This window comes from Hoplias malabaricus, chromosome 3 (assembly GCF_029633855.1).
Source record: "Hoplias malabaricus isolate fHopMal1 chromosome 3, fHopMal1.hap1, whole genome shotgun sequence".
Lineage (NCBI taxonomy): Eukaryota > Metazoa > Chordata > Actinopteri > Characiformes > Erythrinidae > Hoplias > Hoplias malabaricus.
The window spans coordinates 71,520,495-71,572,036 of record NC_089802.1 but is presented as its reverse complement, the minus strand read 5'-3'; the positions used below and the strand labels follow the sequence as shown (position 1 = coordinate 71,572,036).

Genomic DNA, 51,542 nt, shown 5'->3' with positions numbered 1-51,542 from the left:
TCACTCATGTTTACCTTCCTAAATATAGAAAGACACTGTATGGCTTGTAAGTGTATTTAAAAAAAATCCATTAAAGCTTAAAGAGCAAAACCCAAAAAAAAAATATATATATATACATAACCAAATACAAAACACAATGTTGTGCTCGCTGCACTGTGGTGCAGCAGGTAGTGTCGCAGTCACACAGCTCCAGGGACCTGGAGGTTGTGGGGTCGATTCTAGCTCCGGGTGACTGTCTGTGAGGAGTGTGTTGTGTTCTCCCTGTGTCTGCATGGGTTTCCTCTGGGTGACTGTCTGTGAGGAGTGTGTTGTGTTCTCCCTGTGTCTGCGTGGGTTTCCTCTGGGTGACTGTCTGTGAGGAGTTGGTGTGTTCTCCCTGTGTCTGCATGGGTTTCCTCCGGGTGCTCCGGTTTCCTCCCACAGTCCAAAAACACACGTTGGTAGGTGGATTGGCGACTCTAAAGTGTCCGTAGGTGTGGGTGAATGTATGTGTGTGTGTTGCCCTGTGAAGGACTGGCGCCCCCTCCAGGGTGTATTCCTACCTTACGCCCAATTATTCCAGGTAGGCTCTGGACCCACCGCGACCCTGAACTGGATAAGCGCTTACAGATAATGAATGAATAAATGTTGTGCTCTTTTGACTGTTTGACTGTTAAGTAATGTCTCTTCACTATGTAATCTCTGAAAAAGTCTGAAGCAACTTAACCTTCTCAGAAGTTCCTACTTATGCTAGTGGAGGCTGTACAATCAACAGAATATGCTTTCAAAAAGAAAACAACATGAAGACAAGGGGTTTAAAAATTTAAATCTGTCATGATTGTCAGGAGATGAAATGACTGACAGGTGTACCACCCATTTCAGCTTTCCCCTTCTATGTGTTTGCCTTTTATTAACATGTCCAAACTTGGAAGGGACTCCAAGTAGTAAGTTTCTCTAGTAGTAAATTATGATATTGTGGTAGCATTCATATGCACTCATTTCATAATTCAGACATTTCCATTAGGACTTGAAGGCAGTATTAATCAGGTGCCATCAGTGGGTCCTTGTTTCATGGCTAAAACCCTCTTTTTGTATTGCATCACATCACAAATGTTAGATATTGGCTTAGATAGAGGGCCATGAATAGGTACTTGTTAAAAATTTGGTAGTTTTCTGAGTACCACATATATTAGCTATAAGGGTTAACTTTGGTTGCTTAAACTTAGGGTTTGTATTTATTTATTTATTTATGTATTTATTTGTTTGTTTGTTTGCTCATAAGTGTAATATTTGAATTACATATTTTATAAAGCCAGAGTCAAATATGCCTCAAATGTTCTCTGTGTGCTTCTATTTTTCCATTTGTAAGCTTACTACTAAATGATTTAGCACTAAGTGTTATGCTAGTAAATTAGCTGAGCTTTAAGGAAGGTGGGAGTTTCTCGGTGTTGCACACGGTCCATTGTAATTGCACAACTTTCATTTTCTCGCACTTTCCCACTGTTACACAAGTCTTTTTAATGTTTTTTTCACAGTTAGCCTCATGGCTATACTGTTGCTGACGTCATGGCCTCAGCCGGGCATTGTTGACATTGTGCAGCAGACATATTGTTCTCCCTTTCTGCAGAAAAAAAAGAGAGCCAGCATTCAAAGACACTGAAAGGCTACCGCTGCTAATAATAATAGTTAGCAATACAAACACATGGCAGCTTAACACTCACAAGAAATACGAGGGTTCACAATGTTGGCGCCGGCTCTTTTCTCCAGTAACAGTAGCGGCTAAGCTATTAATAGCAGGAGTCAGTGGTCACACCTTCGGTGATAGGTGCTGGCCATAGATTTGAGGAGAGAGGACCTATATCAATTTCCTCGCTTCTATGAGTTTGAGGCCACACTCAAAGACCTGGTTAATGTCTTATGTCATGTCAGATCGCCAAATAACTCATTATTTTTGTATAATGAGCCTTTCAAAATGATCAAAACAGTAACAGGATAGCCTGAGTGTGATACTTGTCAGCCCTGCAGGAAGAAACAGCTTGATCCAGTGTGGATTCCATGCTGGTGTAAGCTGGTTTAAGCAGGTATCTGCTGGTCAGGTGCTAGGATGTTCAAACTGGTTATTGTATGTGTATTATTATTATTTATTTAATGGAGAACTAGAAGGTAAGGTGACTGTTTTGCTACTTTGGAGTTAATAGCTTTTGTTGCTAACCCCTAAACCTAACCCTAGCCCTTGTAATTTTACAGATTCAGTAGCTTGTAGCTCTATTTTAGATATATTTGCTGGAAATATGCCTAAATATACCCCTATTTAAAATTAGGACTTATTTTTACCAAATTGAAGAATTGTTCTGTATTTAAACAAAAACTATTTTCATATTCCATTGTGTGAATGCACAGCTCTAGTGTAATTTCAATTCAAATATGAGGTTTATATAAAATTTCATATGTTCTTTGTCTTCAGATTCAAACACCTTCTCTGACATTTGCTTGTTGTGGGGTCTGCCAGGCGTGTAATAACGTGGATGGTATTTTTTGTTGTATTTGTACAGGGCTCTGGTTTGTGTTTGGTTTTCCTCCGCTCTCCCGTTTGGACGCAGATTGCCGCTTGTTTATGGTGCGGTTCTGATATTGCTGTGTGTTCCCTGGTGCTGTTTCTAAATATCAAACTGAAGGGCTCTGGGGAGAACACCTTCAAGTCTAAGACAAGCCGCGGTGTGCAGAACCTTCAGCAGTTCCATCATCACATCCCAGTTAATTCTCTGAGAAAATCTTTGGATTATCAGAGTAAAAAATAGGAGCTGGTAGAAAATCTGAGGATGTTATTTGGATGGTTTATTTGAGTTCAGTTAAATAAATTAAACATTTTTGTTTTTCAGACCCAGTACTGCATATGAATCCCTGGAAAACTACACTTCAATGGAATCCGCTCCCTTTATATTATTATGTGAGATTGTGATTTTACTGTCACTATGTTATTATTTGGGTAATTTGTATGTAATGAGTATGGCTTAGTCTTAAAAAATATGAGAGCTACAGGCAGGAAGAACAGGCCTAAAGTACAGGGGTTGGACAATGAAACTGAAACACCTGTCATTGTAGTGTGGGAGGTTTCATGGCTAAATTGGAGCAGCCTGGTGGCCAATCTTCATTAACTACACACTGCACCAGTAAGACCATGTGCATCCAGTGGTTCAAACATTGTATCCTGAAGGCGGTGCCGTGTATCAGGACGACAATGCACCAATACACACAGCAAGACTGGTGAAAGATTGGTTTGATGAACATGAAAGTGAAGTTGAACATCTCCCATGGCCTGCACAGTCACCAGATCTAAATATTATTGAGCCACTTTGGGGTGTTGTGGAGGAGCGAGTCAGGAAACGTTTTCCTCCACCAGCATCACGTAGTGACCTGGCCACTATCCTGCAAGAAGAATGGCTTAAAATCCCTCTGACCACTGTGCAGGACTTGTGTATATGTCATTCCCAAGACGAATTGACGCTGTATTGGCCGCAAAAGGGGGCCCTACACCTTACTAATAAATTACTGTGGTCTAAAACCAGGTGTTTCAGTTTCATTGTCCAACCCCTGTATATATATAATTTACTGATTTCACCTGCAACCTCCAGTTAACTTTAAATTTTCAAGAATAATACACAGATCTAGGATCTGTTTCTGTTATGTAAGGACATTACACATATTAAAAGTAAAATCTGATCTGAGATCAGCTCTTCCCCTCTGAGAAATGTCATGAAAAAAGACCCAGGCATAGGTCATCGCAGTATAAACTTTCACCTTGACACTAGATACAGGCTCCAGGTATGGGCATGTGTTCAGTGAGCTCCTGTGAAATGTATCACCAGACCACAGATTTGATGCTTGCTGCAGTTACAACCACCCTAATCCCTTCTTGACACTCACGGTGGCTTAGGAACACAGACCTTTATGTCAGCCAGATTTGTAACCCGTTATTTCCCAAAAATTAATGGCTCTTTGGGCCGTTGCAGCAGGTAAGACGAAGACATCGCTGCCAAATCTCCAGAAAACAGTGGAAATTAGGAGAGAAGGACATTGGAGCTGTCACTCAAAGCTCCTGATGACCTTTACTGCAGCTCCATCTCTCCTCCCTTTAACAGCAGCAGAAGAAAGAGCTCTAATTGGTATCTAATCTCTTTTTTTTTCCCCTTACTTCTCAGGTTCTGGTAGTGATGGGCCTGTCAGCGTCAACACCCAAAGACAAAAGGCGAAGTTAACCTTGTCCCGTGACGACATAAAGCTAAGGAACCAGCTGCCGTTAGTGAGCAGAAATGTAACAGAAGTATTCTACAGAACTCTCAGGGGAATTCGATAGAAACTCTTAAGTTCATAACACAGAAGTTCATGAGCTTTGAGAGCTGAGCAGGTGCCTTGATATTACCTTGGATGTGAATGAATGAAGAATGAAAGATTGAGTACATTCACTCACACAAAGCTTATGAGTGGATTCCAAAAACAAACGTAAATTAAGTGTAAAATAGGTGGCCTGTAAATACCTGTGTAATGGGAATCTATGAGAAAAGCAGTGTCAGAGTCAGAGTAGGTGCGCACTGTGAGTAAGTCTGCCTCTGTGTGTCTGTGCTCCAGCCGAGTGGAGGTGTTATGAGACAAGCGGCGCAGCTCTGACTATGGGGTTGTTGACAATTGACCTTTAGTTCAGTCCGTGTGCTTCCAGCTCCATACTGAGTGAATGCCTGACCACACAGCATCTCAGCTCAGGATGTCCAGGGCCTCTGAGGGGCTGCGGTGAGTGTGTGTGTGTGTGTGTGTGTGTGTGTGTGGAGTGGGGTGCCAGGTGCATGGTGGGTTGGAGATAGCTGGTGTGGGGGTTGGTGGAAGCTAAATTGGATTTGATTGTTAGAGATTCCTTGCTAGAGATCAGGGCCACAAAACTACAGAACTGTAATTGTACTATATTCCATATGCTATCCTTCACTCTTTGCTCTGTGGCCTCATGTATACAGGGGCATACGACTGGTGTATCTGTGTTGTGTGAAAGGCTTGACATGTCTGTCTGATAATACTCCACACAGCTATTAACAAGCTCCATTGAAATCACACACAGTCCATGCAGTTAACCCAGTTTGCCATGTTAGAAAGTGTGTATCTAGACTTTTCACACTCCTAACCCCTCCATTCACCCACCCAGTGCTCACTAAGTTTTCTGTGTGGGTTTGATAATTGCGCCATGTCTCGCCATCATCTGCAGAAGCAAGTGGGAAGTGGGGAATACAGCCTCTTGGGTTATGGACAGACAAAAAGTGGCCTTGAAGTCACTTCAGGACAACAGTCAGAAATGTCTGGCAGGAACTGGGAGGCGAATTCCTCCTCGACCCACGATGCTTCATTGTTGTGTTGTGTCGAGTCGTCACGGTCCCGACAAGGGGAATCCTCCTGATGCTGCAAATGGAGATTTCCACTCTCAACAGAATTTGCTCACAGCAAAGCTGTGGAAATCAGTCAACACACATTCAGTGTGATACACAAATACGTAACAGCTTCTGCTCTTCCTTAAGAGCTGCACCAGATGTTGGAGCACTTTGGGATTTGATTTTATTCAGCCACAAGAAATGGTTGATGAGGTCGCTAATGTTGGATGTTTGGTCCTAGATCAGCCAAACCACTCAAACTCCAGGTGTTGGATGATGTTCTGTTGGTGTGGGTTTTTAGCCACCTTTGGTACCTGGTATGGAACTGGGTAATTTTGTAGTACCTGCTCAGTCGTGGTCCCATAATTCATACAATTATGCCATGGGCTTTAGAAGAGGTTCAAACGCTTCTTGGATTGGTGGCAGATTGAAGAATCCAGTGTGAGCAAGATGGTTCAACAAGGAAGGGAAAACTACACTGATCTGGATGGGCAGCCGTGGCCTGGTGGTTAGGGAAAAGGGCTTGTAACCGGAAGGTTGCCGGCTTGATCCCCAGAGCTGGCAGGCCATGACTGAAGTGCCCTTGAGTAAGTCACCTAACCCCCAAATGCTCACTGCCACCCAGTGTTCACTAGTGTGTGTGTAAATGTGTGTTTCACTGCACGGATTGGGTTCAAATGCAAAGAACAAATTCCTCTATGTGGAAGCACAGTGGCCAATAAATTGATTCTAATTCTAATTCTAATCTGATGCCGGTTGAGTCCACAAAACCCAAAAAAACAACAGGCAAATACGTGATAAGTGAACAACGCTTAACACTACCACTGCAGTTGTTGTAGTTTGTACAGCCCACGGTTCCTGTTAAAGATGGTGCTTTGAAACATCACCAGCTACATTTTGGGGGAGCTGTTGTAGTGGAAAACTAACCATGTACCAGGTCCCAAAAAGCTGTAGAGCGAAGTAGAGTAGGCACCATGCAGAAAAGTGACATTAGTGAGGTCAGGAACTAATGTTGGGTTTGATCATCAATGCAACTCCCTCTTTTTCCAAAGGAACTCTGAACACTCCAGAGAACACGGTTCCACTGCTCCACACCCCAGTGCCAGTGGGGTTATACCACTGTAGCTGGCACTTAGCATTAAGCATTGTGATGTGCATTTAATCCTGAGAGTCCCATTTTAGGTCACTGAGATTATAAAAGCTATGCTAGCACAGCTGAGGTGAACTCACTGATTATAACGGGTGCCTACAAACTGAAGATTAATAACTTTTAGTCTATTTTAAAAATATTTCCTGAATATTCTAGTCTGAATAATAGCCTATTGTGGTCTCTTGGACCCCTGACCTTGGATGGCTGAGACATCTGTGAGGATTTGATTGTTGATCTCCAGAGAGCCAACACCTAGACTGCTGCATCACTCCATTTTCAGGTTTTTGAGGTTTCCATTTTCAGCCTGGAGGTTGAGGGTTCGATTCCCGCTCCAGGTGACTGTCTGTGAGGAGTTGGTGTGTTCTCCCTGTGTCTGTGTGGGTTTCCTCCGGGTGACTGTCTGTGAGGAGTTGGTGTGTTCTCCCTGTGTCTGTGTGGGTTTCCTCCGGGTGCTCCGGTTTCCTCCCACAGTCCAAAAACACACGTTGGTAGGTGGATTGGCGACTCAAAAGTGTCCGTAGGTGTGAGTGTGTGTGTTGCCCTGTGAAGGACTGGCGCCCCCTCCAGGGTGTATTCCCTCCTTGCGCCCAATGATTCCAGGTAGGCTCTGGATCCACTGCGACCCTGAACTGGATAAGGGTTACAGATAATGAATGAATTTCTTTTATATGTATGTTTTATAATTTTACCTGGTTTTGTTTGTTAGTTGATTTTTATTGTGCAGCACTTTGGCCAACATTCGCTGTCTTTTAAATGTGCTATATAAATAAATAAGACTTGACTTGACTATTGACTTTAACAAGTCACCATTTCGCGACATATATATATATATATATTTTTTTTTAACAAGAGTTATGAACCAGTTGTCCAATTTGGATTTGCCTGACCTCTGCAGTCTCCAGCTCTGGCCTCTGTGCTCCTGTGGCCACAGGGCCCTCGGAGTCTGAGATTGAGTCTAATGCGCTGGTGTAATCACAGTGGATTCACATGGCTAGTCTTACAGAAGCTCAAATGAGCCAAGGATTAGCGCTAGCCATGGCACTGGGCTGCTGATTTAATTGCATTGTGCTGGGAGCTGATGGTCTTACTGTGGGGCAGTCAGTCTCAGGGATTATTAGAGAGGGAGAGGAAGGGACGCCCAGCCAGTGAAGGACCTTAACTCTGAGAGCCTGGACAGACTCGGAGCCTCGGATTCTCATTAATCAGCGAAATTAGAGCATAATAGATTTATTAAGGCCCCGGAGGTGGATTTAGAGTCAATTAGTTTGAATCCTGCTATCAAAGAGAGGGAAGTACTGTATTTATGGCTCTGTGTGTGTGTGTGTGTGTGTGTGTGTGGAAGACTTACACGCTTCAGTTAACACAGTCGTCAACGACACCGCCGAATATGAAGTCATTCTGCAAACTGACAGGAGCACACAACCACGAAAAGTAGAACCCAAACAATGCAGTGAGCAACTAGATACGTTTTATTACATAATTGTGTTTCACAGGGGTGGGGAGATTGATTTACTGTACAGTTCCTCTGTTTTCTTCTTCGAATATGAATCTCTTTCAATCAGGATTAGGCTGAAATTACATCTTGTCAGAACACACAATAAATCATCAGCAGCTTCTATTGCTCCCTCATGTGCGTGTGCAGACTGTGGAGCTATCACTGAAGCTCCCACATTGTGTCCAGACCAAAGCGACAATAAGAGATCTGGACACACTGATTAAAACGAATGGTTTGGCGAGAAATCAAGTGAACACAATTTTCCACTTAGGGAAGATGTAGTCAATCAGCCAAGACTCCTGTTGCCCTGATTCAGATAACTCCACCCCCAACTTCAGTTCATTTACAGCAACTTGGAAGGAGCAGATGGTGGGTGCTATGATGCAAATAAGCAGCGAAAGAATGTTTTGAAATGTTTACCTCCTCTTCTATGGCTTATAATTATTATATTTACTGGTAGTTTAATGAAACCAATAATAAACTGTTATTGGGGGCAGCTGTAGTCCTAGGCTTAGAGATGTGGGTCTGGTATAAAAATGTTGCTGGTTGCATCCCCAAACTGTCAGGAAAAATGGGGAGGTGCTTTCTTCTCCCACATTATCCACAGCTGAAGCACACTTTAGCAAGACACCTAAACCGCAACTGCTCCCTAGGCGCTATGGCTAGCAGCCTGCTGCTCCTGATGTGTGTTCTCACTGCCCCAAGTGTGTGTGTGTGTATTACATCTACAGAGCAGACCTGCGCTAATTGGTATGTGTTGGATGCGATAGAGGGCGGCACGGTGGCTCTGCAGGTAGTGTTGCTGTCACGCAGCTCCAGTGTCCTGGGGTTGTGGGTTCGAGCCCCACTCCAGGTGACTGTCTGTGAGGAGTGTGGTGTGTTCTCCCTGTGTCTGCGTGGGTTTCCTCCAGGTGACTGTCTGTGAGGAGTGTGGTGTGTTCTCCCTGTGTCTGCGTGGGTTTCCTCCTGGTGACTGTCTGTGAGGAGTGTGGTGTGTTCTCCCTGTGTCTGCGTGGGTTTCCTCCGGGTGACTGTCTGTGAGGAGTGTGGTGTGTTCTCCCTGTGTCTGCTTGGGTTTCCTTCGGGTCACTGTCTGTGAGGAGTGTGATGTGTTCTCGCTGTGTCTGCGTGGGTTTCCTCCGGGTGACTGTCTGTGAGGAGTGTGGTGTGTTCTCCCTGTGTCTGCGTGGGTTTCCTCCGGGTGACTGTCTGTGAGGAGTGTGGTGTGTTCTCCCTGTGTCTGCGTGGGTTTCCTCCGGGTGACTGTCTGTGAGGAGTGTGGTGTGTTCTCCCTGTGTCTGCTTGGGTTTCCTCCGGGTCACTGTCTGTGAGGAGTGTGATGTGTTCTCGCTGTGTCTGCGTGGGTTTCCTCCGGGTGACTGTCTGTGAGGAGTGTGGTGTGTTCTCTCTGTGTCTGCGTGGGTTTCCTCCGGGTGACTGTCTGTGAGGAGTGTGGTGTGTTCTCCCTGTGTCTGCGTGGGTTTCCTCCGGGTGACTGTCTGTGAGGAGTGTGATGTGTTCTCGCTGTGTCTGCGTGGGTTTCCTCCGGGTCACTGTCTGTGAGGAGTGTGGTGTGTTCTCTCTGTGTCTGCGTGGGTTTCCTCCGGGTGACTGTCTGTGAGGAGTGTGGTGTGTTCTCCCTGTGTCTGCGTGGGGTTCCTCCGGGTGACTGTCTGTGAGGAGTGTGGTGTGTTCTCCCTGTGTCTGCGTGGGTTTCCTCCGGGTGACTGTCTGTGAGGAGTGTGGTGTGTTCTCCCTGTGTCTGCGTGGGTTTCCTCCGGGTGACTGTCTCTGAGGAGTGTGGTGTGTTCTCCCTGTGTCTGCGTGGGTTTCCTCCGGGTGACTGTCTGTGAGGAGTGTTGTGTGTTCTCCCTGTGTATGCATGGGTTTCATCTGGGTGCCCCCACCCCAAAAAAAAAACAAAAAAACCAGTCCACAGAAAAAAAACACGTTGGTGGGTGGATTGGCGACTCAAAAGTGTCCATAGGTGTGAGTGAATGTGTGTGTGTGTGTCTGTGTTGCCCTGTGAAGGACTTGCACCCCCTCAAGGGGGTGTTCCTGCCTTGCGCCCAGTGATTCTGGGCAGGCTCCGGACCCCATTCCCAACGAATGAATCCTCCTAATAAACACTGATTCACAACATTGATGGAATCTAATTGACAATACTGATCGAATACTTGGTGAACATCTTTGTTTAATCATAACGAGTTTAACCCTTTAATGTAGTGATTGTCACAAAGGGAAATACACATACAGTACAATATGCATAGGAACAAAACAGGCTAGAATAATGGGTTTAAATCTATTAATGGGTTTTGTGCTATTTAACATACCATGTTTGTTTACATAGTTCATGCAATAGAAAACAAGGCACATTTAATACCTCCCTTATCAGTCCTTAAATCTAACAGGAAATAAGACTTGTCTTAATGATTCCAGATGGCTTTAAAAAGCAAACGTTAAATAACTCTTGAAAATATACTTTACAAAGACTGAAATGACAGACACATTTATCATAATCCAGCAGAAAGACAATGGATTCATTGTCAGAGATGACCCTCTTTGGTCAATGAAAGACAAGATTATAAATGAATGGTATTAAAAACTGTGCGTATTCAGGCAACAATGTAAATACAGTATCAAAATGACATTCTGTGAGTTCAGGACTGAGTCACTAGGACAAAGTTCCTACATTTCTGAGGCAAATGACCCCCGAATGGATTATTTCTGTCATCTCAAGCTCATAAAAAAACCCTTAAAGCACCATAAAGGGGACATATTCTACCCCTTTACCACAGTTTACAGTCTTTAATGAAATGCTTTGGTCAAAATACCACAAGGATCAAGCAACACAGCCCTGTCCAGAAGGACCGATTTTAGCACCTGTTCCTTTAAATAAGAATGAGCCGCAGTTCAGTCCAGTGTAAGAGCCCAGCTCTATTTTTAGGCATGTTCTCTTGGTTCTCATTCTTCTCCAATTGCTTTTGCCATATTTAATCAGTACACTAATTTCTCTGCACTTGTTGTGTTTGTTTTGCTTCGTTTAACCTGGTCTCTGTGCTCTCTGAGCTTTGATCAGAGAGGCTCAGATGAGGTGGAACCCTCCTAAACTGTCTGTACACCGCGTAGGAAGCAGCACACAATCTTAGGCAGCTTATACCAAACTGATATCATCAAAATATGTCCCCTTTAAAGGACCTCTGGCTTTACATGTTCCCTTCAGTCAGAGTGAGCTCTACAGAATTGCTTCAGAGAAAGTCAAATTTACATTTACAGCTTTAAATTTATCGCTGATGCATTTAACGTAAGAAACTGATCAAAGACTTTTTATGAAAGTGTCCACAGACGTATAGTGTAGTAACCTATGTGTAAGATCATTTAGAACTAACAAATAAAACAATATTCTTTGCATGGAGTTGGCAGCAAAAGTGCAAAAATTGGCTGGTTTCCCCCGGGTCCTCATTTGTAAACGGGGTTCTCATGGGAGTTTGGATTCTTAGCTTGGTAACGGTAACGCAGTAGGAGTGCTATGAACATCTACTGCAGAATTAGTGATTGTGTTTTTAAGCAGTGAGCACACAGTAGTGTGTGTAAACGTCACAGATCTATAGAAAGTGCAAAAGTTTTCGACGTGCATCCCAGCAGCCCTACATGTAGCTCACACACTCCGTCCTTGCCCTCAACACACACATGTAGAAATGGCACATTAGAAAAGAATCAGTATAATACAGGTGCTTTTAGGGCAGTAGTCAAAAACTGGCCACACTGACCAGCAAAATGCACAATATGGCACTGTACTCATCAGCATTTTACTCCAGTGCAAGAAGAAAGAGAAATAAATGAACAGAATTTACATAAATTAGAACAAAAGTTAGTATATATTACTACACAAAACAAAATAAACCCAAAGCAGCATATAAAAAACGAATGGACTTGAACTGTAATGGAAGGCAGACAATTGGATGGTGGTGGGGGGGGCAGTGCTGTGAGGCATTCTCATACCCCTCCACCACTGCGGTCCACAGACACCGGCCCTCTCAAATCCAGCCCCTCTTCAGCAGTCTTCATCAGGATTGCCAAACGGCTGTCGGAGATCTGCCCCCTCTGCACCGCACTCATGAGCTGAACGAATCAGAAGACAGGACGTATTTACGTTTACATTTTAAAGTAAAAAAATTCAGAAATCTCAGAACGCCTGGAGTGAGACTATTCCTCACGAATCAGGTCAAACTCGCTGTAAATCATCGATGTCATCAGCTGATTCCACTGTGCCTTCTTAGTTCTGTTGGTTCTTAAGGGGTAAGGCCTTCTCTCTTGGCGCTTTTCCATTGCATGGTGCCTACTGGGCTCAGCTTGGCTTCGTTGCTTTTAAAATCTCCAATGTACAGCATCAATTTTGTTAGTCACATTTGATTTTATCCGACTCAGCTCATAAAATAATGCCGTGGACTTTTGCAGAGGTTCAAATGCTCCTTGGATTGGTGGCCAACAAAAAACTCTACTGGTCTGTGAGACCCGTGAGAGAATCTGTGTGAAGAACACGCAAAAATACACGGCGAGTAAACCACGTTTAACATTACTGTCGCTGTTGTGGTTCCTGTTACAGGTGGGGTTTTGCGATGTCACCAGCTACATTTTGCCGGGGAGCTGTGCTAGTGGAACAGCTAATAAGGACCAGGGCTGAAAAGCGTGTCGAGCTGTGCAGATCCGAGTCTAGTAAGTAATACGCAAAAGAAAAGCGCCATACGTTAAGCATAAAGAGCTTTTAGATCATTACTGAACTATCTATTCTCAAATAACATCTCTTCTCTCTGAGCACAGTCAAATTTTCATGAGCTCCCCTGGATGTCTACACCTATTTCAGTAAAAGCCAGGTCTCTGGTTAATTAGCCTGTGACCACCACAGTATGTGGTCAGTTGTTATTGTCAGCAGTTAACTCCATAATTAGACAGCGGTACTTTCTCACTTAGAGCTCAATGAAACAAGAAAAACTGACTATACTTTTGGGTATAGTTCTAAACTTTAAATTTAACACAGCACATCTGCGTTAGTGCACTGTGCTTTTGTATTACATTACAGATGTGTGCAGATGTTGGTCATGTGTTTACACTGAAAGAAATGGACCCCCGGACCTGTAGGTACTGAATGTAAATCTGACTGATAGGTTAATTCTATTAGAATTATATTTATTTATTTTCAATAGGTTTAACTAGAAGAAGGTAAGGTGGCCATCCTCACGAAGATGTTTCTGGGCATAATTCTGCCCACTCTAATGACTGTTAATGTTCTATCGAGAGGGACTCGTGTGTATTCAAGCAGTTGGGTTTGTGTGTGTGTGAATATATGAACATAGGAATGAATTTTGAGCCCGTGGCTGTGTCATGTCAGGCAACATTACTTTGCACGTGCTCCACTGATGGCTTCTTATTATTTCCAAATTAAAATGGACAGTGATCATCATATTTTAACACCTGTTCATTGGCTCCCTATCAATTACTGCGCTAATCTAATTCGTGCTTCGTTACAAAGAGACAAACCCGATGTGTAATTTAGCGCAGGAGGACATACTCATTATTCCAACTCCCATAAAGACATCACAGGGCTTTTAATTACTGCTGGCCTGTCAGGCCTGGGGTCGCGACGCATGTGCGGAATAGTTAAGCTTTCACACCTCTGTCTCACCTCGCGGGAGTTTCTATCAAACCTTCCCTCTTACGCTCAAATAATGGCACAAGGAAAGACAGAGAATGAGGCACTGTGAGGATCCATGCTCTATAAATACAACAGCTGTCATAAACCAGACTATGGGCCGATGTAAAGCTGAATTTGTTCTTGCTCTTTCTGCGAAAAGGGCCATACCTGCAGAAACTCATCCAGTTCCACCTGCCCGTTCTTGTTCAGGTCCACTTCGTTCAAGATCTCATGGAGCGCGTTCTCGTCGATCTGGATGCTGAGTTTCTGAGGGCAGAAAAAACAATGATATGGTCGATGTACTTTCTATCGGTCTGTGACATCGTTCCTGATGGAACCAAATCTCCCCAGCAATGTCACTTCTTAAAATGTTTCAAGGTCGTTTCTAAACTGTTACAAAGTCCATTCCTAGCCTTTCTTTTTATTCATTCTTTATACGTTTTTTAAATGATAAAATATAATGTGATAATGTGATGTTTAATATGGATTTTTGATGAAAATCCTATTTATTTGATTGAAGAGTAGAATTTATTACTGCATCGAAGAGAGACAAACAACCAATTAATAGCCTTGATTTTATAGGGTATGTTCAAAGTGCAAGTGTCTATAAACATTTGGCCGAAAAGGCTTGGTCTTTTGTGGCTTTAATGACATTGATTAATGTTCTATTATATATCCAAATATGTTTAATCATTTAGATTTGCTGATACAAACTGAAGGCATTTTTGAAATCCTTGGTCATTTCTTACAGACCGCACTGCAGACACTGAGGGGTGGGGGGTGAGGGGCACAAAAGCAAATAATTACAAACTACAATCAGTATTACAAGACAATATCAGCTAATGATAGAAAAGCTGGACACACTCACCTCTAGAACTTGCTGTACATCCAGTGTAGTGATGAAACCTTTGCTCTCCTTGTCAAATGTGTAGAAGCGCTTTTTATATCTGTAGATTACATTAGTGTCAGAACAGCATAGGATAAATCATGCACACACACACACACATACACACAGACACACACACACACGCACAGATTACCTGGCCACTTCCTGTGGAGTGAGAGAAATCTCTGTGGTCTTGGTAAGTTGTTCAGAGCGAGCTTTGTAGCCCATCTCCTGATACAGAAACTTCTTGGCTGCCTCCAGTTCTTCCTATAGACACACACAGGACAGTTCATTAGAAATTATGTAATACTCATTTTGATGATTTCGAATGGTTCAAATATATAAAAATAATTAAAATAATATGAACAGTGCGGCACACAGCAGGAAGTGTCACACAGGGACGCTCCAGGGACCTGGAGGTTATGGGTTCAAGTTCCACTCCAGGTGACTGTCTGTGAGGAGTTTGCTGTGTTCTCCCTGTGTCTGTGTGGGTTTCCTCCAGATGACTGTCTGTGACGAGTTTGCTGTGTTCTCCCTGTGTCTGCGTGTGTTTCCTCCGGGTGACTGTCTGTGAGGAGTGTGGTGTGTTCTTCCTGTGTCTGTGTGGGTTTCCTCCAGATGACTGTCTGTGAGGAGTTTGCTGTGTTCTCTCTGTGTCTGCGTGGGTTTCCTCCGGGTGACTGTCTGTGACGAGTTTGCTGTGTTCTCCCTGTGTCTGCGTGTGTTTCCTCCGGGTGACTGTCTGTGAGGAGTGTGGTGTGTTCTTCCTGTGTCTGTGTGGGTTTCCTCCAGATGACTGTCTGTGACGAGTTTGCTGTGTTCTCCCTGTGTCTGCGTGGGTTTCCTCCGGGTGACTGTCTGTGAGGAGTGTGGTGTGTTCTTCCTGTGTCTGCGTGGGTTTCCTCCGGGTGACTGTCTGTGAGGAGTGTGGTGTGTTCTCCCAGTGTCTGCGTGGGTTTCCTCCGGGTGACTGTCTGTGAGGAGTGTGGTGTGTTCTCCCAGTGTCTGCGTGGGTTTCCTACGGATGACTGTCTGTGAGGAGTGTGGTGTGTTCTCCCTGTGTCTGCGTGGGTTTCCTCCGGGTGACTGTGAGGAGTGTGGTGTGTTCTCCCTGTGTCTGCGTGGGTTTCCTCTGGGTGACTGTCTGTGAGGAGTTTGCTGTGTTCTCTCTGTGTCTGCGTGGGTTTCCTCCGGGTGACTGTCTGTGAGGAGTGTGGTGTGTTCTCCCTGTGTCTGCGTGGGTTTCCTCCGGGTGACTGTCTGTGAGGAGTGTGGTGTGTTCTCTCTGTGTCTGCGTGGGTTTCTTCGGGGTGACTGTCTGTGAGGAGTTTGGTGTGTTCTCCCTGTGTCTGTGTGGGTTTCCTCCGGGTGACTGTCTGTGAGGAGTTTGCTGTGTTCTCTCTGTGTCTGAATGGGTTTCCTCCGGGTGACTGTCTGTGAGGAGTGTGGTGTGTTCTCCCTGTGTCTGCGTGGGTTTCCTCCGGGTGACTGTCTGTGAGGAGCGTGGTGTGTTCTCCCAGTGTCCTCGTGAGTTTCTTCTGCGTGCTCTGGTTTCCGGTCCAAACGGGGGGCAATGGCAATGTCAGGTCAGTGCCTGAAAGGAACTTGGTGTGTTCTCTCTGTGCCTGCATGGGTTTCCTGTAGGTGCTATGCTTTCCTCCCACTGTCTACAGTAAATACGTCTAATTGAAGGGGCATCCATTATGGGTCCAAAAGGTTGACTGTGCACACACAGCAAACGTCTCCATGCTCAAATCCTAGTGTCGGCCAGAGGAGTACAAAGTCCCACATGCAGCACTGGGTTCTCTGAAGGTTCTTTAAACATCATAAATAGGACCTCACTAATGTTCTCAAGGCACAATGCCATCAAATCCTCACAGAAATGCTCACGAAGAAGCTGTTATTTATTTATTTATTTTTACCAACATAGGACCAACTACATATTAATGCCCTTCGCTGGATGTTTGATGCTTAGATTTAGAGTTCTCCATAAACTTTTGGCCACGTAGTGTATGTATTACGTAAACTGGATTACAATAGGCAAAATTCCAGCTCTCGTAAATGTTCTTACTGCAGTCAAAACGTCACGCAGGCATTAATATGACTGATGAGGAACTTCCGGAGGACTGGAGTGTAAATATACCTGCACTGCACTGATTCCCTCTGGAGTGTGTGCTTATATGTGTGTGTGTGTGTGTGTGTAGGGTGCGGTGCACCTGTATTGTGTGCTGAGAGAAGGGGGGAGTGTTTAACTCATGGGAACTGAAAAGTATCAAAGCTGTGCAGTGCTCAGCGCTATTATTAGTGCTTTTGTTTATCAGACAGGAAACCCAGGACCTGCGTAGGAAGGTCGGCGTAACTCTATCACCCTCACACACACACACACACACACACACACACACACACAAACACAGGCTGTAATATAGCCCTACAAACACACACACACACACAAACATAATAGCCATAGTAGTACACAGGTATGGTACTGAGCTGATATTGTATAATTCAATCATGTTATTTTAGTCTCAGGCTCCCTGCTAAGAAAACACTTTTAGACTGATATTAACAATAGCTGAGCTACGGTCCACAGCGAGCACTACCGAGCTTAAACTGACCAAGACCTTTGGCTTTCATTTCTACACTGAAAGGCTTTGTGAGGAAGCTGATAAAGCTCATAAAAGAGCAGATAACACAAATTTAAAGAAAACTCTTGTGCAGGTGGGTACGTGCGCAGTTAGCACTCCGTCCTGTGCTGGGTTTATAGGTACCAGACTCCTGTTTTTCAATTACGAGTGCACATAAACCAAAACTATCCTGAGCCATGTTGTTTCTGCCAGAAACGGCCAATTATTGCAACACATTAAAGAGTTAATTATTTCTCACTTGTAAATGCAGGCTCAGCACGTTTAGTCCTAGAGGTCCCACATGTGTGTACCTGTGCCCCACTGATAGCCCACACCCACACGACCCCTGTGGGCCCCACTAATGTATCCAGGCTAGAGATGGAAGTTGGGGGGTTGGGATTTTAGGGGATTCTTCCTGGATTGTGTTTTTTTTTTAACCTCTGACATCATATCTAGCATTATCGACTGATCTTGGCAAGACGTCAATACCTGATACTGGATCAGTGCAGTTTCTAATATCACAGGGGCACAATATGTGTTTGTAAGTAGAAGACGGGATATTTTATTATGATCTGAATTTGATGAAACCCCCCAGTGAATTTGCAGAAGGAAAAGCATACATTTTATTGGTAAAATATGGTTAAAATGACTATAAAACTAAGATTTCATTGAGATGCAGTATGAATGAGTACCCCGTCCTCCTCTAAATCCCCCTATCCTTTTTTAAAGACACTCCTCCATATCCCAAATTCAATCAAATTAATTTTTTAGTCTCATATTTGCTTGGTTTATAAATATATAATTGAAATGGTATCAAATTGTATCATGTTAATGTGCACGTCTGTATGTCTTCACATTACAACAAAATGAAAAGGTCTAAAATGTAGAGTAGAACCTTCCAGTACTGAATAAAGGATTGTGAAGAAATGCATGTACAGTATATACCCATGGGACATAAAAATAATAACTCAAACGAAGTGATAATTGACGTACTTTCTTCTTCTGCTCACTCCAATCCAGCTGTTTGGCCATGATCTCTACGATGCGAGGCAAAGCTTCATCTGCAGCCTGGACGTTCAGAAAGCCCAGCCGAGTCCGCCTGGAAATCACGTCGATGGCTGTGCAGGCGTACTCTTTTATAGCATACATCACCTGGACACAAGCAGCCAAACATTAGCATTGTGTTCTAGTGAAGCTGCACAATACCAACCCTGACTTTAATATGTGGTCCCACAGTGGTGTACATTAATCCTAAACTAAACATTCAGGTGTTTAAGAACACTCACCTCACTCTCTATATAGGGGAATTCAGAGACAAGGCGCTTGCCCACGATCGGCCATCTCTTTCCTGTGACCTGGGCCATCTTGGCGACCTCAAAAGCCCTCCCTCCATAGGTGGCTGCCAGGTGTTGAGCCACCTGTGGATTTATAGGAGACAGGTGATAAGGCTCTTGTTAGAGCATGACAAGAGACTGGAATATGTGCAAGAGAAGCACCGAGAATCTTACAGTGAGTGGCATGTGTTAACTGAGCCTTCTGTAATGTGACAGTGATCGTAAATGGCCATGACCGTTCAGCGTGTGTGGACCGGGCAGAAGTCTTGACGGTGGTCTGGTTTGCTGTCTCTGGGATCCTTCAGTGGAGCCTACCTCGTGTTTTCTCTGTCTCTGTGGCTGACGCCCCGCACTGGGTTCAGAGCTTCATTAAGCGTTTGGACAAATACAAACCGCACCGCTTTTACTTCGATTCGAACCCTTCCGTTGCATCTCTCGCCAAAGGTCAAGTGCTGTCAGAAATATCTGCATGCTGACCTTTTTAAATATGCTGCAACAAAAACAGCGCCCATCATAGGGCCGGGGCTCCACTGAGCTTCCCCTGCTCCTAACGAGGGGTTGCCAGTCTTCCTCCCCAGCAGATCCACAGGGACGACGGCAGACTGGAGAAAGCTCAGCTCCGCAGTGGCCTGTCAGCAGCAGACAGAGGTGGAGTCCACTCATCAGAGCAAAGGACTGCTCAGTTCAAATTGATTTTCTAATGGAGGCATAAAATAAATCCAAATAAAGTGCGATCATAGTAAAGGACTCTGAGGGAGAGCTGTTCAGGTAATAGCTGTGTAATGGTGAGATCGCTCTCAGTGGGGAAGTGTAATTGTGGTGGCAAAGTTAATGAACTCTGATCGGTAGTTGGTGTGGAGCAACAAAATCCATCTCAGGGATTTTACGCAGGTCATGTTTTAATGCTGTTAAAATGGCAATTATCAATAATTTAGCTTCAAAGCTTCCTTTCTGTTGAACTATAGGCTAAAGTCATTGACTTGAGAAACCATTTTGACAAGTAAAATAATGCAAAAATGGACAGAATGTGTCACAAACACAAGACAGGAGAAGGAAGTTTCAATGACAGACTCGGAAGCCAGAGCTAGTGATGAGCGGTGATACAGCATATTACCAAAATATGTGGACATCCTACCTAATTATTGCCTCTGCCATCAACATGAGCATAATAAGCGCATTACAATATGGGTTTCCATGGCTGGGCACTGCTCCACACAAGCCTCATATCTCTACTTGCAATGCGAAGGGTCAGAGTTGTGTAAAGCACACCACCACTGGTCTCTGGAGAAATTGTGTTCTCTGTAGTGATGAATCATGCTTGAATCTGACACTCTGGTGGACAAATCTGGATGTGATAGGTACGTGGCTACTGAAAGACCAACACGTGACTTGGTGGAGGTATATTTTGTATTCAAATTTTAAACATTCTCATGCTCTTTTGTCATTTCATAGGGAACTAGTGTGTAGCAGCTCCAGGGGCCTGAAGGTTGTGGGTTCGATTCCCACTCCGGGTGACTGTCTGTGAGGAGTTGGTGTGTTCTCCCTGTGTCTGTGTGGGTTTCCTCCGGGCGCTCCGGTTTCCTCCCACAGTCCAAAAACACACGTTGGTAGGTGGATTGGCGACTCAAAAAAAGTGTCCGTAGGTGTGAGTGTGTGAGTGAATGTGTGTGAGTGTGTCTGTGTTGCCCTGTGAAGGACTGGCGCCCCCTCCAGGGTGTATTCCCGCCTTGCGCCCAATGATTCCAGGTAGGCTCTGGACCCACCGCGACCCTGAACTGGATAAGCGCTTACAGATAATGAATGAATGAACTAGTGTGTAGTATTTAAAATGGCAAATGTCAAGGAAAAAGTGCTGCAGAAGCATGTGTGTCAATTTGTTCTATTCTTTCGGATAAAACTGTTCTTTAGATGATGAAATGGCGATTCCAATATTAGCGATTGTGACGTAGCGTATTAATACATCATTTTATTTATATATTTTTTTATAAAATGACAATTGTCATTTGTAATACCAGACCTCATTTATCATAAAATGATGACAAACAAATGTGGGTCTGAAGAAAAATTATGATTACTGCTATCCATAACACCCTCATAACAACATCCGAGTCTGGACAAGAACTATATGTTTTATCTGGAGAAGTGAAGGGAATGTTCTCCAGTCCTGAAAGCTCACCTCATTCTCCAGACCATAATCCTGGACCAGTCTGATGTAGAGCGTAGGGGTCCAGTCTTTCCCTCCTTCCAGTGTTAGGCCCACAGTTCTGCTGGGTCCAGCTGGAAGCTTGTGCTCCTTTACTGCAGCATCGAGGGTCTCCTCTGCCATGGAGCGGTAGGTGGTCCATTTACCACCTGGAAAGAAGGAGTGTTTTAAAAGAGTATCTATGTTCTGCAAAAGTACGGGGAACACACAGATGTTGTGCATAGTTTGAACACTCCTGGTGAAAGGACATGTTTTGTTGACTCTTTTATAGAGATAAAACTTAAAGAAACGCTATGGGTTAGATCGGCATTTTGCTCCTTGGCTCCCTCTACAGTTGCAGAGTGTAATTAACTTTTACAGCACTGCCCTGAGTTACACAGTTCTGTTTCTGCAGTGCTGAGCCCAGACTAAAAACAACAGAGGCTCTGTTCTCCCTATTACAAGTCAATAATGCATCACATTTATTTTAACTGTAATTTCAAGGCAAACACTACCTAGGGTTGCTTTAAATATGACATTTCTCTCCTTAATTTAGTGCATACATTCTTATTTTTAGCAGTTTCATATAAAAAAATACAAAATCTAAAAAAAACCCAAATCTCCCAATACCTTTTACTAAGCAAATAAACAGGAAGTGTGTATTAAAATGCGCAGATGCGTGTTGCCTGAACACGATTAAACCCAAGTGGTTTACCCAGGGGTGCCCATACTTCTGCATTTGATTCCATGTGCTCTATTGGTGAGCCACAGAAGCAGAAATGTAGCTGGACATTCCCTGGTCATCAGCCTGCACTTGGGCAATGTAACAGCAGACATTTCCTCAAAGAGCTAATACAGATCTTACAAAGACGTCATTGTTTCAGAGGGAACTGACCAGCGATGGTGACCAGGCCACTGTCGCTGATGCTGACGACATGGTTGCGGCAGATGGACTGCGTGTCTTTGGAGTTGGGGTCAGTCACTAGTGGACGAATGCCGCTCCAAGCTGCCAAAACGTCTCCCCTCCGCACTGAAAGCAACAAAGGACAGCCACAGTAAGAGCTGGAGTGGATGATCCACTGTGTGCTTGTGATTAACTGAAGAAGATAATGTGAATAAGATTAAGTGACTTAAGTGAAGATTTAAGTAAGATTTATGTGAATAAGAGAAAAGAAGCTAATGAAGCTAGGGTTAAGAAATTTTGCTGATGTGGTTTGCACTATAAAGGTTACGGGGTAGTTATGATTTGGCACCGGCTTCATTTAAGGTGGAACGGGAATAAGAAGCTGCTTTGTAATCTTAAGGAACGTAAGGCATATCTTTAGAGGTGCTTCCAAACATAGCCATGGATTCCTAACGTATGTAAATAAAGAATCCAAAGTTAAAACCATGGCTTCTATTGACTCAGATAAATAGAAGGTGCTGATTGGCTGCTCAGTGAGCAACATGCAATGTTTTGCATTTTCCTGCTCTTTTCTTGCCTCCATCTTAATATCTGTATTTCGTAAGTAAACGCTCTGAACCCGACCATTAAGACCACTTGTAGATAGTGTATAGCATCACTACAGCAGCATGTGTCCAGACGGCAGTTCTAGACTTAAGTAGCAGTAAATGTATGTAGTGTACCACCCTTAACAACAGCAAGACAGCAGCAAACCTCTCGTCAGAATATCTGCTCAAACACATGCCTTGAAATTCTTAAGCTTGATGCAAAAAATGTCTTTTTCTGCTGTTTAATCACGTGCTTTTCATGTGATTTCCCAGTGCTGTGTAGGTGTTTCTTTTGATAAATACAGAATGGAATCTAAGACAGTGTGGCTTCTTACATTTCACACTTATTTATGGGGATTACACAAGCTGTGAACGTTTGTATCCACAATGAGTGCAGGAAAATAACAGAATTCCCTCATTAAAAGTGGTGTCTACGTTTACATTAATGGCATTTAGAATCATCTTGAGAATTCTTACTGGAATGGAAACGATTGCTTTTGATTGGCGGTGGTGTTCTTTGTTCTGTTGCAGCAAACATTGTATCTACAAACTTTGACACAGTTTGCAGTCAACACCGAACAACAACAAATCGACTGCCTGTAAAACTGTTGATCCATTGTAATGTAAAACACGAGAAGCAAGAGTTTCCAAAGCCTCTGCTGCTAGAAATGTACTTTCCACCGTGTTGCTTTTTAATTCGGCTTTATCCACACGCCATGACCGCAGTGCCACAATTGAGTCCGGAGTCAATTTCCCCATTGCGGTGACATCTCGAGCATTAATTATTAAGATGGAGTTGTGTATCGATCGAGAACACACCTGCCACTGTAATATGCAGGTTGATATTTCTGAATGGATGAAAAAATAGGAGACGGCAGCCTCATTATCAAAGGGCATCGCTGAAACATTTATGACAGGGCTGGGAAGCTGAGCAGACAGCAGGCTGGGGAAGGCAATAAGCGCTACCTCCACACACACACACACACACACACACACACACACACACACACACACACACACAAACTCTCTAAATCAGACTCTGCAACAAAACACTGTCACATGGAACATGTCCGTTTCAGTAGCTATGGGATCTACTAAATACTTGCCATTATTATGAGTCCCCAATTTACGAAAACCTTGCACAATTAAAGAAAGAGTATTTCAAAATGTATGAGAGTATGTATGACGAATTATGCAGGAACCTCAGTAACTAATACATACTTAGATTAATTAAAAATGAATGAATCATTAATTAATATTTATTCAGTTTATTTTGCATCCACACTTTATTTGCTTTATTAATTTTTCCATTTTCTCAGGAGAAAGTTTTCCGTTTTTTTTTAAATATCTGCAGGGATATCTTCCAATGCTCCAAACTCAATCTTAGAAATCTTTAGAAGTCTTTTCACTTGTCACAATCATAGTAACCCCAAACATATACAATGCTATTGAGGGCTGAGCCCTGGGAAGAGCAGTCAATTGTAACTTCTTTTCAGATTCGTAACATTGAGAAACCTTCCTAAAGTATAAAGATGGACAAAAACAGCTACGGATTTCTCCAGATTTGAGCTTTAGCTCTAAAAGCTGAAAGGTTTAAGCTGTTAATCAAGGCGTCTAAAAGTTATTCAGAGTTTCATTTAGACAAAGACAAAACAGAGCTGGCTTTTCTTTCTTCCGTGATATTGTTCTTTGTCTGTTCTCTCAGGGACATCAACAGGGATTTGTCCCTTACGCTCTCCATGTGACAAATCTGGAGGCAATCCCCCTGTAGCCTTACTGTCCAGTACAGTCCAGCCTTATCTTTCCACACTGGACAAGTCTCCACAGCCATAGGCAAGGTCTCCCTGTCATCTGCCAGCCTTCTCTCTGTTGTCCACTTTATTCACACGATCGGTCATTCCTCAGGCCCCTGGGCCATCTGACTACCCGTTGGACTCTGGCAGCGAGGGTAGGACACCCTGCCATACGCCAGCCGTCACACTGCTGTTCATGTAGCCTGACCCTAAGCCACAGCCTCTAGCTGTCGAAGCCCATGATTTATAATGCATAGTAATATATGACTAGAACGTAGGCGTAGACCACCTTTACAGTCCTACCACCAACAGCACACCAGAAAAGGACATACTGTATTATTAACTAATATGATGGCTGTGTCACTATTGTGGAATACACACAAATACTATACAGCAGGGGTCATGAATATGCAGCCGTGGTCCAAATCCAGACCCAGTCGCTGTCCTATCCGGACCTGGACCTGTAACCGTGTGACTCTTCTAGTCATTAGATTTAGAGAACTGTCTCAATGTAGTAGAATTAGTTTAATAATCTATTAAGCGCAATCTGTAGCACTTAGAACACTATTTGGAAGCTCCTCCTTTTTTGTTTCCCGTTGGATTGTGGGATAGTACTGTCCATCGTTACCATACTGAAAAATCGACTGGTTCTAAATATGTATTGTGGATTATTTACTATACTCAACTTTGACACTTGTAACTATAGCACACACTATGTGCGTTGGGATGAAGCGTTTATTTTGTTCTGTAAATCATGTCATTGTAACAAGTTAAAAGGGAAACTACAGGTTTAATATTATGCAAAATTAATTCTTATTAAAATAAGTATAATATAATATTAAAATAAGTGCAGGAACATAAATACAAAATAATTACGGCAATTTAAATCCTAGTCACATCTTTGGACCGGAAAAATCACAATAAGGTACTTTCTCAAAAATGGCCTAAAAAATAGCTAATAATATACCACCATCAGTGAGCTACTCATACAGCACCATCAGCAAGATGACAATACACCACCATCAGCAGGCTAACAAGACACTTAACAAACATTTAACAAGTTAAAACACAAAGATTCCCAGCTCTGTACGCATGAAAGGATGCAGTGTTTGCTAACGTTGCTTATTCAGGTCTGATTTGGGAAGGGGTTGAGCTGCTATCAGTCCAATCAATCGAACAATCAAGCCCACGGCTGTGGCGCTACGACCAATTAAGAGGGCTGCTCCAAAAAATCAATACCTCCTCTTTGATGAAGATTCACAAAGCCGTTACTTGTTATGATGGCAAGCCGGCCTGTCTGTCTGCGGCACTAAACCAAACCCACCAGAGGACACACACATACACACACACACACACAAACAGGGCACCAGCCGAAAGCAGGGTGCCAGAAAGACCCAGAATCTAATTCACGATAATGTCACGGCAGTAAGAGCCATTTCCATTAATAAATATAAATCTACAATCAATGTTTATTATATTGTATGGAAACAAATTAAACTGTTAAATGGGAGTCACTGAGTATGGGCACTGTGTTACATTAAAGGTTTGTAGATTCATGGTAATTTGTGAAATCAGCAACTTTAAAATACATCCACTATGGACAGAGATATTATAAACTGTCCATGCACAATTTGTATGATCTCCATTAAAAGGCATGTAATGAAATAGGACACTTAAGGTTGCCATGTTCAATTTCCAGCATGAAGTAGATATCCCAGTAAACAAGGAACGTCCCTGGACGTTCAAAATAGGTCTAAAAGTGGTCCGTCAAGGACATATTTTAAACGTCAATGGACGTCCAAGATCCATCTTAATAAGTTAGTTAAGTGGTGACCAATCGATAACGTCAGTGGACGTCCAAAACACGTTTTATACAAGTAATTTATTTCGGGACCAATTAATAACGTCAGTGGACGTCCAAAATACGTCTAATAGTCGTCTTTTCAATGTCTGTGTTTGGACGTCTTTTCAACTTTCATTTTCAACCTTAAGAGAACGGTGATTAGACAGCAGTCATTACGTTATTTCAACGTTGAATCAACGGCTAATTGTTTACTGGGATAGCTCTAGCATTGGGCTATGAAGCAGTAAATCTGCATTCTTTTGGAAAGAAAGAGCATCATCTCATATATTTGGGATGAGCTGACCTCAACCTGACCTCTCTTATGACCTTGTGGCTGAATGCCATCAAATCCACTTAGGATTGTTCCAATGTCTAGAGTAATCTTTCCCAGAAATGCATGGATGATTTTGACTGTACCTTCCACATCGGGACTGAGGTAATGGCGGACTTCACTTAGAATGAAGTTGATGTCCTCCTCCATGGGGATGGGATGGGCTGTGACATCAGTGGGCGTGTCTGTCGTCCCGGCGATGGTCATCTTCTCCCACGGCAAAAAGAAAATCACACGGCCGTCACTGGTGGCGGGGTCCAGCAGCCCCATGTTGTCAGGGCTGAGTTTGGTACAAAATATATACAATCATATTATGCTCATTGATGTTACTGAAATAAAATATCATTTATTATAACATAGTTGACACTAATAAGCATATTAACTAGCTAAGACTAATAAAGAAATAAGCCTATGTTTCAGAGGAGATTTTGCACAGTGCACAGAATCACATTACTGAAGAATGAGGACTGTGTAGGGTGAGGGTGATCTGATCTGACCTGTAGTACCCAGGGATGACAATGTGGACTCCTGCGCTAGGCTGACAGATTTTGGGGGTTTTCTGGTTGTCCATTTTGCGCAGCGAATCTGTGAATGGCCCTGTGGCATTAATGACGCACTTGGCACGGATGTCAAACTCCTGGCCTTCAACACACAGGGAGAGAAAGAAAGAGAGATATGTTCTATAGACAGAATACCTTAAAAATGCAATCTACAGCAGTAATACTGTCATAAATACTGACACATATAATTACAGCACTGTGCAAGAGTCAGAGGGTAGAGATATACTTGCTGTTTAGCCATGCCGTCACATAGACACTCGCCTGTATCGTGAATATAAATGTTCACATACTTACACATGTGCTACGCTTGTAACTGGAGGCTTCCACTAGAGGGCAGACCAGAGAAAGATGTGGGTGAATGTGGACCTGGCTCTGACAAAGCCTTCAAAAACTTCAAAACTTTCGGCCATTGTGTTGCGTTTTTGTCTGCACTGCCCCCTACCGTTTACACGTGTACTGCACCTTGCGTAGGCACAGCCTTTTTTTTATTTCGGAGGACGTGTAGTGTACAACCTACGCACCAAACAGATGCAGGATACACAAGGCAGCCATGATGCGTACGCAAACATGTAGCTAAGAGCAAGTATATCTCTACCCATAAATTACCCATTGTTTATTTCCAGCAACATGTCAAAATGTGTGAGCTACCCGTGATGTCGTCTCTGCAGCGGGCACCACACACTCTCTCCTTCCCTGTGTCTGGGTCAGTGTGCTTCAGCAGGCGGACCACTTCTGTGTAGTTGGCTATGGCCGCTCCGTGACGGGCAGCGGTCAGTGCAATGGCAAGATTCATCCGGGAGTCATTGTGCTGTCCTGCAAGAATATACAGAGTGGAGTATTAGGAGATAAAATCAAACTGCCACATATAAGACGCACAGATCTGATGTTAAAACAACTTACTTCGCTGTTTAAAGACTGTGTTAATCATTTCATCGTAGCTGAGCGATTGTAAGCTGTTGTTATTGCTTGTGAGGACAAGGGCTTTGTTTATTCATTCATTCAAAGCCAGTACCCACTTATCCGGTTTAAGGGTGTGGATGGACCAGAGCCCACCTGGAATCACTGGGCACGAGGCAGGAACACACCCTGGATGGGGCACCAGTCCATCACACATTCACTCACACTCACAGCTATGAACACTTTTCTGCATGGCCAATCCACCTAGTAACATCCGGAGGAAACCCACGCAGACACAGGAAGAACACACCAAACCCCTCACAGACAGTGTCCGATGCCCAGCTCGGGGTCTGTTCCTGCCCTGTGCCCAATAATTCCAGGCAGGCTCTGGACCCACCTCAGGTTGGTAAAAGTGGATGATTTACTGAGTTACTCTCAGCTTTGTGTCATAAAGAAAGAAATAATGACAGATAATAACAGATGTGTCATTTCAACACAGTGATGTTAAGAACGTATATAAACAACTCCAAAACCAATAAGAAAATCCACAACCACAATAGATCTATCCTTGTGCTGTAAAGCTCTCTCCCTGCCACACTGATCAGTTGTCGAAGTTGTTCCAGCGCTGAGGAGAGTGAGATCTGTGTTGTGAGAGAATGTGTGACCACAGGGCTGGGCTACTCACAGAAGCATGTCTAATGTTAACACATGCTCAGGGCAACTCCAGCAGACAATAAAGTAATAACACAGCCAAGGAGCCCCTTTAAAGGGCAAATTCTCGAATGAATTACGAGCAGCGAAGAGACCAGCGCGCTCTGTTAGAGATCCCGTGAACCTTTGCTGCTTGTGACTGTGTTGCTAACAGCTAGAGCCATGTGAACTGTGGTGTTAAAACCATCTACCAACTGTTACAGACCCCGTTTAACACTCGGAAGTCTATTACGGGTTGATTTGTTATACTACTGTTATATACATGGTTATATTTACATTGTAAACGTAAAGTTTTAAGTTCCGTTGATTTAGAAAGATATCTTTTCCTCAAATCCAGATAGTCCAAAGCCAGATTGTAATAAAATATGACTAAACTGATAATACCCACAATTCTAACACACATTACACACATGAAGTGTTTTATAAGGTTTAAACATGACTCATTAAAGCCCTTTTTACACATGTATATGCTGGGTTTTGTTTTATTAGAAATAGAACAGAATAAAAAATAATATATTTACACTAAATGAACAAGAAGTCCAAGTGAGAAGTAGGAGTGGCTGTGGAACATGGTATTATTGCCTAATGTTATTTATCCCCGCCTGCAGGGACACGGTGATGTAATCCGACTCAGAAGATATTAGGTCATTACTGCATTGTTACATTTTAATGGAAGGTCACAGGAAAGTAAGAAATTGGGTCCTGTGTTTGGATGAGACTCTTTCACCCTGTTCTTCATTGGTCCGGACCCCAACTGGACCCACTACACAGCAGGTTTGTTTGGATGGTGGCTCATTCTCAGCACCATCTGTCTCACTGCGGTGCTAAAAAACCCAAATACTACCTGCTCTGTTGTGGTCCAGTGGGGGCCCTGACCACTGAAGAACAATGTGAAAGGGGCAAAGTATGCAGAGAAATAGATGGGCTACAGACTGTCATTGTAAAACTACAACATGCTCCTGTATGATTGGTGGAGCTGAGAGAATGGAAAATGACTGTCAAAGCCAAGAGGTACACTCTTAAAAATAAAGGTGCTACAAAGGGACAAGGCCATAGACAAACCACTTTTTTGTTCCATAAAAAAAAAAGAGGGTGGCACGGTGGTGCAGCAGGTAGTGCCGCAGTCACACAGCTCCAGGGGCCTGGAGGTTGTGGGTTCGATTCCCGCTCCGGGTGACTGTCTGTGAGGAGTTGGTGTGTTCTCCCTGTGTCTGCGTGGGTTTCCTCCGTGTGCTCCGGTTTCCTCCCACAGTCCAAAAACACACGTTGGTAGGTGGATTGGCGACTCAAAAGTGTCCGAGTGTGTGAGTGAATGTTTGTGTGTCGCCCTGTGAAGGACTGGCGCCCCCTCCAGGGTGTATTCCCGCCTTGCGCCCAATGATTCCGGGTAGGCTCTGGACCCACCGCGACCCTGAACTGGATAAGGGTTACAGATAATGAATGAATGAATGAAAAAAATAAGAGATGTGAGTGTGAGGAACCTTTTACAACCTCTTGTAGCACCTTTACTTTTAAGACTGTAATTTTAATGTTATGGCTAATTATCATAACCTAGTCTTTACTCAGTGGTCAGTTTCTGACTACAGGACATTGCAGACTATGTGTAACGTAGGTGGCAGATACAAACTGATTCGCCGCTCTGATCTTAGTCGGTTATACTGACTTTTATAGCATAAATACAACACCCTGAGATCAAATTACATTATCCCCTCAACCCATAGAACACTAATAGGGATTAAACTGAACGGTCAGATCCAAGGCTTTGTCCGTTATATTTCACTGCTCCAGGGTCCAGAAGAAAAAAAGAATGACCATCAAAACGAATGCAAATTCCTCCTTGATTTACATCACAACAGAAACCAGCGCGGCCAAGATAACGGCGTTTATCAAATCAGATTAAACCAAATAAATGAAGACAAAAATAAAAGCCATTATCAACAGGAGAATGACATACAGCAGATTAGCAAAGGTCTGTCAGATTGAGAGAGAGAGAGAGAGAGAGAGAGAGAGAGAGAGAGAGAGAGAGCTAAATGAAATGGAATGAGGGATGGCGTGACAAAGTAAGGTAAGAGAATAGAAGAAGACTGAAAGAGAGAGAAAGCAAACTAGGAAAACTAAGAAAAGAGGAATGAGAGATGGTGAGAGAGGAAGAATTAGAGGAAAGAGAAGAGGGGAGATGAGGAATTGAGAAATGAAGGAAAGAGGAAGAGAGAGGTGATGGAGAAATAGAGGGAGGCAAATAGCGGCAGGCAGAGCTGGATCTCCAGCGGAGAAGGTCAGGTTTGGAAATGTCACGGCCGTGATTGTTCCAGATTGAATAATTGGAGAGAAAAGCCGGCTGACAACTCAGAGGAAGGAGGGATGGAGGGGGAGGGGGAGGGGAAGAGGCTGGAAACGGCAATTGTGGGGAGACATACGAATAAAACGCATCTCTGAGCTGACTTTACACTGCTCCTGTTTCAGGACTTCCAGTCACACACACACACACACACACACACACACACACACATAGCATACACAGGTGTTTCGCATCATGGGAATATTGTTGAAAGTGCTGACTCTAAACTTTCAGATCTATTATACATTATTGCTATTAAATCATGAACTAAACACTTACATTATTAAAGGTATTAAAGCTAGGTTATGTGTAGAGTCTTGTTTTACAGAAAGCGAGATACATTATTTACATATTTTCAATGTTTATAGATGTGAAGAACTTCAAAGAACTGGCTTTCACACATTCCTCACTCACTCCTTATGTCACTCACTTACTCATTCATTTTTGCCAAAGTACTCCACAAGGGACGCTATTCCACGCTTTGCTTCAGTGACACTGTGCCCTTGTTCTCATTGTATCCCGACAAAACAAAGAGAAATGAATTGAGAATCAATTTATAGCAAAATGACAGTAATACCCACGGACTTCTGAAGGTTTAGGACCACCATAAAAATGCAACGTGTGGGTTGTTGAGGGGGGTGTGTGTGGTCTCCTTGGCTTATTCTCCCCCATGGAGCAACTGGATCTGACAGATCGCTGCTCAAATAGCTGCCACATTCTCTGTGTAAATCTGCTGGCCCTACACTCTCGGAGGAAACGCATGGAGCACAGCAGGCCAAACGCGTCCTGACAGAAAGCCCCCGCAGGCTCGGGGGCTGAGGGGCACGGAAGGAGGTCCTAGCTGCTGTTGAGGAGACCTTGAATAAAGGGGACAGGCTCGAGATGCTCAGACTAACCAGTAGCATATGGAGGGTTTGCCTGGTGGCAGCTGGAGAAACACACATAAGAGCCAATAGTGACAAACACACAGACGAGTGGGGCTCCACTGGGCCACTGGCACTTCCCCCTGCTCAGATACTGCCAGGCTGTTCTTATTGTTGTCCAGTACACATGGAGAAACCCAGGTGGCATATAAAAATGATAGTTAGACAAGACATCTTAAGTAGAAATGGTAGAACAGTGGTTTTATCCTCAGTCCCAACAGCCTGTTGTCATTAAGCACACCAAAGGAACCCAAAGCCAGGTAAGAAACAAGGTGTACATTCATTCATTAAAACACAATATTTTAGTGAACTGTAAAACAGTGGCAGCTTTAGTGTCTGGTGTCAATCATGTGTCTTGGATTGTCTCAAGATGAACTGCACTGCTGTGTTTCTCTTTCCCAGGTATCAGCAATTCTCTTTGATTGGTACTGCACTTATGATATGTTTATTTGAATTTCTCTCATTCTACTAGATCCCTTTGAATTTTCTGTCTTTTTTTTCCAAATTCCATTTAATATTTTTGCATTTTCATTATTTTTTTCCTGATCCTTAGGATTTTAACTGTGTTTTATTTTTAAAAAAAAATTATAAAAAACATAGAAAACAAATACACATAAAATATCATAGTGACACGCATGTATTCAATCATTCATTCATTCATTGTCTGTAACTTCTTATCCAGTTCTGGGTCACGGTGAGTCTGGAGGGAAAGGCAGGAACACACCCGGGAGGGGGGCAGTCCTTCACTTCTTTGAGTCGCCAATCCACCTACCAGTGTGTGTTTTTGGACTGTGAGAGGAAACTGGAGCACCCGGAGGAAACCCACGCAGACACAGGGAGAACACAACACACTCCTCACAGACAGTCACCCGGAGGAAACCCACGCAGACACAGGGAGAACACAACACACTCCTCACAGACAGTCACCCGGAGGAAACCCACGCAGACACAGGGAGAACACACCACACTCCTCACAGACAGTCACCCGGAGGAAACCCACGTAGACACAGGGAGAACACAGCAAACTCCTCACAGACAGTCACCCGGAGGAAACCCACGTAGACACAGGGAGAACACACCACACTCCTCACAGACAGTCACCCAGAGGAAACCCATGTAGACACAGGGAGAACACACCAACTCCTCACAGACAGTCACCCGGAGGAAACCCACGTAGACACAGGGAGAACACACCACACTCCTCACAGACAGTCACCCGGAGGAAACCCACGTAGACACAGGGAGAACACACCAACTCCTCACAGACAGTCACCCGGAGGAAACCCACGTAGACACAGGGAGAACACACCACACTCCTCACAGACAGTCACCCGGAGGAAACCCACGTAGACACAGGGAGAACACACCACACTCCTCACAGACAGTCACCCGGAGGAAACCCACGTAGACACAGGGAGAACATACCACACTCCTCACAGACAGTCACCCGGAGGAAACCCACACAGACACAGGGAGAGCACACCAACTCCTCACAGACAGTCACCCGGAGGAAACCCACACAGACACAGGGAGAACACACCACACTCCTCACAGACAGTCACCCGGAGGAAACCCACGCAGACACAGGGAGAACACAACACACTCCTCACAGACATTCACCCGGAGGAAACCCACACAGACACAGGGAGAACACACCACACTCCTCACAGACAGTCCCCCGACACAGGACTCGAACCCACAACCACGGTGCCACCCCCAATTAGACATATAGTATTTATAGTATTTCGTATTTATGCATTTATTCAAATAATTGATCTTATTATCAGATATTATCTGATATTTAACTTTAGAAATGGCTGCTGCTGCTACTAATTCAATCTCAGATAAATACTTGTACATTTATTAACAAGGTTTAGTATAAAGTTTAGACTATTTCTACTGGTCTATTACATTCCATATAGTGAAATATTCACATAATGAAAAGGACAGTGTGTGTTTTTAAAAGATGAGGGGTGAAAATGAAGTCATGAGGTTTTGATATGATGTAAGAGGCAGAAAACGTCTGCACTAACACAGACGAAAACATGAGTGTCGCTCTCTTATCTCACCATCATAGTAGACGATGGCTCCAACGAGCTTGTCCTTCTTCAGCATTGGGAAGAGCTCCAGGGCTTTGCTCTTGCTGAGGACATAGCTGCTCTTCAGGCAGTGAGAACCAGCCACAAGATCATACATCTTGATCCCAGCCCAGTAATACGGCAACTGCCACCACCTAGACCCAAACACACCGTTACAACTCACACACAAACAAACAGCTCATACTAAATGACAAGACAGTGGTGATTAATTTATCACAATCATCAGAATATTATAAAAGAAACTCAAAATGTGTGAATTGTTTTCAAGGCAGAGGGTCGTCAGCCTTCCGCTTTCATGTTTCATTGCAAGAAAGTGGCTTAAGAGATTCACAATTAAATAAAAAATTAATTTCTACTAATGTGTCACACAGCTCCAGGGACCTGGAGGTTGTGGGTTCGATTCCCGCTCCGGGTGACTGTCTGTGAGGAGTTGGTGTGTTCTCCCTGTGTCCGCGTGGGCTTCCTCCGGGTGCTCCGGTTTCCTCCCACAGTCCAAAAACACACGTTGGTAGGGGAATTGGTGACTCAAAAGTGTCCGTAGGTGTGAGTTTGTGAGTGAATGTGTGTGTGCCCCCTCCAGGGTGTATACCCGCCTTGCGCCCAATGATTCCAGGTAGACTCTGGACCCACCGCGACCCTGAACTGGATAAGTGCTTACAGACAATGAATGAACGAATGAATAATGTGTCCCAGGTTTGATCCTAGCCTCGTAGTCACTGTCAGTGAAGAGGTTGGTGTGTTTTCGCCTTGTCTATGTAGGTGTCCAGTCCAAAATCTCATTGGTAAATTAAATGGCTGTGTGCAAATGTCCACAGGTGTGTGTGACTGGGTGACTGTGTGAAACTGTCCAAAACTTTGTTAGTGTGAGTGACCGAGTGACTGCATAAAACTGTCCACAACTGTGAGTGTGTGAGTGACTGGTTGAGTGTGTGATATTGTCCACAATTGTAAAATTAAATGAATGACTGAATCAATAAAGGAACGAATGAAAAAATGAATGAACATACATTAAAGGGAACGTTTACGACTGTGGGAAATGCAGCTCTAAGCCCTGTGTCTTTTAAAGTGGAACTGTATGTTTGAGGGAAAATAACAACTGCTGTTTGTATGTGGCTGAATATTTCTTGTTTGTAAGCTTTTATTCACTGTTTGAATTACCACAGAAACTCATTTGTAACTCGAGCTGTTTAGTTTTGTAGCACTTTCCGTAATGTAGTTAGCCATCTCCTGAGAAACAGGGAGAACCACACTCCTCACAGACAATCACCCGGAGGAAACCCACGCAGACACAGGGAGAACACACCAACTCCTCACAGACAGTCACCCGGAGCGGGAATCAAACCCACAACCTCCAGGTCCCTGGAGCTGTGTGACTATGACACTACCTGCTGCGCCACTGTGCCGCCACAACTCAGCAGGATTTCTTTAATTTATGAACTAATTTATTATGGAGTAATTGTTACTTCTATGAGGTCATCCTAGGAGTATTATACACTAAAGCGTATTATACTGTAACTCCACAGATTACAATATAATGGAGTTATACTTAAGTTACAGAAACTTGTATTAAAATTTGGATTTGCCTTCAGGCCCTGGCCATTTAAAGTGTTAAACCCATCTTTAAACGGTGAAGTAACTGATATTTGATGACAGCGGATATTTCAGTGGACATCACCAAATTAGGAGCTATTATCAAGTCTGAAGCAGGTCAGTTTCGCAGGCAGTAATTAAGATGAATATTCATTGCAATGAAAATGAAAAAAGCACATGCCCTAACTTCCTGTTCCCCCCCAGGACCTTTGTGAGAACTCTGTTGCAGAATTTCGGACGTGTGATAGGACGGTGATGTGATCTTGAGGTCCGTGTGTTCTGTGACCCCTCGACATGGCTCACACTACTTTAAATATCATATCCAAGCCTAAATGCCAGGAGTAATTAGAGAGGGTGACAGCAGGGAGGGGGAAATCTTCCCCAAGCCCCCGCTGAAGTTCTGGAGCTCAGGGATAAAGGCTGAAATGGTGAGGGGGGTCCACAAAGACCTGCAGATCCTTGTAACCCCACCGCTCCGGGGTCCATGCGCCATTTCTGTGAACTTATCACTTCATATCAAAGAAGAAATACTGTACTGTCATCAGTGTCAGCCTTTAAGTACATTACACTTCTCTCCTGCGCTTTCATCCAGATTTTATAAGCCATTAGGTTTGCGTGCAAAAGTTTAAACCCCCTCAAAAGCCATGTTTATTATTTATTTTGGTTCTCTAAGCTAACACACACTCTACAGTAGACAACATTTCAGTTCAGCGTTAGCCAAATGTTTGTGGCCATCAAGGGTAGGAATAGGACAGTACTTTGCTGCTGTAACAGCTTCTGTTCTTCTGGGAGCGCTGCACTAGATGTTGGTACATTTCGGGATTTGATTAGCTGCAAGAGTATGTGATGAGATCACATATCCATCCATCCATTATCTGTAACCGCTTATCCAATTTAGGGTCGCGGGGGGTCCAGAGCCTACCTGGAATCATTGGGCGCAAGGCGGGAATACACCCTGGAGGGGACGCCAGTCCTTCACAGGGCAACACAGACACACACACACATTCACTCACACACTCATACCTACGGACACTTTCGAGTCGCCAATCCACCTGCAACGTGTGTTTTTGGACTGTGGGAGGAAACCGGAGCACCCGGAGGAAACCCACGTGGACACGGGGAGAACACACCAACTCCTCACAGGAGATCACATATTAATGTTGGATAATTAGTCCTGGATTCTAAACACCACTCAGAGTCATCCTATCACTCCCAAGGACACGGTTTGGTACGGCATAGCGACTGTTCTACTGACTTACTATGGAGATTATGACTTTTTTTTAATCTGAAATTAAGGAAAATCAGAGGAAATTTACAGACCCTCTGCAGAAAAAAACAAAACACAAAGCATCCAGCCAAAACAAATGGAAGTGAACACAAAAAGGGGGTGGAATGCTCATCTAGCCAATGATAAAGGCAACCGAACACAGCACAATATGTTCATTTGTCTCAAATGTGGAGAAACGAGATGGTCAATATTCTTTGGGCAATGAAAGCAAAACTCTCTATTTTTACCTGTTGGAACATTGAATGAACAAAACGATAAATGTCCGCAAACCTTTGGTCACATAGTGTGTCGTAGTCACTGCTGCTACTACAGATTAGCATTAGCGCTTCTGTTGTGTTGCAGCTTTTTCTGCAGTATTTCTGAACATGCAGCAGGTTTTTACATTAACAGCAAGCTTTATCTTCTCAACCAGCGTCGAAATTCCCAAAAAGCGGATGCCAGATCAGCCGAAAGGTTTGAGGAGCAAATTGTTAACAGCTAAGTTCATGCTTACTTGTAAACAGGGAGCATAATGGGTAGAGGAGCAGAGAGGTGAGGAGCGATTTCCAGCAGGTTAGCACGCTCATGGAGGGCCTCTTTCACCATCATGTACTACGAGAACAGGAAACAAATAAATCCCTCAATGCAAAATTACTGCAATCCCAGGAGACAGCAAGTTGTGGTTACGTATGGAGCTGTATATTTAGTCTACGCTTCTGCATTTCATCCACTAATCCCCTGTAAATGCTTCTTCCTCATCAGGGTCACAGTGGGCCTGAAGCCTACCCAGAATCATTGGGTTTTGTTCATTGCAGGGCATCACACACTGACCCAGTCTCACAAACCCACACCTGTGGACAAATTTGCATAGCCAATCCTCCTGCCAGCAGTCTGAGGAAACCAGAGCACTCAGACGAACTCCTCGCAGACACAGGGAGCTCCTAACACCCAGAGTGACCTGAGGCAGGGACTGAACCCACGATCCCAAGACCCTGGAGCTCCGTAGCGGAAACGTTACCTGGTATGTCCCCATACCGCCCAGCAGCAAATAAATGTCATTGTATTTGCATGATAAATATAAAGATAATCTATTCCATTCATTTCTATTCATAAGATATAATTTGCATCATTGTCACACATATCAAACCATTCAGTGACCCCTCCTATTCTGTGGATGGGGCATTTTGTCTGTAGTAGTTTGATGCCATCTCAAAGTATCATCTGAAAGTGCTTCACAATTACAGGCAAAAAAACTCTACATTCACGTTTTGGAATGTCCTCTACTGTACTTATCTCTCTCATGTCCACTTTTCTTTGTATATCCCCGACTTGTTTCCCTCTTCTGCGTAAGATGCACAAAATGTCAGGGTGGTGGGCCGTGGCCGTCATGCCATCCCTCTTTCTTAACCTGTGGGTAAATGGGTAAAAATGGAGGAACCTTCACCTGTTCATAATCGAGGTTCATGATGGCCTTCTGGAGATAGCGCACTCCTCCGTGAATGAGCTTGGTGCTCCTGCTGCTAGTTCCCGATGAGAAATCGCTTCTTTCCACCAGCGCCGTCTTCAGATCTGACAGAGGAAGAGGAGGGGGGGAGGAAGGAGAGCCGGCAGGAAGCAGATTAAGCACGGCACTGGCATTTCAAGCCCTCGCGGCCCCAAATATTTAGACTGCGTTTGGTGTCATTTTCATACGGATTTCCCTACTATCTGTAATATGCATGAGGATGGAAAGATCAGAGCATGCATATTGCATTTGGCCAGGTTTGGCCCTATATTGCTTTCTGAGGGAAGGAGAGTGACAATAGAAAGACATTTTTTTACTCAAGACCATCTGAAAAGCAAGAAAGAGATTAACCAAAAAAGCTTTCTTAAAAAACTTGGAAGCAATTATCTAAATATCACAATAAAAGGAGGGTGATTCAAACTTGAAACACACCCAACATTAATATTCATTACAGCCTTTTGTTCAGTCCTGCAGAAGTGAAGTATGAAGTATGAGAGATTTACATGAGGATGTGGATAATGTAATTTTACCTGTGCGCCTGTAACACAACAAATCTCTGTAAAAATTACAGAGGAAATGGCTACTCAATTCATGATCTGCCAACACTCCAAACAATTTCTGTACAAAATATAGTAAGCGGCTCACAAATTAGCAATGTTTCTGTAAGAAGTACATTTGTTACACACAATAAAACCAAGATTGTGATTTGTTACTTCTCTTGAAGCTTTATTTAACTGACAAATGTAGAAACAGGATATTTTCCAATGACCAACTTGCCTGAAACACTCTCCAAAAAAGTGACAGATTAATGTTTAACACTGTGCTGCACCACCTTTCCTTTTAAATACACTTTTTTCAGTTTGGGAACTGAGAATACAACTTGTTGAAATTTTATAAGTGTATTTTATGAAGACTCATTTGAACATAGCACACATTCCTAATGTGATAGTAGACTGTGTGAAGTAACAACGGTTTTCTGAAACTCCCTTATGCCCATGTGACTTTATCACAGTGCATGACAGTTCCATATGAATTTCCATCTGAGGGCTCGAAGGTCATGTTTATTCAACAGTGGTTTCCAGCTTTGTCATTTCTTTGGATTTTACAGCTCTTTTCATATTATGTACTGTACATGCTGAAAATACTAAATTCTTTGCAATCTTGCATTAAGGAACGTTCTCTTTGAACCGTCTGATAACCGTCTTATTAAGTTTGGTACAAAGTACCGCGCCAGGACCCATATTTGTCGGCAAAGATTTAGCCGACGTTGTAAGCTCCTTTTATATTAACCTGCTAATTGTGGAATGTTTCATAATTGTGTAACTAACACAAACACAATTCTGGAAATCTTTTCTTTGCGTGTTTTTTGGTTAAGATAAGGTTCAAGACAATTACCAATTAGATTTGTAGTTCACATAGTTCACAGTGTCTAATCACACAGACAACTCTGAGTAACCTAAAAGACCTTGATACAACTTTTAGAGATGTATTTACAGATACTGAATATTTGTTAACAACATTAGCCTTTAGCGTAAACCGTAGCTCCATAAAACTAAAAAGGAAAGTCTTGACATCTGAGATACGTGGAACATTTTCTTTGAATCATTCCTTTATTCGTATTTGTATTTAACCCAACTCTATATAGATACTGTACATAGTTTTCATTAGCTTGAAACATCAACATAACTATATGAAAATATAAATGTCTACAATTCCACTCATTTATAAATATTCAGTAAATATGAATTCCAGATTTAAAGTAAATTTTGCACTTACTGCGCGTGACTGCATCTAAGGCACATCCCGCGCCTGTGGCTCCACCCCCCACCACCAAGATGTCGAATTCTGTGTTTCTGAGCGTGGTGAGCTGTTCCTGACGAGTTGGCAGTCTGTCTTCAAAAGGCATCTTCAACTGTCCCTCTGCTTCCACATATGCCAAACGAGCCTGTTCATATTCAAACGACTGCTCAAAATCAAGGCAAAACCGTCTGGAATTTTTTATTTATTATTATTTTGTCACAGAAGAATTTCACTTGATTCCCTTAATTAATTTTTTCCTTTTTTAAGTTAAAGACATGAGCATTAGAGGCTATTTATCAATACTGTGATTAATTTGATCTTTTTCACTCGACTTAGTACAGTACTTTGTACATAGTTTTTGACAGTGTTTTATAAATATGACTCTGTCCTGACTTTCCAAACCTGATTTTAAAAATTGAAGTTGGAAGGGTCTAAGAATTGTACATTCAGCCAAGAACCATGTAGAACTGTGTTCAATTTTGAATCAAAAGTCGAAGTTACAATAGCAACAGCTAGCTTTTATGCATGTCATTTCAAAATAAACGTCTGATATCAGACAGCTAAGCATTTAAAATATGTACTTTTTGAACACATGACTCAAACCTGCTGCCCATTCAGAACAAGTCTGCAATCCAATCCTGGGTCGTGACCCTCAGGTTGAGAACCACTGATTTACACACCTTTACTTTTGAGAGTGCAGCCAACAATAACAGACAGGTGAGCGGGAATTTCTCACACCATATAAAACATTCAAAGCTACAGATAAATTAAAGATAATATTTAATGTTAGTCACCACATGCCATAGTACAGTCCTGAGAAAAATGAACATAGAACACAGGTTACATCTGCTTACTGTTTATTTTGACTGGTCGATGTCTATGTAACAGATTATGTTTAAAGCATCATTGTGGCGACTAGAAAAAAGACATTCTATATTACATTTCACTAAATGTAATCTTAATTAATAATTTAACTGTTCCAGCAGTGCACTGTGGCTCAGTCAAAAATAAGTAGGTGTCGCAGTCACACAGCTCCAGGGACCTGGAGGTTGTGGGTTCGAATCCCACTCTGGGAGACTGTCTATGAGGAGTTTGGTGTATTCTCCCTATGTCCGCGTGGGTTTCCTCCCATGGTCCAAAAACACACGTTGGTAGCTGGATTCAAAAGTGTCCATAAGTGTGAGTGTGTGTCACCCTGTGAAGGACTGGCGCCCCCTCCAGGGTGTGTTCCTGCCATGCACTCAGTGATTCCAGGTGGATAAGCGGTTTCAGACAATGAATGAATAATTTAATTCAGTTAAAAAGGCATCAGAGGGCCAGTCAGATGAATTTATTGTCACTAGTCCAGAGCAGTTACTACTACAATTTACACATTTCTGTTTTACATCACAATATTTTCAATGACAGTCTTTGGCTTTTCTGCCAGGTTTCTTTACTGTGGAGGGGCTACGTTAAACAATGGCCAAATCTGGACATCACACACCAATTACACATCGCTGGAGACTTGACTTGAAGTCTGTGGTAACAGTCAAGACTTTTGATTTGGGTGCAAGGGTGAATGAATAGAAGCAAATGAGAAGATCTTTGTATCACGGTGTCCTCTGAAAGAAGACCATGCAGGGGGTGGGGGGTGGGGGGGTGATATGGCGGATTTTTTTTTTTGTAATGAAACGTTTTATTCATTTTTGTTGTTAGCATTCTGCCTTAAATGATTACATCAATCTGCCCCCCCAAAAGCCTGTGGGGTCCATTTGACTTGCAAATGACCAAATGAACCCAGACATTTGCAATTTAGAGAGTAACAGCATGTAAAAACAAGATCCGATAATTAGTGTCTATTTCCAAGGACGGACATATTATTTAAAACATCCACAGACAATTAAGAGAGAGGCTGTCCTGCAATCAGGACAAGAGTGCAGAGCTTCTGGATTTCATGCAAATACGCAATCGGCCACCCCAGAGCTCGTCTTAGCCGCTAGCCGGTGTCCTTGCCACAGAGGAGACTCACACTGCACTTGCAGAGATACATGCACACACACACACACACACACACACTTGCCAAATTAACATCACAATCCCAAAGATTAGTGCCTCACACATGCATGATTGCAGATTAATTTTTTGGAAATCAAATTTCCCCCCCTTTTCTTTGTGACGTCGTCTTACCCATTTAGGCTTCGTTGGAGTAATGCAGGAGGTTGAAGGAATGAATAAAAGGAAAGACATACATATGACAGACAACAAACAAACGTTTTTGTTAAAGGGAAGTTCACAGTGTGACCAAGTGACAGAGAAAGAAAACTCAATGATCAAACTGAACAGTGGAATCCACAACAAAAAACACACTCCAAAAATTCTTAAAAGTTTTTAGTCCAGTGTTTTATTTAATATTAATGAAGCTCAGCACTAACAAACCACATTTTTGATTTATAGAGTAATCCCTCGCTACTTCGCGGTTCATCGTTCACGGATTCGCTAGTTCGCGGGTTTTTTCAAGGGGGCTTATGGCCACTGTATCGCGGATATTGAGGGAAAATCTAGGAAAACCGTAAGTATTTCTTATGTACAGTACATGTATTTTTCACGTCCACATCCGAGTGAAATTTACTTACGCTAAACCACAGCTTAGGAATTACTCTATTAAAGAAACTGGTAGGATATCACATGTAGTTCCAGCTGAAAAACATTATAGAATGACTGTTTAATGTTTAAAGAGTGGGTTGATAACAGCACAGTGAGGGTTTTAAAAGTCCAAATACTCTTTAAATACATAAAAAATATCTTTCCTCTACTTCGCGTAAATTCGTTTTTCGTGGGTGGTCTTGGAACGCATCCCCCGCGAAAAACGAGGGATCACTGTACAGATCAAAGAAGTTTAAAGAACTGTGATGTGATATGATTTTTTGATTTTCTAAGTAAAGACAAATGTAACACACTCTCGATATGTCTGGATCTGTTTGACTTTTGCACTGGTCACTTGTTTCTTCTTACACAACAGTCATTAAGCAGAAAAAAAAGAGTTATGCTCCCCATATATGATCTTAACTGTTTTTTACATTTAAAACCGACAAAACGTATAACATAAACGAGTTGATTTACAGCTTTTGCTGGTTTCTAATGAATAGATTTACACTTATCCACTTAGGTGTATTGTTTTAACGGCTATAAACCCACATAACATTTATCTTTCACGTTACCACACGTCATTCTCATCCTACAGCTCTGGCTTCCTCCCACAGTCTAAAATCCCATGTTGGTAGGTGGACTAGCTCTGTGAAACTGGCAGCAGGTGTGAGTGTGTAAGTGTGTGATGCCCTGTGATGGACTGATGCCTTGTCCAGGGTGTGTTCCTGCCATGGGTCCAGTGATTTCGGGAAGGCCCAAAAAGTACCACGACCCTGACCACCTCAAAATGAAGTGGTTACAGACGATGAATGAATGAACAGACTACACAACTTGTGTTTCCTTTGTGAATTTGGGTAATTCGAACTAATTGTTATTTGATATTTTTGTTTAAATGCTTACTTTCAGCAGAGAAACTAAACATAACTCTATCTAGAGCTTTGCAAAGTGCCGCTAGTCAACTTCAGTGAAAGAATAATTTAGCTTTGTTGTTATAAACTGAACTTAAAACATGAGATTGCCAATTCCTAAAACAAAAACAACTAAAAACAAACTTGTGTGAGGCCACTGTATAATCAGATTTGACCACAATGTGCTGGCACTCTGGAGGTATCACTAAGAAAGACCTCAGGTACATCACAGTATCATAAATAACAGCGCTGAACATTTCTGTTTATGAAAAATTTTACACTTTACATGTTTCCCAGTTCACGCTGTTATTTAACGGCGTTTTGGCCATGTTAATGATGCATCTCCTTGGCAACTGAATCCTTAAGAGTCCGTAATTCTCTCACTCCCTGGAGTTTAAGCTGCAGCCGAACACTACAGAGGAGGGATAATGGACGAAATGGGTTCTGGCGGATTTGAATACATGATGAGCGAGAAAATCAGGACCCCCATTGCTCCTCAAGAGTGTGTGTGTGGGTTCTGTTTTTTTTCCCCTCCTTCGTTTGTTTCCGAAGGCCTTGTTGATTATCTTAATCTACTTGACCTTAAGTTATTTGGTGTAACATGGGAGTGAGATGAGGCCTGTACCCCCCGGGGCTCGCCCCAGTCTGAACACAGACTGACTGTGATGAGTGCTGCCGGTTCCTCGGCTGCATGAATGGGGAGGAGATTGTTCATGATTTTTATATTCAAGTGAGGTCCTTTAAACAATTTGTATATTACTCTTCAAGTGCTGTGCTCCTTCTACAAACACAACCTGGTGATAAGTCTGTAGTCTGGAGAACACTGGGTCGGGAGGACCAGGTCTGTCAGGTGTTTCTCTTGAGTTGGTTACCTGCAGTTGACTACAGTTGTGTGGGAACTAGTGCTGTCAAAATTGATGCGTTAACGCGATATTAAAGTAACACTAGGTAGTATTTTTACCTTTAAATTACAGCTTCAAAATAATTGTGATGCTTCACTGACCAGTAATAGAAGGTACAGAGTCTCTGTCATTGCTACACCGGGCTTGACACTGCAGAAAATGCACTGCGTAACTTCTAGAGGAGGATAGGCAACAACCCCCATATCATATCACACTATACGTTTATCTCCCTCCCAAAAATTCAAGGAAGTACTAGTATTTTAACTGTGATTACATTTTTAATCAGTAGAAATTACTAATAACTTATATTCCACTGTGTTGATCTTATACGGATTACTTTATTTTACATTGAATTATCCATTACACCGACTTCAATCTTAAGTCTTTGATGTGTTGTCATGTGTTGTCCTGCAGCTGCTGCAAGTCGCCCTGTGAAGCCTGAAATAGTCCGTATATCAGAGTCTGATGATCACATACAGACTCAAAAAGATGAGATGAGAGCAGGATGAGCGAGTTTCCTAAATAACATTAGTGCTCACAGCACTGATTTGAACAAACTTTATTTATATACTTTAACTACATCACATTGTGATAAGGAAAACAACTGTAAATGAGCCTTTTCCCGTTTCCCTCCTCCCTTGTTTAACACCCTAAAGAATGTCTGTTCTCTGTGATATCAGTCCACATTCGCTACACAGCTCATTCACAGGGAACAGTGTTTGGTTATAAATCTTCACACAAAAGTATGTTACATAAGACTCAACAGAATAAACACATTCCTGGATCAGGAATAGACATGTACACAAATTAACAGAGCCACTCCCGGAGCTGCGGCTGTCACTGTATGGAGGTCAAAACCAAAAATACATAACCCTTACCTGACTCCTCCTGTATTCAAAGAACTGTGAAAGGCCAAAGGCTGCAGCTACAGCCCCGCCCCCTATTAGGGTCCCCTTCACTGCCTTCCGGAAAGCCATTGGTCCCTGAAATAAATGAAACACACTCTGTCAGTTTATTTACTAATAGCATTGAATGTTTTTAAGCAGCTTTGTAAAACATCAGCCATAACAGTGGTCACAAGACGCTGTTGGCTGGATGTTTTGGGCCGGCGGGCTATTCTCATTTAAAGTGTTTAAAACTCCAGCAGCGTTGCTGTGTCTGATCCACTTGTAATAGCACAATAAACAATAACACACTGTAGTTGGTAGGAGCTCTAGATCCATAAAACAATGTGATAATGCAGTCAAATTATATTTTAAAATGATGTTTGAGGCCAAAGGCTTATTTACAAATGATAAAGCCACTTTTACAACATGGACATGAAAAGCTTCCTCAACCCTTAGGTGGAAAAGAACAGAACTCACTTCTGAATCACTATGTTGCTCTACAATGGAGCCTTTCAGATTCAACCAAGCTGAATGACCCTTTAACATCTTAACAACATAAATCATGCAGAAATGTAGAAAAAAACATGGAATTCCCCTGTAATCATACGACACACTGTCACTACACTGTTGCAACACTGTCTGCAATCCATTCATTCTCAACTCTTCTCTGTAACTGTTTGTTAAACTCACACCCAAAGTGAAAGTAGCTTGTAAAACATAGTGTATTGGTGTTGTAATACAAAGCCTCGGGGCACAAAGAAGATGTAGCCTGCAGAACCCAATGCTCGGATCACCTAATGTCAGTCATGTGTTAAATGTGGCGGCATAGGCGACAGTTATACACAGACGGTCAAATCTAAACCAGTGAAACATTAGTCGTGGCTAGTGACCACTGTTCAGTTCTGTGGTTTCTTTCTAAAACAGACTCTGCGCTTCCTGAGACATTCCAAAAACAGAACACAGCAGGAAATTCCTTGTGAGTTCTTGGTTAATGCAATTCATTCATTCGTTCCTTTTCTCCAAGTTCTTCATCCTGATGAGAGTCACTGTGGATCCAAAGCTTATCACTGGGTGAAAAGCAGGAATGCACTTTGTCCCATGTCAGTTGTGGTTCCCATGCAGCTGGCAACCACATCGTTTGTGTTAAGTGAACATACTGAGCAGACGTGGGGTCTAAATTTAGTTCTTGTACACAAAAAGATGATGCACTGTGTCAGTAGGTCAAAGACGAGTTCATAAACCCAGGTCTGACTGAAAGATCTGACTGACGCTGCCAGCTGACACTTCCTAGTCGAAGTCAAAGACTCTCTCTCTATCTCTCTCCATCTAAACCAGGGCTTCCCAATTTTTATTTTGGCAAATGACCCCATTTGAAGACCATATAAATAATCTGCCAGCTTCAGCATGTAATAAAAACAGGAGTTTTTTTATTTGCTTATACCCTCTGGGCTGCTGCAGCGTTCTCTCGTCTTTACTCTCAGAAGAACTGTCACTGCGGTGGAAGCCTCAAGGGTACATATTCACCACCTTTAATTAGAAAACATTACAGTGCCATGTTCTATGATAATTGTCGATTTTAAGGTTGTGATTTCAAATTTACTCCTTTTGGAGAACAGAATGTAGTTAATCTTTGGGGAATGTACCTGTACAGTACCTTTTTTTTTAAAGGGTTTAGGGACTAGGGCTGGACTAAATGACCAAAATTTATATCATGATATATTTCTTAATTTTGGTGGATACAATATAATTCCAATATCGATATGAACAGAATAACCAAATCCACTGAAAAACTTCCAAGAACAAACATAAAGCATGGATCATAACCTCAGGATCATTAGTGAGGTCAGGTACTGGTGTCTAGTGATGCATTCTGGATGACAAGTGTTAGACCGCGGTCTATCACTCCAAAGTATGCAGTGTCACTACTCTACGTTCTGATTCTGGGGAATTTTACACCCCACAGTGTTTACCACTCAGCAGCTGATCTGCAGAATCCCATTTCATTTCCTGTTGGATGCCCTGACCTCTAGCTTGGGAAAACCTGATGGCAAACCCCAGTGACCCTGTGAACACAGACTACCAGAGAGTAGCACCTGAGGATGAGTCACTGTATATATCACTGTATTTAAACCATGTGTGTCCTGCATGGGCAGTGTGTGGCCATGCATGTGGGTGAGGGCTGTAGACAAACATTACATCACTCTGCACAGCTTAGCAAATGAGTTACTGGACTTAATGGGGGAGATACTGGCCTTAATTGTCAGTTAGAAAGCAGGTTATATAAAGTAACTCAGAACTGCACACCCATGTCTGTGGGTTCATATTCAATGTTATAAATGTGAGGTAGGTTCTATTGTTAAAGATTGTCCATTATGACACTGTGACTTCTTTACATCACTTATTCTCTAATGCTATCAGTACTTCTTATGTATCATAAAATCTTCAGTGAGTAACTCCCCACCCCTAATATGAGGCACCATGATTCTGCAGTTTCCAATATAGTGAACATACACTTGATACAACCCTGATCCACATGTTTTGGTGTTTTTATAAGTGACAATAGGAACATCAAGGTATCCACGTCTGCATTATTAAAATATGTATTTGCTGTTTATTACACTGTAGTAACTGAATATAATGTATTTTGTAAACTACTGTTTATTATCATGTAATCCACATGTAGGAGGATAAAATGACAGAAGTTAATGGTAATATTTAATGTTGTTTTTTGTATATATTGATGCAAATTACTTATTACAAGTCACCTGTTGGTTAATTTTCACTTTTAAAAATTAAACATGTCATATTTTAGGATACAGTTGTATAATATCACCATTACTTAAAGTTATATTTATAAATTTAACCTGTTTTTTAAAGTTATTTCCTTTCAGTTCTTATACGTAGGGCTTGTGTAATTACATTAACCAACAAATATAGCAGTATGCCCACTTCCTTTGTAAAAAAACAGAGTAAAAACTGAATTTGTATCCAACTGCTCCTGAAATGTGGTAAAAAGGAAACACTTCATGGTTGCTCTGCTAACTGAATCACTCAGCATCACACACGTGAAGAGCAAACACGACAAATATCCTCGCCTGTATGGATATTTCTAAACAAACAGGCCAAATGTGCTCAGAAAGAAGAAGTGAACTGCTTCAGAGCCACAAAACACGGAGGAGTAGTGTAAAAGAGCGTAGAGATGGTCAAGAGACATCCATAGTCAAAGCTAGCTGTCTCTATTTTTCTCTGGGGACAAGACTAAAAGCCTCAGAAAACGCCTTCACATTAATACGACGATAACACAGGAATGTATGCAGGTTTACTTACTAATTGTAGTTTTTCTGCTGATAAAGGGTGGGCTACCCACACATCAGAAGCACACACACTGCAGCAACTACACCGCTCTTACACTGTTTCTTATCCAGGAAGCACTCCACCGTTACAGACAGCGTCTGACAGACACGCAACTCCACCAATCACATCCCGAGATTTCCCCTCTGGTCCAATCATAACTGAGCAAGCGTGTTCTAAACTTATCAATTGTGACGTCACTGGGAATTAGGTTGGGCAAACCTGGTTGACATTCCTGGGTGTAGAAACTGCATCTCACTGTATCTATGTTAATTATATATATATATGTGTGTGTGTGTGTGTGTGTGTGTGTGTGTGTGTGTGTGATGATTTTTTTTCTTCATTGTAAATTGGTTATTGATAAAATACCCCACTCCAGTAAAATAAACATTTTTTTACCTTGTTAACTTGTTCATGTTGTGTTGTTTATGTGCTAGCATCATGCATTCAGGGGAGGAGCTTTCGAACAGCAGGTGAATGACAGGGAGGGAGGGTGGAAATACAGATGGGGTCTAGTCATAAACCCACATGTACTGAATGAAAAGGATGGTGTAATATTACATACAAAATAATACAAGGAATTGTTAGTGTTTTGAAAATTACTTGTCAATCCATCACTTTGATGAAAAGAGTTGTGGTTTTAGAGGTCTGATGACTGCAATGGGTCTGTGAGATTCATAGTTTTCATATTAGAATCTCCATTCACAAATTTAATATATAAAATTTTGAAATAATCTGAAATAATATTAAAAGCCAGTAACTGCATTTTAATTACATTTTATTAACCTGTTATAATTGTTTATTAATGGTTTGCCTAATTAATAAACACATTTTAAACCATTTATAAACTCCTCATTGAAAATACTTTTTAACCTAACTTTCTTGTAAGTTATTCCACGTCATGGCATTGAATTTTCTTTCTTGTTTAGTTTTTTATTGCACATGTGTATGGGCATTTCACTATAATATGCAATGTATGAGTTCTGTATTATTCTGTACTGCTTTAAAAATGAAACTAGATGTAGAACATTCAGTGTGACATGACTCATTGTGCATTTGATTATATAAAGCCTAGTTATGCCTCGTTGCACTCTGAATAAAACTGTGAGTTCAACAGTCAGCAAAGTATCGCAAGTAATGCATAACAAAACAATCAGTGTGGTTTTATGATTGAACCTTGGTTAAGTTTATTAAAGGTGGTTTGCATTTAAAATCAACCGCTGAGATACAACTTTGTTAAACATTGTTTGCTGTATGCAAATGTACAGTTCTGTTTTTTAGATGGTTCTCCTTTTCTGCAGGAACAACCCCTACACTTTGCTGATGGCATTCTTCCCCAAGAGCATTGCTGAGGTCAGGTACTGGTGTTGGATGACTATTCCTGGATCACTAACTCCACTCGGACTTCAGCAGGTACTGAATGATGTCCTATCACTCCACAGAATATCACTACTCCACAGTCAAATGTTGGGGGACTTGGGTAAAGTGACACTAAGTTAATGTACATCTGTTTTAGTGCTTTTGCATTTCATTTCGTAATTTGCTGTATGGAGAATATATAGGTGATTTAAGCCCACAGTTGGTTAGATTTTAGGCAAAACCTTAACCATTCAGTGTGCCAGCTTTCTGTGAGGGACCTTTTTAGAAGCAGTACATGTTTCAGACCTGTGGTATAACTACCAGTGGGAAAAACAAAAACCACTTTAAATGACTTGATTAAAATGTAAAAACTCTGTCGGAGTTCCCCTTTAATCCGTCCCCAGAGCAGTCTTTCACACGAGCTTTGAGGTGGAGTGTATTAAAATGAGTGTGTGTGTGTTTAATGATGTTTGGGTGCAGGTGCTAATGCTAGCAGCAGGACCTAAACTAAAGATACGCTAAATAAAGTTCAGAGCTCTCCGGCGTTACGGGAGTTGGAGGCTGCTGACGTACCCGTGACGTGGTCGAGTCCCGCTCGGACAAAGTTGCCTCTGTGAGCCCGGGATTCCCTTCACTACAATGGAAAGCCTTCAGGCAGAGGCTCAGAGAGCCGGGGATCAAATTAAAGCCCAGCATTCGTTCGCGGAAACTTTCCCGAAATGTGACGGAAGGCGGCGACGGCTTGGCGTCACTCGACTCTATTGTGTTTCTGCATTTCTCTTATAACGAAACACTAAAGGCAAGTCCTGACCGCGGCTCAGCCTTGTATCTTAATAGCGGTGAAGGGAAATCTGGAAGAGGACATTTATTTAACACAGAAATCCCTGTTTAGACCGAACATACTTTGCATCGAACAGTGTTTTGGCGCGCGCGGTCACGGGCCCTCGAAGAAAGAATTTCTGGGGATTTTCTGAGGTGGAGCAGCAACAAGACACAACACACTCGAGACATGAACGCTACTCTTTCGATGAGATTTACGTGTGAGCTGGCTTTAATGTCAGCACTGAGCACTGTATCCAAAACCGAACAATTAAGGTCCCCCTATTGCTGAATTAGCCCATAACCCACATCAGTGGTGCAGGCTTTCTTTGAAGTGTACACTGAATATTGGTGGCTAATGTTTAAATGTATATATATATATATATATATATTATTGTGTTTGATTGCAGACGATCACCTTACAAAATGGGACCCCTGCAACAGGCAAAGGAATTGAGGAGATGTTTGGGACATGTTTGTGGGATAATCAATGTCCGCTTTAGTAAACACACTCACCCTGTTGCACGCCCCAGTAGATGTAATATCAGAAACAGAAGTTCATCTGTTACAACACTCGTCCTCTAGTCCCAGAAGATGCTGACCACATGATGCTTTTGTCTGGATATTTTTAGTTGGTAGACTATCTTCAGTCCAACAGTGACACTACAGTGTTCAAAAACTCTAGGAGCTCTGCTGTGTCTGATCCACTGGCACCAGCACAGCATCAGTGACACTGCAGTGTAGTGCTCATTAGTGGGTCTAACCATTCAAGAACAGGGTAAATTGGGAAAAAA

At 42.6% G+C, this 51,542-nt stretch overlaps 1 protein-coding gene across 1 annotated transcript; it reads right to left on the bottom strand.

Annotated features, from left to right (window-relative positions):
* Positions 1-10,245: 10,245 nt before the first annotated feature.
* On the bottom strand, positions 10,246-48,649 carry gpd2 (glycerol-3-phosphate dehydrogenase 2 (mitochondrial)). The gene is made up of 17 exons (XM_066664888.1): positions 48,547-48,649; positions 45,211-45,315; positions 39,874-40,042; positions 38,038-38,162; positions 37,108-37,205; positions 33,707-33,870; positions 27,417-27,581; positions 26,706-26,850; positions 26,295-26,488; positions 21,646-21,780; positions 20,745-20,920; positions 18,521-18,652; positions 18,228-18,386; positions 14,765-14,877; positions 14,593-14,671; positions 13,893-13,991; positions 10,246-12,154 (listed from the first exon to the last, which is right to left on the bottom strand). Exons 2-17 carry the CDS (start codon positions 45,307-45,309, stop codon positions 12,029-12,031), a joined length of 2,178 nt encoding a protein of 725 aa, XP_066520985.1. The 5' UTR covers positions 45,310-45,315; positions 48,547-48,649; the 3' UTR covers positions 10,246-12,028.
* Positions 48,650-51,542: the final 2,893 nt, after the last annotated feature.

What these genes read in the sequence shown, in the direction of transcription:
- gpd2 (XM_066664888.1), bottom strand. Translation starts at nt 45,309, where the DNA reads ATGGCTTTCCGGAAGGCAGTGAAGGGGACCCTAATAGGGGGCGGGGCT. An exon ending in ATTATGGTCTGGAGAATGAG is followed by an intron (nt 18,653 to 20,744) that starts GTGAGCTTTCAG and finishes ATAAATCCACAG; the next exon opens with GTGGCTCAACACCTGGCAGC. An exon ending in ATGTACAGCAAGTTCTAGAG is followed by an intron (nt 13,992 to 14,592) that starts GTGAGTGTGTCC and finishes TTCTGCCCTCAG; the next exon opens with AAACTCAGCATCCAGATCGA.